The sequence below is a fragment of the Peromyscus californicus genome, unplaced genomic scaffold (assembly GCF_007827085.1).
Source record: "Peromyscus californicus insignis strain IS unplaced genomic scaffold, ASM782708v3 Scaffold_6__1_contigs__length_162567912, whole genome shotgun sequence".
Classification (NCBI taxonomy): domain Eukaryota; kingdom Metazoa; phylum Chordata; class Mammalia; order Rodentia; family Cricetidae; genus Peromyscus; species Peromyscus californicus.
This window is the reverse complement of record NW_026294584.1, coordinates 3,245,293-3,317,381: the sequence shown is the minus strand read 5'-3', so window position 1 is coordinate 3,317,381 and position 72,089 is coordinate 3,245,293. Positions and strand designations below refer to the sequence as shown.

General features: G+C 42.0%; 2 pseudogenes; one reads left to right on the top strand and one right to left on the bottom strand.

Annotated features, from left to right (window-relative positions):
* Positions 1 to 20,919: 20,919 nt before the first annotated feature.
* Positions 20,920 to 21,038, bottom strand: LOC128100220 (uncharacterized; annotated as a pseudogene).
* Positions 21,039 to 33,933: 12,895 nt separating this feature from the next.
* On the top strand, positions 33,934 to 37,670 carry LOC128098657 (neuroepithelial cell-transforming gene 1 protein-like; annotated as a pseudogene).
* Positions 37,671 to 72,089: the final 34,419 nt, after the last annotated feature.

The following is a 72,089-nucleotide window of genomic DNA, read 5'->3' as shown; positions in this document are numbered from 1 at the left end:
ACAATGAATGGTGTTGGAGATAACAACATGTAACACTGTGCAAACTGCAAAGTGGCCATACCTCCCTATTCTGCCTTTTATGGTTTCCTATCACTCACAGCTTCTGCTGTGCTTCATTCCTCAGGGAGTGTTTTAAAATATCTAATGATAGAATCACTTCTGTTTTCTAATCCAGAGTAAAACCTGGCTTCCTTGTACAACTCTTGGAATTACCTAACAGACAAATTCTATTGTGGTGGTTTGAACGATAATGTTGCCCATAGTGCCCATAGACCCAGAGGGCGTGGCACCATTAGGAGTGTGGCCTTGCTGGAGGAAATGTGTCACTGGGAATGGTCTTGAGGTTTTAGAAACTCAAGCCAGGTCCAGTGTCTCTCTCTCTTCCTGCTGCCTGTGGATCCAGATGCAGAACTCTCAGCTCCTTCTCTAGCACCAAGTCTGCCTGCGTGCCGACATGCTTCCTGCCATGACAATAATGGACTAAACCTCTGAACCTAAGCCAGCCCCAATTAAATGTTTTTGTATACAAGAATTGCCATGGTCATGGTATCTCTTTACAGCAATAAAACCCTAACTAAGACACCTATAGAGTATCCTTTCTAATGCCACCTTTGATGGAGATGCCCATCATTCCCCACAGTCAGTGTTCTGCTTCTTACAGCAAGTAACAAACTGAACTTGCTCAAGTTACTGCCTATTTCTGAAGTGTTTATCTGAAGGGCATTTGGTGGTAAGTTACTTATAGGTGCAAGGGTTGCTGAGAAAAGTCATCTCTGCCTGAGCTCATCATGTGCTCAGTGAACACTGGATTCTATTGTCTCAGAAAGGAAGGAATATGATCGGCTGGTCATCGTTTCCCTAATCTAAAAAGCAAAGAAAGCCAAGAGGCTTTTACCTGTCACTATCTAACGCAAATGCATGCTAAAGGGCAAGCACAAGCTCGGAGAGTAAAAAGGCCATGTAATTAACTGGCAGTCAAAGAAGCCAAGTTGTAGGCACAAACCCTTTCAAAAAAAGAGCAAGCTGTCCCAGGTGAGAGCAACAGAGACTCAACAAAGGCAGCCAGATCGCTTACAAAAGAGAAATCAGTCGATCAAAACCAAATTCAAAGAGCATGTTGTAGAATAGGACATCCTTTGTAAGGCCCAAGTCAACAAGAGCAATGACTGTCGATGGCACACGCTGAGTGCTGCTCACTCTGAAGACTGAGCAAGAAAAACGAGACAGGCTGCTGCTGCTTCCTGGGAGGTGAGAGAGCTGTTAGTTCCAGCCTCACGCAGGAGGCAGTTTCTCACCTCTGCAGAAGGGCAGGAATTTAATGTAAATCTAGGTTTAAGGAAACAGTAGGTGGATGGATTTATAGCTTCCCCGCCCCTTGCATTTGATGTAGTAAAGGTTATTATTATTTTTTAAAAGTGCTTCTAGGGGCTGCATGGAGAGATGGCTCTGCAGTTAAGGTCACTGGTCTTCTGGAGGACTGGAGTTCAGTTCCCAGTGCCCTCACAGGTGGCTCACAACTGCCTGGAACTCCAGTTCCAGAGGATCCGACTTCCTCTTCTGGCTGCTGGCACCTGCAACCAGAACACATACCACCCCCCATACACACAATTAAAAATACATCTTTAGAGAATACTTAAAACTTTGATATTTTTAAAAACTAATTAGAATGTGAAAGATAGTTGCAGCGGTAGTTCTGTGGTAGACAGTGTTTGCTTAGCATGCACGAGGCTGTGGGTTCAATCTCCATTAGAAATTAAGTGATAGATATATAAAAATAGACAATTGTGCTAATGTCAAGATTTCCCTGTTGAGAAGTTATTTTTGATGTCTTGGACCAGCTTTTTATATTTCTATTCATTATAGGTAAATTTATTTGATTAAAAAATGGAGTTTTTTTGTGTCCCACCCAGTCAGCAGCCACTCAGACCCAAGTAAACACACAGAGGCTTATATTAATTAAAACTGCTCGGCCATTAGCTCAGGCCTACCACAGACTACCTCCTACATTTAAACTCAGCCCATTTCTGTTAATCTATATGTCACCACATTTTCTGTGGCTTTACCTGTGTGTCATTACATACATGCTCCCAGGGATGGCAGGATGGCGTCTCCCCACTCAGCCTTCCTCTTCCCAGAATTCTCCTTGTCTGCTTATCCTGCCTATACTTCCTGCCTGGCTACTGGCCAATTGGCATTTTATTAAACTAGTGCCCAAAAGCATCATCCCACAGCACACCACATCTTGACACTTGTACCCGCTTGGACCACTAGATGTGGAAAAGCAAGCTGCTGTGTCATGAGCCACAGAGGAGAGGACAAGTAGTAGGGAATTCAGGACTCTAGCCAAGAAACAGCAAGAAGCCAACACACATGTGAGTAAGCCCTCTTACAGCCAGTCCTCCCCCTGCAGGCAAGCCTTCAAATGCTTACACCCAGAGCCAGAATCACCAACTGTGATGGTTAATTCTGGCTCTCAGCTTGACTGAATTAACACCTGTGGAAATAATGAAGCAAACCTTGGTAATAACAAGAGGCAGGGTCCTAGGTTGTCTAAGAGTAGAGGAAGCAAGTTGGGAACAAAGAGAACAAAAAACAAGAAACCATGTGTTTATTCTCTCTGCTCTTGACTGTAGCTGTGATGTTTTGAGTTCCTGCCTTGATGTCCTTGCAGTAATGACTGTAGTCTGTAATTGTAAGCCAAATAAACCCTCTCTCTGTTGCTTCTCCACTGCACCTGTTGCTTTTTGTCAGGGCATTTTATTGCAACAGAAATGAAATTAGAACACTAGGTATTACACTTTTTAGTCTTTGATTTTTCTCCACTAAAATATAATAAATGTTACTGTGTCCATAGTGTGAGAGGGAAGACTGAAGCAAAGGACAGAGGGATCAGAGCTATAGCCAAGAATGGTGCTGAGAACGGCCTGCAGATTTGGCTTTAGAATTTTTAGCCATCAGGTAAAGGAGAATAAGCTGATAGAGAGCCATGTTTATGAGGGAAAAACAAGCTCACTGCTTCAGATGAGCATAGTCAGTGTTTGTTAAGAACATGCTACTCAGAGATGAGGATGTAGCTCACAATAGAGCATTTGCCCAGTTTGTGTCCCCAGCACAAAAGGTCATATTATCAGCTGGGTGTGGTGGTGGTTCACACCTGTTATAATCCCAGTACTTTCGAAGTTGAGTCAGGAGGATCATGAGATATTTGGGGCCAGCCCAGACTACATATGTAGATCTTGTCTCCAAAGGAAAAAACAAAAGGCAAACAAAGACAACATATCACACTCTGAGATGAAAATAAGGTTTAAAGTCTGTTTTAGAGTATCTGTACAGACAGACACAACAGTCACCACAGCAAAAGTCCAAAAGGCTGCAGCACCATGCAGACTTAGCTTCCAGCTCTCTGGTGGTCTGACCAGTCTTAGGGTATTTGTAGGACTTACAAATGCAAATGACTACAGGGACCATCTGTGAGATGATGGTGTGTCTGTGATGTGTGGACTGACACCATAGCCTCCATCTTTAATCAAATGGAGCAACAAGTACTTCTCAACTCCAGCAGATGTTGACGCATCTGGTATAGTGTGCTCTCCTTTCAGACTTGAAATCCCAACTTCTTTTTCTATTTAATTTTTTTTGTGACAGGATCTCAGGCAGCCTAGGCTACCCTTAAATTATAATCAAAACTAGTCTTGAGCTGGGTGGTAGTGGCACATGTCTTTAATCCCAGCACTTGGAAGGCAGAAGCAGGCAGATCTCTGTGAGTTCAAGGCCAGCGTGGTCTACAGAATAAATTCCAGGACAGCCAGCGCTACACAGAGAAACCCTTTCTCAAAAAACAAAAACAAACAAACAAAACAAAACAAAACAAAAGAACCTAGCCTTGAACTCCTGAATTTCCTGCCTCCACCTCCCAAGGGCTGAGAATATAGGCTTGTACTACCATACCTAGCCTTTTTATTTATTTATTTATTTTGGTTTTTCAAGACAAGGTTTCTCTGTGTAGCTTTTGAAACCTGTCCTGGATCTTGCTCTATAGACCAGGCTGGTCTCGAACTCACAGAGATCTGCCTGGCTCTGCCTCTGGAGTGCTGGGATCAAAAGCGTGAGCCATCACTGCTCGGCCTCTAGCTTCAATTTTTCAAAGATGCTTAATATTTTTTCAAGTGTTGCATAAGTCAGGTTAATTATTTCTGTGAGCTGAGATCCAGTTTGTGAATGGTTATCTAGAAGAATGGACTGAGTTCATTTCTTTCAGGTAACCTGACACAGGTATGCTTCTCTCAGCATATATACTTGTTTTAGTTATTTTCTGAGTTTGGGTAAGATTGCTTAAATATCGAATCATTTTTAGACTCTAGAGATGGTTTAGTTGGCAAAATATTTGCTTTGCAGCCATGAAGTCGTCTAAATTTGATTTCCAGTATTTCCTACACAGCTGGGCGTGGTGGCAGAACCTTGTAATCTGTGCTGGGGAGGGGGAGACCAATGGGTCCTGGGAACCTGCTGGCCTGCAGCCTGGACTTATTGGAAAGTATCCCGTCTTAGAGATAGAACCTGTCTTAAAAACAAGCATCTCCTGAGGAACTATACTGGTGGTTATTCTTTGGCCTCTACATGCACATGTATGCATCTACATACACTTGTGACCATCTACTCACACATCACACAACATACCAACAAAATAATAGACTTCCTTAAGTAACATGGGGCCCTGAGTAAAGTTAAAAAGGAAGAGACAGTGATGTATTCATTTCCATCACTTGATCATTCCTTCTCAAGTTTTATGAAATAATCAAATGATCAACAGAGTATTAATTTTTTTTTTTTTTTTTTTTTTTTTTTGGTTTTTCGAGACAGGGTTTCTCTGTGTAGCTTTGCGCCTCTCCTGGAACTCACTTGGTAGCCCAGGCTGGCCTCGAACTCACAGAGATCCGCCTGGCTCTGCCTCCCGAGTGCTGGGATTAAAGGCGTGCGCCACCACCGCCCGGCAAGAGTATTAATTTTAAAGTCAGCTTTTTTCCACAGCACACTGTGACAAGGAAAGGGCTGGCTTACCTCCCAGGGGCAGCATTCACAGGACACTTTCAATGTTTTTTTCTTTGATTCTACTTCTTATCATTGATATTAATGCTTGATTTTCTTCTCCTAAGTAATTAATTTGAAGTTCGTGGATGGTGGACCCCATAAAAGGACTTGAACCAGAATTCTATTAGAACTGGAGAGTATGGCTGAAAAATCCAAGCAGGGTACATGAGAATCCTGGCTCTCATCATGACTGTCAGCTGAGCCCTCCTGATGCATACATACCAGAAAGGCTAAGTCAAGGAGAATGCTTCAGCAGTGCGTTTATTAGGTTTTCTCATGGACAAGTGTATTCAGCTACTGACTGATAGGGATCCTATTTCAAGATAACTTCCAATAGTCACTAAAATCAAATACAGCCAGCTATAAACTTTAGAGACCACAGCAAAAATGCATCATATTTATTTACATTTGTACTACAAATCCAAGAAACAATATTTTAAAATTTAAGTTAGGTATAGGACCAAATGATGTATACGATTAATTAAAAGACTGTCCTGGTCGGGCGGTGGTGGCGCACGCCTTTAATCCCAGCACTCGGGAGGCAGAGCCAGGCGGATCTCTGTGAGTTCGAGGCCAGCCTGGGCTACCAAGTGAGTTCCAGGAAAGGCGCAAAGCTACACAGAGAAACCCTGTCTCGAAAAACCAAAAAAAAAAAAAAGACTGTCCTGGAGGGTTCGGTGTACAGGGTGTTATATCAATACTGCATGGATTTCTGCTTGGGGCATTTTGCTTGTTTGAGGGTGGCAACCATAGGTACCACCACACTGCATAGTAGTAGCAGCTGATGTCTCAGCATGTACCTCTTGTGAGCGTGAATTGCCCAGTGTTTTCTTCTAGCTTAAGGTTTAGCATTAAGAACCCAGACATACCAGCTTTAATTATAATGTGGCTAATTAAAAAATTATACTGTTTTGACAATGTATAATTATTTATCTAAATTTTTTTTCTAAAAATTTTGTAGTTTCTAATACAGTACAGTTTATGATAAAAGTGTGATCTTTAAAAGCCCAGTCGTTTATAGATAGGATATTGGGAGCAGAAGGCACAGGGATCATGAGCAATCAAAGTGGAAACGTAAGTCCTGTTAGGTGTGGAAACTACACAAAAAACATAGCTCTGGGCTTGTTGGCAGAAATATAAGCTGCATAGTTCTTATTTTTAAAAATGTTAAACATTTCATGGGTATGTGTATTCCTGAGTGTTAAGTTTGTGTACTGTGGGTGCATGCAGGGGCCCAGAGGGGTCAGAAGAAAGCCCTGGATCCCCCAAATCTGGAATTAAAAGATGAAATGACCTGCCATGTGCATGTGGGGACTTGAACCCAGGTGTTCTGCAGGAGCAGTAAACACTTAATCACTGAGCCATCTCTCCAGATCCTCAGGGTTCTTACTAACTGCTAAAATGAAGCCTATAGTTTTATCAAAGTACATATGACTTGTCTTGCACTGAAGTACAAATGGAAAATTTGTACCCTATAGATCTTGTTATAAAGGCACAAAACAAACAAAGTTTGTGTCGTCCTTTTAGTCATAAAAAGATGTCTGAATGTTTCTCACATGGTCATTTCGACATAGGCTTTTGACCTAAGTAGACTTCTGTGAAGGAATGTAGAATAATTTTGTAATTTGGGGAGAGTGGTGATGTGAACAAGGACTCTGTTTGCTTTGCCTCCGAGTATCCCATTTGATAAACAGTGACAGAAATACAAACACATTTTAAATGTCACAGACCTCGGATCTCGCTTTTATTCCTGTAGCTGGTATTATTGGCTTAATGACTTGCACACTGGTTTCATGTGTGCCCTAGAAGTTTCATGAATATTTCATCACTGGCTAAATAGTCCATAAGTAGTAATAGATAACATACATGTCTACTTGATCTGGTCAAATTCTAAAGCAAAAACCAACCACAAAATTTCCAACTTCTTTCTTTCATGAGAACTTGTGTGCGGCATTAATTTGGAGTCGGTGAGGAGTCTCTCCAAAGGTGGGGGAAAGAATGACTCCTTTATTGAGGCTCCCTGGGGAAGACAACATAAAACGTTATTATGGACATTTCCGCAGGATTTAAATGTCTTGAAACCCCAACCATACCCTCTCATTTATGAGCAAACAGGCAGACAACTTGGCTTTTATGTCCAAAGCTGGTGTGACTGGGTTCTTAATGCTAAACCTTAAGCTAGAAGAAAAGATGGTCAGGACAGCAGGAACATGAGGTGTTTGCTCCAGAGAGAGTCGGGCAGCTTTCCCAAAGTCCCGGACCCAAGATCTGACTCCATAGTCCACATGCAACCTGGTCAGTGTGGCAGACACAGAAGCACAGTCTGAAGGCTGAAAGAGAAGCCAGATGGTGATGGCACACGCCTTTAATCCCAGCACTTGGTAGGCAGAGGCAGGTGGATCTCTGTGAGTTTGAGGCCAGCCTGGACTACAGAGCAAGTTCCAGGACATCCAGGGCTATACAGAGAAACCTTGTCTTGAAAAACCAAAAACCTGATGAAAAAAAAAGTTCAAAGAGGTATCATGGACTATGCCACAGAATGAAACACCTCATGCGGCACTCCAGTTTTCCACAGAAGAAACTGAGGCACCTTACTACTAATTTTCTTTCTGATGATAATAATGGGTGAAACTGTTGAGTTAATTTAATTCTTTGCTTAGTATATTACAGGCTTTCATATTTTTATAAAGGAGCAAAAAATGCTGTGGTTATTATTAGTGGTTTGTGGTAAGGATGTTGCTGGCAGGGGAATCATCAATGTGTTTTTCTGAGTTCCCTGTATTTCCTCCAATGCCACCATCTCCCTGTGTGTGAGCGTGTGTACGTGTATGTGTGTATGCACATTCACAATCATGTGTGAAAGGAAGCTAGAGGTTGATGTTAGATGTTTATTTAATCACTGCCCACCCTAGTTTTTGAAGCAGGCTCTTCCACTGGACTTGAACCTGGAGCTTACTGTTTGGCAAGTCTGTCTAGCCAGTGAGATCTACGATCTGTATCCATCTCCCCAGTGCTGGGATTATGCTGTTTGCCGCTGTGCCTGGATTTCTGTGTGGGTGCTTGCGATCCACATTCAGTTCATTTGTTTTTGAAGCCAGCACCTTACCAGCTGAACCAGCTGCCCACCTCCTGCCCTAATTTCCTTTTATATGCTAATTAAAATGTTGAGAAATATCAGAGGTATACATTAGGAGTATAAAGTCACCCCAAACTAGCCTACATTTTACTCATTCAGTCGGAGATACTTCTGTTTTCTAAAACAGTGTAGAGGTGGCTCAATTACCAGAAGAGATCAGTAGATAGATCTGAAATTCTGAACTGCAAGGTTCTCTGTGTTTGTTTACTAAGTATCCTGAAATGTGACACTGTCTACTTTTCTTTAGGACAGAAACAAACACTCAGTATTTAGTTTTCACAAGGAAAATCTCTCTGCCTTTCATGTAGTCAAACTCGCCCTCCTTCCCTGTCTCCAGCCCTGTCTGGTCAGAGGTACCTCATCCACGGGGTTGCTTTGTGCCATACAGCTTTTTCTTATGAGAGTTCTTTTTCCAGGATGAGAATCTTAGAGATTCCTTCTTTAATGTGGGGGCCTAGTGTTTACTCATCTTTAAGCCAGGAAGTTCTGTGTTGTGTTTACCATGTGTGGTTCCTACTGACTCTGGTATGCAATGGGCAGAAACGGGCTCAGATGGTCCCTTCCCAAGTTCTCCAGCAGGTGATGTTCAGTGGGTGTGACAGCAGCCACAGGAAGTGCCAGGGCACATTGCAATGGAGTATCCAAGGCTCAGTGGATAAAGTGACTGCCAGCGTTCAGATCCCTCATGAGATCAGACACAGCAGCTGCCTGTAATCCCAGCACTGGGGAGGCAGAGACAGGGGACTGTAGGACACGCTGACTAGCTAGATGAGCTGGAAACCAGCAAGCTCTGTGTTCGGTGAGAGACCATTTGTTAATAAACAAAGTGGAGACAGACTTTGAGAAAGACACCAGCATCATCTTTGGGCCTCTACACACAAGCTCACATATGTACACATATAACACATAACACACACACACACACACACACACACACACACACACACACACACACACACACACACACAGTGCAAAGGGGCTTATTATGCACTGTAAGGGGCCATAGACTCATTTTAATGTCAGTTTGAACTGGCTGCCTATGAAAACTCAGTACCTTCCAATATTCTAACTCCTCTCTATCAGGATGATTATTTATTAGATGTAAGGAATGGAACAAGAAATTATGTAATTAATTTTTTTCAGTTTGTTGTGTTGGCTTTTCCTGGGTAGACATGAATAAATGTCTATATAGAGAGCATCAGTGACAGACCAAAGGAATGATTCTGCCCCAGCCCAGCTTGGTGAACCAATGGATTTATTGTTATTACTGCTGTAGACAAATTTCTAAATGGTCTTATTAAATAAGAAACACAGATCATAATATAGGGGTGAAAGCTCTAGAGATCAGGGAAATAATGGAGCCGCCAGCTAGCCTTAACTCACCACACCGCTGCCATAGCTTCCCAAGCTGCTTCCTGTCTACCCAGGCTTTTATTGCCTTGCTGTTCTGCCCTCTCATTGGCTCTTAGCCCAGCTACCTCACTTCCTTGTTACTGCCTGTCTGTACAGACCTCCAGGTCTCTGTGGTTGGTACTGGGATTAAAGGCGCCTGTCACCATGCTTGGCTGTTCCCTAGTGTGCACTTGAACACACAGAGACCCTGCCTGCCACGTGATAGGATTAAGGGCATGTGCTACCATTGCTTGACTTCTTGTTTACCTTAAAAATGGCTGGCCTTTTCCCCTCGATCTCCAGGCATGCTTTATTTATTAACATACAAATAAAATATCACTACATTTCAGCACAATATAAATATCACCACCATACTGGAACACGGATAAGGAGTTGGTTACTTATCAGAGGATTGGTGACCCTCAAACAGTTACATTATCAAAATATCCCACACAGCATGTTTGTGACTTCCTCATAGCTGCAAAAGTAGAAGCCCCCTTCAGCTAACATTCGATCTCTACATATGCTGGCACTTCCTGAGACCAAGAGCATTAGGGTAGGATTATATACATCTGGAAGAGCAGTTCAGGAGCAAGGGCCTAGACTCTCAGATGAAGGTCTAATGACCCTTCCATCCCTCCTATGGGGGAACTTCAACAGGACTGATCTTGGGATGCATTCATGTGGGTAGTCAATTGCTCTGATGCAGATAGCCATGCTATGATCAAAGGACAGCATTCTACAGCACATTTGATTTGAATGCTTGAAAGAACTCCTTGTTCTCCTCTAGTAGGCATTAAGTAAGAAAATGCTTATTATTGAAAGACATTAGAACTTAGGATTAATATTACTTCCTTTCAGGCTGATATAAAAATTTAGAAATAAGTAACAAAATGCTTAGCATGCTACATTCATGTTGATCTGTTGCTACATATTATGTCTATTGTCTTAACAGCAAAATACTTTTTGATTCCATGAATGAGATTTCTCTGGCTTTATGTGGGAGATTTCTAGACTATTTTATGGCTCTGAAAGACAGGGAGGGTAGATTTATAAGCTCAGATTCTCAAGTCTGTCCCTTGTAGGTAAGATTCTATATCCTTCAAAGGCTTTGGTTGCCTTTCCCTGTGATTTCCAAATAGTTTGTAAACTGTCCATAAACAGGTATCTTCCAGGATTTCTTTAAAATGAATACATATTAATGTGAACAGACAGCATAGAAACATTGCTATAACTAAGATCTAACCAATGGGAGAATAAAGGATGGCAAATCTCATGGCAATTTTATATTGCTAATATGTAACAAATTATATTTATTCCTAAAGGTGCTTCTCTCCGATGCATATATAGGATGGGACTTTCCCAGATCCTCTATTCTTTCTATTCATTCTTGATGTACTGTATAGTGTATAAAGTACGTTCTTGTATTTATTCCATAAAGTAATTCTACTACAGGATCTCACGAAATATTTTCAGTTCTTATCCACTCATTTCTATCTTGTTGAAAGTTTTCATTCTAATGAGGTTTTTCTAGGTTGGAGCTACTCCCTGCAGTTTGGGATTATTTTCAATTCTTTCTACCCAAAGCACTGATAAAGTGCTAACTGACAAAGGTTCAGGACCGATCCTTTAAGATCGTGATGCATGTCCAACTTCCAGTTGGCATATGAGGGAAAGACGACTTCATTCTAGAGGTGGAGAAATACGTAGAAAAGGAACGAGACTACATACAAAAGGATACGAGAGCAGTAGGGTGGGAGAGTGAGAGAACCCAACAGCCAAGAAGATGGAAGTACAGAGATAGACGCAGATATCCGTGTAACGGGACACACAGACGCATAGGTGATAGGTGTGTGTGTGTGTGTGTGTGTGTGTGTGTGTGTGTGTGTGTGTGAACACTGTGAGTGTATACCCATTTCAGTGCCTATTTTAAAATACGCTTTCAGCAAGTCATGGTAGCACATGCCTGTAATCCCAGCACTCCTGAAGGCTGAGGTAGAAGGATCACAAGTTCCAAGTCAGCCTGAGTTACATGAGAAGATACTGTCCAAAAATACACAATTCACCACTAGAACTTTATAGTAATTAATAACATATACTTAGTTGTAGATAGCACATATAGACAGGTTTTATTTAATTGTACACGATATGTTAGAACAAGCAGAAGTTTGAAAAGCAGGCAAATCTGGGTTCAGTTATAACCCATGAAACCTGGAGTCATTGGGTTATTTTGCCTTTAGTTTCCTTTTGTGTGAAATGGGGGCTAATATTAAAATATTTCAGACATGTACAAGTTTTGGAAGCATGCAAAATAATGTTGCAGAGAGTATGCATGAAACAAACCAAAGATAGTTTTGTAAGATCATGTAGTTCAATTAGTCATAAATAACTAATGTTTCTCTTTTGGATCCTTGACATTTACTATCCGGGAGTGTGCATTTCCTCGCTTTGTATGTTCTATATTTTGTCATTAAACACAAAAATTTAATATTCAGACCAATGACAAAAGTAACTATGAAATTTTATCTAATTACTTCTTTTTTTACCAGCAATTTATCTTGTTTTCCCCAATGGGCATCACCTCAGCTCAGTGATCAAGCTCATATCTCGGAAGAGAAGCTCTCAGCTTATGTCCCTAGCATGTGTGCCAGGACACACCATCACTTAGTAAGTAATCCTGCCCAAAACACATACTTTGATCTAATAATGAGAAAGCACAAAGAAATCCAGATTGGAGGATAGAGTATAAAAACAAATGGACCTTATTCTAAAATAATGTTAATGTTGAAACAGTCTGAGCAATTTTAAGATTGAAGCAGATTCACAGATAGAATAACTGAATGCAGTGAATGAATTCTGGGTTTTTATTTTATATTTTTATATTTTTGGTTGTGAGTCTAGCCTTTAACGGCTGAGCCATCTCTCCAGCCCTGGGTTTTTATTTTAAAGTGACTACTTACTTAGTGTGCACGTGAATATGTGTGCATGCATGCTCATGCACTCAAGACTGTACATAAAATATGAGTGTATATCAAAGGACAGTTTTTGGGAGTTGGTTCTCTCCTTCCACCTTGTGGGTCTGGGAATGGAACTCGGTCATCAGGCCGGGAGCAAGCCTCTTTATCTGCTGATTCTGCTTTGTTTGTAGTGCCCGGCCGTGAGTTGGCTGTGGCTGAGCTCCTGGCTCTTTTGCTTCTTCTCTGAGTGCTGGAATCCTGGGTGTGCACCATCACTTCCAGGTTAGTGAGTGATTCTGGGTTGGACTTTGGAGGAGAGATAACTTTTGCACAAAGATCAGTTTGGGGGCACTGGAGAGATGGCTTCGCTGGTGAAATGTCTGCCATGCAAGCATGAGGACCTGAGTTTGCCTTTCCACAACTCATATCAAAGCTTCACCTGGCTGGGCACATGTGTAACCCCAGCGCTGTGAGTGGGTGGAGAATAGAAGTGATCCCTGAAACTCCTTGGCCAGCTAGCTTAGCCCATTGGGGAGTCCGAGTCCAGACAGACCCTGTCTCAAGAAAAAAGAAAGGTGTAAAGTGATTGAAGAAGATGCCTGGCCTCTGCCTCTGAGCTCCTGACCTCTGCCTCTGAGCTTACCCTTCTTGAACATGCAGATACACTACTCACTGGCTCACACATACAAATCATTGTTGGGAAATTGGTAGTTTGAATATGGACAGTGTATTCATATAATATTTGTTAATGTTAGGTTTCCCAAATGTGGGAAAGAGTCAATCTCTCTTTCTCTCTCTCTCTCTCTCTCTCTCCTCTCTCTCTCTCTCTCTCTCTCTCCACACACACACACACACACACACACACACACACCACACACACACACAGATAGATGATGAATTTTGAATATTGCAGACAATAACAGTAGATACTGAGACAGACAGAGTAAGTACTGAGGCAATTGTGTCAAACCTGATGGCATACTGCTGTGGATGACTGATTGATAAATAAAACCCTGACTGGCCAGTAGCCAGGCAGGAAGTATAGGTGGGACAAAGAGAGCGGAGAAGTCTGGGAAGTAGAAGAGCTGAGGCAGAGAGACGTTGCCAGCCGCCGCCATGAGAAGATGTAAGATACCGGTAAGCCACGAGCCACGTTGGCAACTTATAGATTAATAGAAATGGGTTAATTTAAGATATAAGAACAGCTAGCTAGAAGCCCGAGCCATTAGGCCAAACAGTTTAAATAATATAAGCATCTGTGTGTTTATTTTATAAGTGGGCTGCAGGACTTCAGGGGCTTGGCAGGACCTGGAGAGAAGCTCTCCAGCTACAGCATACTGCAATTTGAAGTTAAAAAGGGTTTTTTGTATGTTTGTTGTTTTTAAGAAAAACTGTTTTGAAGCTGAGGCAGGAGGATTGCTGAGTTTGATGCCAGCCTGGGCTACAAAGTGAGTCCCTATCACAAGAAAAAACCAAAATGAAACAAAATCTTGTTTTGTAGAAAGTAATTGATCTCTTGATGCAACTGTTTTTCCTAAAGTAGGATTTACTTAGAAAGAACTAATTAGTTCAAATCAGGCTCAAACGTGCCCTTGTCAATGTACGAATATTGGTTTATCATAATAGATTCTGGATTCTTTTTTTTAAATAATTTATTTAAGTTTATCTTATGTGCATTGGTGTGAAAGTGTCAGATCCCCTGGACTTTGAGTTACAGGCAGGTGTGAGCTGCCATGTGGGTGCTGGGAATTGGACTCAGGTCCTCTGGATGACCAGTCAGTGCTCTTAACCTCTGAGCCATCTCTCCAGCTCCTAATTTTTTTTTTTTTTTTTTTTTTTTTTTGGTTTTTCAAGACAGGGTTTCTCTTTGTAGCTTTGTGCCTTTCCTGGATCTCGCGCTGCAGACCAGGCTGGCCTCAAACTCACAAAGATCCGCCTGGCTCTGCCTCCCAAGTGCTGGGGTTAAAGGCGCTGCGCCGCCGCCCAGCTTGATTCTGGATTCTTATGTATGTCCTTGAGAGAAGTAGTGAGGATGAGGAATTCTCTCTCATTCTTTTAATGGGCGCCTCCTCCAGCCAAGCATATGGTCATGGACAGATCTGGATGTAAAAGTTTACATTATTAACGAGTAACTAGAAAGCAGTAGCAACAGTGAACGGTTTTAAAACATACGTAGGCAAATTTGGATCCAGCAAATAAAAGTAAAACCTTTGAAAAAATAAACTCCAATTTAGTACATTGGTTTTCACAGCCAAATATTAATATATATTAAACAATTAACAAATAATATATATTACAATTTATTTAAAGTGTTTTTAAATGCCTACCAGTCATAATTCTCTGAAACCTGGGAACAAGATTAATATGTGTGCTGTAAAAGCACATGTATGTGTGGGTGTGGTGGGTGTGCCTGTGCATTCAGAGTCCTGAGGAAGATATCAGGTGTCTTGTTCTATGACTCTCCCCCTTACTCCTTTAGAAAATTGAAGCTAGGATACAGCTTGTATCTCATTGAATCCTGAAGCTAGGATACAGGCCAGAAAGACCTAGCAACAATTTTGCCTCCATCCCTTCCCCTAGAGACTCTTCTATCCATCAGTGGGTTGCAGTGCTGCCACTCCCGGATTTTTACGGATGCTGGGATCCAGACTCAGGTCCTCTGCCATGCAGCAAGTGCTATAACTCACTGAACCTTCTCTGCATCTCCACAATTAAATATTACATTCTGGTATTTGATATTTCAAAAGAGAAGGGGCAGGGCTGGGGAGATGGCTGAGTGGATAAAACACTTGGCATGCAAGCCTGAGGACCAGAGTTCAGACCCACAGTTCCCAAACAGAGGCCAAGTGGGCATGACAGCCCACTTTGGAGACAGACAAAGATATCCCTTTAGGTAAGATGGATATCTAGACTAGCCAAATCAGTGAGCTCTCGGTGAGAGACCCTGTCTCAGGAAGATGGAATGAGATTGAGGAAGACACCTGCTGCCAACTTTTGGTACACACACAAACGGACACATACATGCACACAGACACACACACAAACAGACACATACATGCACACAGACACACACACAAACAGACACATACATGCACACAGACACACAGACACATACACGCACACAGACACACACACACAAACACATACACGCACACAGACACACACACAGACACATACACGCACACAGACACACACACAACAGACACATACATGCACACAGACACACACACACAACAGACACATACATGCACACAGACACACACACACAAACAGACACATACATGCACACAGACACACACACAAACAGACACATACACGCACACAGACACACACACAAAAAGACACATACATGCACACAGACACACACATAACGGACACATACATGCACACAGACACACACACACAACAGACACATACATGCACACAGACACACACACAAACAGACACATACATGCACACAGACACATACACACAGACACATACATGCACACAGACACACACACACAAACAGACACACACAGACACACACACAAACAGACACATACACGCATACAGACACACACACAAAAAGACACATACATGCACACAGACACACACACAACGGACACATACATGCACACAGACACACACACAAACAGACACATACATGCACACAGACACACACACAAACAGACACATACATGCACACAGACACACACACAAACAGACACACACACAAACAGACACACGCATACAGACACACACACAAAAAGACACATACATGCACACGACACACACAAACAGATACATACATGCACACAGACACACACACACAGACACATACATGCACACAGACACACACACAAACAGACACATACATGCACACGACACACACACACAAACAGACACATACATGCACACAGACCACACACACAAACAGACACACACACAGACACACACACAAACAGACACACGCATACAGACACACACACAAAAAGACACATACATGCATACAGACACACACAAACACACATACACGCACACAGACACACACACAAACAGACACATACATGCACACAGACACACACACACAAACAGACACATACACGCACACAGACACACACACAAACAGACACACACACACACACACACACACACACACACACAGAGAGAGTCTTAAAGATTTTACTTAAACCTTTTCTTATCAGTGAAACTTGCATGTATGTAATAATCAAAATACAGCATAATATCTCTCCTCTCTTCCCCACTCTCTGTCCACACACATCTTTTTATTTCCCAAAGACAGTGACTGTCATAGGTACTGTATGGCATAAAAGTATGGGCGCCACATTCTTAAATTCAAAATGTTCATCATTTACTGTTTTTCACCTTTTGACAAATCACTTTCAAGATACCCTTTGCAGAAAGGCTCAGTTTTCACATTTTTTTCTCTCCAGTTTTTTAAAAAAATATTTATTTACTATTTTATGTGTATAGTGTTTTCCTGCATGGATGTAAGTGCACACATATGCCTGGTGCCTGTGGAGGTCAGAAGAGGGCCTTGGGTCCCCTGGAAGTGGAGGTGTAGACGGTGTAAGCCACCATATGGGTACTGGAATTCAGTCTCAGCTGTCTGAGGAGCAGCCGGTGCTCCTAACTGCTGACATTCTCCAATCACTTCTCTCCAGTTATTGAAGGTTTGTTTTAGTTTTAATTCACAAAGCTGTACATATTAACTCGTATAATAATCAAATCAGGATAATTAGCATGTTCATTACTTCAATCCAGAATCCTGTCTTCTGGCTTCTTGAATGAACAATAGGTTGTTGTTAGCTGCTGTTATTCTTCTGTGTAATAAAATTCCAGATTTATTCTTCTTATCTGACTGTAACTTTGAACCTGTTAGGCAACTTCTCACCACACTTCAGTGCACTCCCCACCCCCTGAGAACCACTGTCCTGCTGTCTCCACCTGTGAGACCCATGCTTTCAATTCCCTGCATAGAGGACAGTACGTGGTGCTTACCTTTCTGTGTCTGGTGTACTTTTCGTAATACAATTTCTTCCAGGTTCATCCATTTTCCAGCAAATTACAGGATTTCACTTTTTAAAATGGCTGATCAGTCCTCTATTGTGTATTTACACATTTTTTTTATCTGTTCCAATTGGAGGCACTTACACTGTTTATTGTGAATAGTGTAGTAGGCACGGGAGTGCAGATGCCTCTTCAGGATACTGACTACACTCCCTGTGGATAGACATCTAGCAGTCAGATTGCCTCACACTTTCACTAATGGCATGAAAGAATCCTTCTTCTCCATCCTCAGCACCATGTGTTGTTATTTTAGTTAGTAATTGCCTTTCTAACTGGGATGGGTGATACTTGCTGTTTGGATTTGCATCTCTCCAACAATTAGTGATGCTGATGCTGAGCATTTTTCACATACTTGCTTTCTACTCAGGCGCTTTCTTTTGAGAAGTGTCTACTCAAGTATCAGGTCCACTTTCATTGTTGTTGCGTCAGATGTAGTTTGCAAATATTTTCCTTCATTCTTTAGGTTTTCCTTCCCTCTGTTAATTATTTCCCTTGCTGTGCAAAAACCTTTAGTCTGATGTAATCCTATGTCAGTTTTTGGCTTTGTTCTCTGTGCTTTTGTTTTATTTAAAAATACAGGCCAGGGAGGTGGGCCATTGAATGAAGATGCTGGCGCCAAGCCTTATGACCTGAGCTTGGTATCTGCAACCTACACGGTGGGAGGAGAGAACCAACTCTAGAAACTTGTCCTCTGCCTCACATATTCTCTGTGGCATTGGAACACACAGATGTAGTGGGTAGCCATTCCAGCTTTGATCTGGAAGTTCCAACCCCCATTGAGGCTTCGGCAACTGTCACGCCCACAAGGCGGGGCCAAGGGAGGCGCCTGGAGACCTGAGATCCAGATGGGCCAGCTCGCGCTCTTGGTGTCTTTGTGAAAATCATTTGTGCATTTATTTCTGGGTTCTCTATGTGTTTTTTGTTTTGTTTTGTTTTTACATGTGTTTATATGCCAGTATTATTTTGTAATATGTTTCTAAAGTCAGCAGGGTAATATCTCTATGCTCACTCCTTTACTTGGTAGTTTTGGCTATTGAAGGTCTTCTGTGGTTCACCTGTATGATGCTAGAGAAGATGTTTTCCTATTTCTGTAAGAATATTGGTATTCTGACATGACTTGTGCTGACTGAGTAGATCACTTTGGGGTACTGTGAACATCAACAATGTTGATTTTTATGGTCTATAAACATGGAGTACTTCCTGTTGACTATTTTCAATCTCTCTTCAGTGCTGAACAGTTTGTGTTGTAAAGAGTTTTATGTCTTGGTTGAATTATATTTAGAAGCTGCTTGTTTTTACTGTTTATTTGTTTTGTAGCTATCGCAATGGGGTTATTTTATGGTTTCCTTGTCAGATAGTTTACTATTAATGTAAAGAAACACTGTAGATTCTATATGCTGATTCTTTTTATCATGCAATTTTACTGAATTATAGGCTATGAGTTTTTTGACAGAGTCTTTATGGGTTGTTTTATATGTATGAAAATTTCATCTGCACGTAAGGAAATGTGCCTTCCTACCACTTTAGGTGTCCTTTGTTAAATATGATGTTTTTAGCACAATAAAAAAATAAGTACTATTCTTTGTGTTTTATCATTTTTACTTCCACACTTTGTGTACATGATCACTTTAAAGTTATAATCTCAGATTTCACTTAAAAATGATAAATTTCAGCCAGGTCACTCCTTTAACCCCAGCATTTGTGAGGCAGAGGCAGGTGGATCTCTGAGTTCGAGGCCAGCCTGGTCTACAGATGAGTTCCAGGATAGCCAGAGTTGCACTGAGAAACCCTGTCTCATAAAACCATAAATAAATAAATTCCCTTACAAAACAGTAAGAAATGTGCTAATTATTTTCTATGTTTTCTGATTGAGAAATGGTCCCAGGCCTCAAGACTGTGTAACAAGGTCAGAGAAACGTAGAGGCTGAACTACTTTTGTAAGTCCTTGGGTGGTCTAGCTGCATTTCCAAGTTGTTATAACAATCTTTTGTGTCATGAGATGCCTTGCCCAGGTTGTGCAATGTAGCCATTACAACCAAGCAAACCTGTTGCTCAACCACTTCAGCACTGTTTCCTCTTTATCCAAATCAATTTATTTCTATGCAAACATGGTTTAATACATTTTTTTAAAATCACCTAATGAGAAAGGCTGTAAAAATTTCTGTAGACTTGCTGACTATAAAGAAAAAAGAACTACTTTAAAAGTACACTATGAGCCATTGAGGATTTAGAAGTCTTTAAAATCCAGGTTCAACCAACAGCTGGTGACATCAGGTACAGTTGTTTTCACAGATGGCTCTCTCCTTTCTGCCCACATAGCTTCCCACATTCTCCTTTACTAGTCACTGTGGGACTGTGCCACAGGTGGTAGGTGTGGGTACATGTCACTAGCACAATGCTGGAAGAGAGGCTTCAGCTTCCTGCCAACTTAAGGGTTGTGTTGGCCATTCCGGTAGGAACCAGTGGTCTTCGCTGTTGTTGTTTAGCTTTTGTTTTTGCTGTGGGACAGAAGGTGGAAAGAAAGAGGAGTCTGAACCATTCCACCAAGAGGTTGTATCAACTACTAGCTTCACGGTTTCACATTTCTGTCCTGTTAAAACAGTGAACTCCACAGTCAGCCATCTGTTTCCTTCGAAGTAGATGATTCATTTTTTGCTTTGTATTCTGCAAAAGAGTATTATTTTGAGAAGCATGTGGACATAACTAACTTGAAAGTCAGTTTCAATTCATACTTAATGCATTAATTTGTCAAGAGTTAGTTCTGCAAAGAAAGTAAAACAACTGTGATACCCCAAAAAATGGATTTGAAAAGTCATCTTTTCTTTAAATCAGAAGAAAAAAAAATCAACATCTCTTGGGCAAATCTGTTCCATAACTTTCTATTTCAAAGACATGGAACTTGCAGGGATTGTGTTTGCAGGAGATGCTTTGCTGTCGCTTCTGCCTGGGTTCATTCTGTGATTAAGCCCACAGCTACTTTGCTACGTTGTGAAGACATTGTTGGGTTCAAGCGTGTGAGATTATTGAGCTTACAGATGCAAAAACAGACAAGTTCTTTAAGGTTTTATATTCTTTTTTATTTAATTTTTGAGACAGGGATCTCATGTAGCCAAGGATGATCTTGAAATTTTGATCCTTCTGCCTCAAGCTCTTGAGAGCCGAGGTTACAGGTGTGCACCACAACATTCTGTGTTGTATGGTAATGAGGTACTTGAACCCAGGGCCTGGAGCATGCCGGGCAAGCATTCTACCAATTGAGTTACACCCCCAGCTTTTATCACTTTTTATTGTATCAAAACATACTCAACAATGAGTTCTGAGATGCAAAGAGGATTTAGCTTTTACATCTACTTTTAGTCCTTGTCCAGTAAGCAAAAACACACACAAGTGCATTAAACACATGGATTTCTGAAGGCCCACTGTGTGCAAGTCATTATTTTAGTACCAAAGATACAAAAATTAAGCTACCTGTCTATTTGAGGATACATATATGCACATATATAAGGACCATCATAGAGATTAAAACAGATACCTACAAAGTGTAACTGGGAATTGATCATAGATTATGCCAAAGAGTGAAGGAATATGGAGGAATTTGCTCAGGGTCTTAAAGGATGGCTGAGAGTCTCTCAATGTGTCTTAACCAGTGGGAGTAGGCATGTCTACACCCAGAGAACTAGTTTGCAAAAGCATGAAGGCCTAAAATGTAAGATAATCTCTAAAGTGGCTAGAGGAATCACTGGAATTTACGGCAGAGATAAGCATAACTTCCGTTCAGTGGTTGGCCATCTCATCTGCTTCTCACATTCTCCTCTTAGTTCCACTCCTGCTTCAGCTGCCAGGCCACAGAGCTTCCTCTCACTGGTGTTTCTGGCCACTGAGTAGGTAACTTCTCACCTCCTTTACGAGCATGACTCGGTTCATGGAAGGAGTACAGCTGGTGCCTCTGTGTGTGTTATCCTCAAACAAACCTGTACTGCCCAGTCTGATCACTCCCACTGCTCATTGAGGTTATTCCTGAAGTCTTCATGACTGTTTTCAAACTAAATCTGTCCTTGAAGAGTGAGGGCAGGCCATGATTTGAGATGCTTAAAGTCCTAAGAGTAATCCTGAGATGAATTTTGACAAGGCTGATTGACAGATTTTAAGATGATTCCTGGAGGGCTGGAGAGATGGGTTAGTAGCTCAGTGCATTTGTTGCTCTTGCAGAGGACCTGTGTTTGGTTCCCGGCACCCACATGGTAGTTCACAAACCATCTATGACTCTAGTTCCAGGGGACCTGAAGCCCTCTTCTGACCTCCTTGGGTACCAGGCACATACATGATGTATGTACATACACAGAGGCAAACACTTATGTGCATAAATTAACTAAATCTTTAAAATAAAAAAAATCTGTAGCGAATACCCCTTCAGATATACAAATGCTGATGTATTTAAAGTAACCACGTGCTGCGCCACATATCTGTGGCTTTATATGCTGGGAGGATGAGGGAGGAGGCTCAATTGAGCCCAGGTGTTTGGAGGCAGGATTCACTACACTCACTGAAGGCCAGGACGCAGGGATTCGCAGTGGGGAGCGTGCCTGTGAACAGCCATGTACTCTAGCCTGGGCTACACAGAGAAACCTCTACTTTAAAACAAAGTCACACTTTTTAGTGTGATAATGACATTTTGACTATGGTTTTAAAAGCCATTCTTTGAAGAGCTATGTACTGTAATAATGAAGATAAAATTATATGAGATTTCTTTTAAAGTCATCCAGTGAGGAGAGGAGAGAGTAGTATGGAGAATATGGATGAAATAATCTTACTTACATGTTGGTAGTTACATGTGGTTTATTATACCAGGCTGTTTTTGCATATGTTTGAAATATTCAACAATAAAAAGTAAAGCAAGTTTGCATTTATTTACACTTCAATTTGTACTTGAAGCTTGGAAAGGAATAATTGTTTTCGTGGATATAAAGACTACATTTAAAAGCATTTCTTCTATTTTTGAGATTATATATACTTACAACATTTCTCCCTTCCATTTTCTCCCTCAATACCCTCCCACATACCTCTCCTTGCTCTCTTTCAATTCATGGCCACTTTTCATTAATTGCTGTTACATACAGGTATGTGTTTGACATATATTCCTAAATATAACCTGATCCGTTCGTATAATGTTACTTGTATGTATGGTTTTGAGCTGACAGTTTGGCATTGGTAACAGTTGTGTGCTCTGGGAAAACAATTTCCCCCCATGCTCAGCACTCCTCAGTTGTCTGTAGTTATCTGTGTAGGACGGAGACTGTGGTCTTTCTTTCATCTACTTTGGCATGTCTGTCACTGTCCTTGTTCAGCTCATGCTAGGCAGTCATGTTGGTGAGACTTTTGGGGTGTAGCTTCTGACATTACAAGGAGACACAGTTTCATTGTAAATTTGCTGATCCTCTGGTTCTTAAAATCATTCTGTCCCTTTTCTGCAAGGTTCCTTGAGTTTTGTGTGTAAGATTATTCTGTAGATAAATCCACTGGGACCGGGCTCTACAACTCCGCATTTTGATTGGTTGTGTTTTTCTGTAACTGTCTCCATTTGTTGCAAAGAGAAGTTTCCTTGATGAGAGGTGCAGACTACACTTATCTGTGGGTAGAAGGGCAAATATTTAGAGTGTAGTTAGGGATTATGCTGGTTTGGTAAGGTGGTGGTACAGGTTCTCCTCCAGGACCTAGCATGTCACTAGCCCTGGGTAGTTGGCTAGGTTTCCAGTACCAAGCATGATTTTTCTCTTGTTGAGTAGGTGTTATGTCCAATTACGGAGCTGTTGGTTACAGACAGGATATGTGTGCCACTATTTTACCCTCAGGTAATTGCACCATGCAGATTGTTGTGGTTCATAGGCATCCTAGCTGCATAGGACTGTTGGTTGCTTCTCTCCTTTGGAAGTTTGCGTGGTGCCTTTTGGTACTACGCAAGCTAGTTTCAAGAAGGAGGCTTTCAGATCAGTTCCAGTTGAGGCCCTGTGACAGACTGTATCTTAACAACACTGGTTCATCACTTCCTTCTTGGGTTGGGGAAATCTAAGTTCTCTACAAAAAACCTCACTACTCTTTCTATAAAGACTTCTGACATGTAGTTTTATGTAGATAAATCTTAGTAATTTAAAGGTGACTAAGTAGGCCACTAAACATGCTGCAAATCTGACAAAGGAGTATCTATTAACATTCTACCTCTTTCTATAAAGAATGCAACACTACTCAGCTGTGTCTTTATTGATTTCAACATAGCCTCTGTATAAAGTCTTCATGAATGAATACTACGAAATGTATATAAATGTAGAGGTGTTTTCCCTCTCTATTACAGTGTGTCAGCGGGGGATTTTTTTATTTTACCCTTTTTACACCTTTCAATATGATTTTAAGAACTCCAGGTGGGCTGGAGATATAGCTCAGTGACAGAGCAATTGCCTATCCTCTGACGAGAAAAATAAACTAACTCCAGGCATTCTTGGACCATGAAGTTGTTTTTCTTTCATTTAAATTGTTTAGCCCAGCAAGGAGGGGTTTTGCATGCCTGTAATCCACCCCCTTGGGAAGTGAACACAGAAGGATCCAGCATACATGATCATCCTGTACTACAGGACAAGTTGGAGACCAACTTGGGCTATGTGAGACCCTATCTTAAAAAGCCAAACATTAGAAAAAAGTGTTTAGCCTGTAAAGAACTCATACCTCAGACAGTGAGAGGTCTCCAGGCTTTTTCAAGCATTTAGTTTGGTTTGTTTCCAAAATAGTAAGATGATTCAGAGAGCTCCTGACTGGAGAGTGCAGGGCAGCTCATAAGTGAGATCCTCAGGGCTTCAGACATTCCTTGGGGGCAACTGCACAGGCGTTGGATGGTCTTCCTGTTCAAGTCAGTATGGAGCTCATCTTTTGTGCACTCTATAGTGGTTTTCCTTGCTCCAAAACCAGCTGATTAACACACCCCTAGCTCTTTATTTCTCAATTTATAAATCACCTCTACTGATATTAATTTGTATTTTCAAGGTGGTTTCCCTTGTGGTGACCTTTCTAGAACATGACCTAAGGCTGCTTGTATCTGAATTGCACAGCGTGCTAGTTAAACATACAGATTTCTGCCCCATACCATAGATGTCTTGGATCAGAAGCCCTGGAAGCCTTGGAAGAGGGTTTGGGGGCAATGTTTTGGACTGATAGCCAGTCTTTGGAGAAGTCTGGCCATGCCCAAAGACGATAAGTCACCATTGTACCCACCTATCTCCTTTAAAACTCTATTTGTTGTTTCAAAAGAGCATCTTGGGCAAAAAGAAGCCTTACATTTTGGGGTAAAAATTTAGAAATATTAAATATAAGAATTGTTACCATTCAGACCCACCCCTTGGGGACCTGGCCAATAAGCAGGCAATACCTTGGCCCACCTAGGGTTCTGACAACATAATCCTAAATAGCCTGTAGCCCATTTGCAAAGTCCCCTCATAAAAGACGGGTCCCGGCCACCCTCTCTCTCTTCTCTCCTCAGCAGATGCCCAGATGCCCACGCTCTCCCCCACCCTTTCTCTCTCTCCCTACACGGCTGCTCTGCACCGCCTGTCTCTGGCCCCTTCCTTCCCTCCCACCACTAGCCCGCTGGATGCCTCCCTCATCTCCTGCTCCCTGCTTCTGTGCTGGCTAGCATCTCATGTTTTCGCTCAAAATGTTTCTCTTCACTCCCTCACTCCCTCACCTCCTGCAACCACCATGCCACAGCCCAGATTTCCCTCCAGCACCTTCTGTGAGCTCCTGACAATTCTTCCTGGCTGCCCTAGATGGCTGGCCCCATAGGATCAGTGTCTGGTGCTGCTGCCTCCATCACCTTGGCAGGAAACAGCTTTCATTCTATGGTTTCTTACAGGCTGCCTTATACTATAAACTCTTATTTTAGGATTTTTAAATTAGTCAGCTGACAGGTTCCCAGGAAGAGTTTTTGTCTGTCTTTCTGTTAAAAAGCCTATTTTGTATGAGCGGATGGAAATGTGTGAATCACGTGGCCACATGCTTGTGTTTCTGACTGATTTTTGAATGTCTGAGATTATGAATTCTGTTTGAGTTGTGAAAAAAAAACAGCTAAGAAATTGTGTATGGAAAACATCACATGATCTGCCATGATGAGGGTGACTACATGGGCAGGTGCCATCTTGACTAAGGTCAAAGACAGACAGGTCATATAACTTCACCACCATCTTTGATGAGGGTGACCACATGGACTGGATAGATTCCCGTGTGACGATTTCTGTCCTGTACTAAACACAAGGTTTGTAAAATACAGGATTTAAAACAATACTGGTTTACTGAGGTGTTAAAGCTGCACCTCTGCATTCATGTACAGGGATGAATCTTGCTGGCAGCCAGATTTTGTAACCTAAGAATACATCTAGTCCTAATGACCTCTCTGTTCATTTTATCTCCTTCTGAGTAAGGAAGCAACAAATCTTAAATATTTTGGATTGGTGTGGACTTTTGTATGATGATAAAAATGTAAAGCTATATTTGATTCAACTCTGATGTATAATATACTCTATATGATAATAGAAATTTAAAGTTATAAAGATCTATTCAGATTAACAAAAGCTAATTTAGAGATTTACACCTATGTCTTTGCCAAGTGTTAAACACCAAGCTTCTAGAGACTTTAAATAAATGATGGAATATGTTTGATAAATAAGGTATTTGATAAATAAGATATATATTCTATAATGGAAGGTCCCCTGAGAGGGAGGCATTTGGACAGAGGCCTCCATGGCTTGTCAAGGACAATGCTGGCCTCTGTGCTCCCTCAGGCCCTGCTTACAAACAAGCAAAGTTTGTCTAGCCAGATACACCTAACAGATAGACAGTCCTCAAATGCTCAGAGATCTGCAGAATATGGCATTTAAAATGTTTAATTAAAGAGCTTTTCGTGATAGAGACACATGCCAGCTCCTGGAAGCACCCCTATTTCCTCCAAAGAAGATGGATGGGCATAGAAGAACCTCCACCCAGAACTTGCTCCAGAGTGGCAGCACCGGCCACTGAGCAAAAACTGCCTTTCACCTCAACTACTGCCTTTTGCCTCGACTGCCGCCAGGGCCTTCTTCAGACCCCGGACAGCAGGACTCTGGGGACCCATTGCCTCACTTTTGCCTAGACAAGGTAGGCCGGTCCGCCCCACAAGTTCCCACCCCACAACAGTCGGATCTTCTGAGGTCTGGCAGGCCTAGACCTGGCAGCTGAAGACTGATGCTGCTGCCCCAAGACCTCTGCCCTCCACGACCATGGAGGACCCTGGGGTGGCTGTCTAGGTAACCAGCAGGTAAGTCTCTGTCACTTTCAGTCACTAACTCAGGTAAAATTTGTCCTTCTCAATCTCTGATGCCATTTGATGACCAGGCTTTGTCAGTTCAACAGCAGCAACCAAGGCTTCAGCTGCCTTCCGAGTTCTCTGTGTAAAATTCACAGGCCTCACTCTCCTAGAGCTAATACTAAGTCTAGACACAACTCATTTTGCAGTGACTGCCCTCAGTGGTCATCCATCTGTATCTCCTGGTGAATTAGATAAAGAGAAGTTGCTTTAAGGTTTGTTTATGTGAAGACAGGAAAGCTGTCTCATTTCTTTTCACTTACTTATCCTCAGATCTGATGGTGTTTGATGACCAGGGTACTAACAAATTTGCCAGTTTTACAACTCTTCCCCCAACCCCAAGGCTACAAGCCCCTTGGTAGCTCATTAGTAAGTTTCCTGTTAATGTTCAGACAGGTGTGCCTCATTCACAGACTTCATGGTAGAGGATAAACTGGTTTCAGACGTAACTTTGGAGGTTCAAAGATCTAACATTGATAAATGCAGTTTTGATAGACTGAGCACTGACCACAAACAGTTTCAGGAGTCCTTCAATTTCTAGCCTTTTGCTATGACACCAAGATACAAATCTGTTCTAGTTGTTTCACAGACACCTGCCGGTTCCTGCACAGGTCCACCCCTTCTGCCACATTCATGCCAAGGCAAACCCACGTGGCCTTCCAGATACACCAGGCCCTGTACCAGCTCTGAGGACACCAGCTGGGTGAATAGTGACAGGTTAACTTCATCCACACACCTACTTGTAAAAACTCTGCTATCTCCTAACCTGTTGACACTTTTACAGGATGGATAGAGGCGTTTCCCATCTCCAGAGAGGCAGCAGATGTGATGGCTCAGGTACTCCTGAAGAACACATCATCCCTCAGTTTGGAATGCCATCTCCCCAAGCTCCTGGGACTTCACTGCTGGTACCACCTCTTCAGGTTCAAGTGGGCACCTACCCAGAAACTGGAACCTTGTTTTCCAAATGTCCCAATAAGGGCATAACTGCTCTCATGTCTCACTCACTCACTCTTAGCTCTTCTGTACAACCAGGGCACTTCTCCACTCCATTCTTTCAGGCAGTTATCACTCTTCCCATGGTCAGCCCCGCAGATGGGGCTGATGAAAACAATCTATTCCTTTTCCTAGCAACCTGCCTTCTCAGCTCCCTCAAGGAACAGATGCCTGAGGTCTCCCTGATGACAGCTAACTGAATGCTCCTTCACTCACACCTCCTGCTGTGCATGACCCCAACTCTTAACTCCCCTCCCCACTTCATCTCAAGTCAGCAGGAAGCAGTCTCGAGAGTCGGTGCACTCATTTCCCGCCACTTGCTATCCATAACTCACCTCTTTATGATAAACGAAAGGGAGGAGTGTTACCATTCAGACCCGCCCACTGGGGACCCGACAGCGTCATCCTATGTAGCCCATAGCCCATTTGCGTAGTGCAGCATATGGGAAGTCCTTCATAAGAGGCGGGGCCCCACCCACCGCTCTCTCTTCTTCTCTCCTCAGCCCCCGCCCATTCTCTTCCTCTTTTCCCTCTCTCTTTCTCTCTCTCCACACAAGGCTGCTCTGCACACCCTTTCTCTCCCCCCCACTAATAAAACTCTCCACATGAGTGTGTCTGCATGACATGTCTCTCCCTCACCCGCCATGGGGCCCCTCGGCTGCTCCAGCTCACCAAGGCCTCTCTCTTGCCATTTTTAAACTACAACAAGAATCCCTGTCAATTGTAGAACAACAGAAACTAGCGATATACATGTATTACTTCAGCTGGCCCTGCTGTTGCTTTTTGTTTTGCTCATCTTTTGAGGCAGGGTTTCTCTGTGTATTACCCTGGCTGTCCTGGAAATCACTCTATAGACCAGGCTGGCCTCAAACTCACAGAGATCTGAGTGCTGGGATTAAAGGAGTGCGCCACTGCCTGGCCAAAAAAATGTTCTAAGGTTATGGAATTCTGGATATTCAATTTCTCTCTGCAGTACTGAAGGACTGACCTGTGCGAGGACACGTTTCTGTCTTTCTTTCACCTCCTCCACCCCCCTCACTGTGTTACAGTTTAAAGAAAGGTCTTTCTTACACTAATCTGACTACAGTTTCCCATGGGCAGAAAGCTCTGTGGAATCCCCTGGGATAATGAAACACAGAGTACAGTGGCTGGAAGTCACACTGTGCGAGTAATAAATGAACAGCAAATCCTTTTGTGATCAGATGGATTTCTAGTCTCTCCTATGAAGTTGCAGGACATTTTAAAATGGACTGTAAACTAATAGGTTATATTTGCTTGTTTCAGACAGGTCTCATGTAGGACTGGCTGACCTTGAGCTCACTCTCTAGCCAAGGATAACCTTGGACTTCTGCTTCTCCTTCCTCCACTTCCTGAGAACTGAGTTTACAGCCTTGTGTGACTATGCCTGGTTTCACTGATAGATAACTAGAAAAAAAAATTACACGATTTGTCCCAGGACTTTTGGCATCATTCTGACAGAACAAAAACTTGAGGGTAGCTGCTACTTCCTCCTGCTTGTATAGCGGTTCCCCTCAGTATTCACATAAATAATTAAGCAGAAAATGATAGAGCTTTAAGACTGAGGTTGGAACTTGTCTCAATTCAGCAATAAAATTATCTACAGATACTTGGCCTGGTTTTATCAAAACCACAAAATTCAGGTCATTTATAGAGACATTTCTGTTTAATAACTCCTTACCAAAATATAGAATATATCTGTGTTGTTTTTATCAGTAGCATGCTAATAATAATTGAAGTAACTAAATCTAGAAGTGTGTGTGTGTGTGTGTGTGTGTGCGCGCGCTCAAGCAGAGCAGAGGTCAACATCAGAAGTCCTTCCACCATTTTCTATGGTGGTATTTTATTTGTACTGAAATGTGATTTTAATTGTATGTTAATAAAGTTGCCCGGGGGTCAGAGCTATTAGAGCCATAGCAAGAGCGTGGCGGTGGTGGCACACACCTTTAATCCCAGTACTTGGTAGACAGAGCTAGGTAGATCTCTGTGTGTTCAAGGATACAGCCAGCATTGGAGACACATGCCTTTAATCTCAATCCCAACCATAGAAGACCTGGAAGTCTCTACAGACAGGCAGTGACGAGGCAGTCATGTGTTTGGGTTTACAACCAATGAGAAGGCAGAACAGAAAGACTATATAAAGACAAACACACAGGAAGTAGGTCCCTTCCGGAGAGCTCTCTTGGCTGAAGAGAATCGCTGAAGCAGGAAGGGTGAGGCTCTTAGCTCTGACCTCTTGGCTTTCTTCTCTGAATTGGCTCTGTGTTTCTTATTTAATAAGATGGTTGGTTACATCTACAATTTTCCACCTTATTTTCTGAAGGGGGTGGGTGTCTCTCATTGACTCTGGCTGGCCAGCTAGTCTCTGTGGTCCTCCTGTCTCCACTTCTCAGTTTTCTACACGGGTGTTGTGGATCCAAACTCAGGTTCTCACACTTGTCTTACAAGCACTTTACTTACTCACTGAGCCACACCTCGTTAGATCCTAGAATAATTTTTATATAACCCTGGCTGTTATGGAACTTTCAATGTAGACCAGGCTGGCCTCAAAGCTCACAGAGATCCACCAGCCTCTGTATTCCTAGTCCCAAGTGCTGGGATTAGGGTGTGCAACAACTCACTTGGCTCATAGAATACATTTTAAACATAAATCTATAGTCACAGGGACTAGATATGGTATAATTTCAATTTATAAACTTTTATTATGATATTTAAGATGATACAGAGAGTGTCAAGAATTAAAACATAGAACAGAGTCAAATTCTTCGATGGAAGTAGAACAGAATAAGAGTTGAAGGAAAGAAAGGAAAGAGAATCCTCTCATTAAAGAGCAGCTTGTTCATGCATTAAAACAAATGATGGGATATTAGATCCTATTAGGTAGATTTTGGTTTTTTTTGGTATTTTGTTTGCTTGTTTGTTTTAATAATTTATTTGTATTTTACGTACATTGGTGTTTTGCCTGCATGTATGTCTGTGTAAGGGTGTTGCATCCCCTGGATCAGAAGTTGTAGACAGTTGTGAGCTGCCATGTGGGTGATGAGAATTGAAACTGGGTCCTCAAGAAAAGCAGCCAGTGCTCTTAATCACTGAGCCATCTCTCCAGCCGCTGCTTTTTTTAATTAGGGATTTTTTTTATTCATTTTATGTACCAATCACAGATCCCCCTCTCCTTATTCAACCCACCCCTCCCACCTCCCCCCCCCCAACCCATGCCCCATTCCCTCCTCCAACAAGTCAAAGTCTCTTGTGGGGAGTCCACAGAGCCTGGTACATTCAGTAGAGGCAGGCCCAAGTCCCTACCCCAGCATCAAGGCTGTGCAAGGTGTCCCACTGTAGGTAGTGGGCTCCAAAAAGCCAGCTCATGCACCAGGGATGGATACTGATCCTACTGTCAGGGGGCCCTTTAAGCTACACAACTATTTCGCTCATGCAGAGGGCCTAGTCTAGTCCCAGGAAGGCTCCACAGCTGTTGGTCTAAAGTTCATGAGTTCCCACTAGTTTGGTTTGGTTGTCTCTGTAGGTTTCTCCATCATGATCCTGATGCCCCTTGCTCATAGAATCCCTCTTCCCTCTCTTCAGCTGGACTCCTGGAGCTCGGCCTGGTGTTTGGCTGTGGATCTCTGCATCTGCTTCCACTAGACACTGGATGAAGGCTCTATGATGACAATTAGGGTACTCACTGATCTGATTATTAGGGTAGGCCAGTTCAGGCATCCTCTCCACTGTTGCTAGTAGTCTAAGCTGGGGTCATCCTTGTGATTCCTGGGAACTTCCCTAGCACTCAGTTTCTCCTTATCCCCATGATGTCTCCCTCCATCATGGTATCTCCCTCACTGCTCCCCCACTCCGTCCCTACTCCAGCTCAACCATCTGATTTTCTCATGTTCTCACCCTCTATCTCCCACCCTCCATTTTGCCCCCCCCACCGCCACCATCCCCAGTTTACTCATGGAGATCTCCTCTATTTCCCCTTCCCAGGGCGATCTATACATTCCCTCTTTGGGTCCTCCTTGTTAGCTAGCTTCTCTAGAGCTGTGGGTTGTAGTCTGGTTATCCTTTGCTTTACTTCTAGCATCCACTTATGAGTGAGTACATACCATTTTTGTCTTTCTGAGTCTGGGTTACCTCACTCAGGATGATATTTTCTAGTTCCATCCATTTGCCTGCAAATTACATGATGTCATTGTTTTTTTACTGCTGAGTAATACTCCATTGTGTATATGTACCATGTTTTCTTAATTAATTCTTCAGTTGACGGGCATCTAGGTTCTCAGCCCCTGCTTTTTGTTTTTTGAGACAGGGTTTTTCTGTGTAGCCCTGACTGTCTTGGAACTAGGTGTGTAGGTCAGGCTGGCCTCTAACGCAGAGAACAGCCTGCTTCTGTCTCTTGAGTGCTGGAATTAAAGGCATGCACCACCACACCTGGCCCATTAGATCAATTCTTAAAGCATATAAATTTGCAGTATATTAATTTGGGCTGAAAAAAAATTAAATGTCAGTTTTGAAGGAACTTTGACAAGCTTGAGTGTGGGGAGCATGGCTCTGGCAGGCCTTGCTCTTCTCACCCACTCCCTCGGCCTTGCTAAAAACCATTAGATTCCTAAAGCTAGTCATCAAGGTCTATTCCCTTATTTGCCCACTTCCTCCTCCTGAGGCTAACTTCCAAGGTCCAGCTGTCAAAGTACTGAAGTCCAGCAATCAGAAGTCCCCTTTGGCTCACCTAATTAACATGCCCAGTTAAAATTTAACTCTTCATTCTAACATGGGGTTTTCTCTTTTACCTTTATAAACCACCATTTGTGTATTGCCACATTTGTCTCCCCTCTGTCCAGAGGTGGTCCTCTGTCCCTCTGTGACAATACCTCTGCTCCCTTCCCATCCTCCCTCATCCTCTGTCTCCTGTCTTTGTCTCTTACCCTCTGCCCTCTGTCCTTCTGGGGCAAATAAATCTCCTTTGTGCTGAGAATATGGTGATATTTTATTTGTGCTGAAATGTGATTTTATTTGTATGTTAATAAATAAAAGTGCCTGGGGGTCAGAGCTAATAGCAAGCCATTTAGCAGAAGTCTGGCAGTGGTAGCACACGCCCTTAATCCTGATCACATGACAGGCAGATCTCTGTGTGTTCAAGGATACATGCCTTTAATCTCAATACCAACCATAAAGACCTGGAGGTCTGTATAGACAGGCAGTGATGAGGAGGTCATGTGTTTGGGTTTACAACCAATGAGAAGGCAGAACAGAAAGTCAATAAAAAGACAAACACACAGGAAGTAGGTCTCTTTCTGAGGGGAAGGACGACAGCGAGGGGTAAGAAGGCGGTCTTGTTCTTAGCTCTTGGCTGCTGCTCTGACCTCTCGGGCTTTTAACTCTGCATTTGGCTCTGTGTTTCTTATTTAATAAAACCGTTCAGAATTATAGCTACACTGAAAACTTGGTCTTGGGGGGTCCTGAACCCATAATTTTCTTTTCAAGCTTAGTAAGTTACAATAGAATTCTAAGTTTTACAAAACAAAATTCTTTTGGAAGTGGTTGCAACAAGGAGTTTGAAAACCAGTCTTTTAGGAAATCTAGTTCGGGAATCAGTGTATAGAATAGACCAGAATAGGGAAGAACTGGGGGAAAACGGCTAGGACACCAGGCAGAAGACATTTGAAATTTTCCAGACCTGAAGAATTGGAACCGTATTAATTTCACATGCGTGGAAATGAAGAGAGACAGGCAGAGCCCAAAAGGTACTAGCAAATGAGGATTAGTGTTCTTGATTCTTCCTCTGAGGCTTTAAATGCTGTCAGAACTGAGTTCCCAGCAGACTTTGGCCTGACCTGGTTCTGAACATCTCCTTCCTTTCCCCACTGTTCACCTGACACTCTGATAAACGCTGACTTGTGATGGGTAAGGCAGGATACCTGGCCTCGGAGCGTGTTTACTCCAGCAGAGCACCAACAGCTGAGTATGACGCCAAGAGACAGATGTGTGGCCCCCAAACTGCACTCCTCTTCCATGCACACTTCAGCTTCTCTTTCCTAGATGCTGGAACAGACAACCTTTGCAAACAGAGATGGAGATGCGACACTCAAGCAGGAACGAGACAGAGGCGGCAGCAGGGACATGGAAACCTGGGTTGTTTGTTTATCTGTTTGTTTATCTGTTTGTTTATTTTAATGGTATGGTTGCAGAGCCTGAGGGTTTGTTGCATGCTGGTGTGAGGTCCAGGGATACTCATTTTGCTGGCATGGATCTAATATGGCAGCATTTGAACTAGTTATTTCCTTCGGCCCCAGTTTTTTTTTTCTGTTTTCTGACCACAGTTAACTTGGTACTCATAGCAATCATCTGTAGAATTTTGGAGCTCATTTTCCTAGCTTTTCCAATCATTTTGTAAGCATTGAATTATACAAATGCTCCCTGATTTATCCTTGGGTTCCATCCCAATAAACCAATATGAGGCTGAAAAAATCATTAAGACAAGAGTGCATTTAGTACACCTAACCTACTGAATGCCACAGTCACATAACCAGGGCTCTAAGTACCTTTGGTTATCCTTATGATCATATGGTTGATGTAGGGCTGTGCGTTTCTGCCTACCACAACACAGGAGGATCATGCTAGTCTGTATGATGCTTTTAGCCAGGGGCAGATCAAAATCCCCAAACTGAAGTAATATTCCATTGACTATTGATGCTTTTACATCATTGTAAAGTTGAAGAAAAGGCAATGTCCTTAAGCAATCGCAAGCTGAAATGTCTCTAAGTCAGGATATCTGTATTAAACCTCTGGGTTCACAGGAGCTAGAATGGCTTCTTTCACTGGCAACTACATTCTGGCTGGCAGGCACTCATTCCTCTGAGCTTCTCTCCAGTCTCCATATTGTCTCTTTGGTCTTTTTATAATCTGGTGGTGTTGGGAGCCAACCGACCTGTGCTAACTCTGGAAGGCCAAGTGGTTACTTGAGTGGTTACCTCTCTTTCAGACTAGCCCCTCGCAGGACTGTTTTGGTTGATTTTCCTTTTGGGGGAAAAGATCTTTCATGACCTTTCTGGCAAAGCTATTCATGAATGGATCTGAATGTGATTTCAGCATATTGAACCTTTATATGCTGTCTACACTACTGTCTGCTGAGTTTAACTCGTCAGTGTGGGGCTCCACTGCTCTTTCTTCAGGCTCTATTGTGCTTCAGCCTGGGTGACTTGCTCACCTGCTCCTCCATAGTGGGACTGTCTGAGTCATTTCCGTAGCACTGATCCTTTTTAGGTGGTTTGAAAAGTTCTCCAGAGATCTAATTTTAAAAATGCCGATTCCTCAACCAAACCTTGAATCAGTAGGCTGAGGCTCGGCTGGAAGTCTGCATTTTAAACAAACACCATGAGGCATTCTGACTCACAAGGACTTAACTAACCCTGATGTCAGAGCCTTGCCTATGTTAATGGGCAGGGCAGAGAAATTCCAGTTCCTTCCCTCTTCCCTGGACCATGGGGATGGGAAAAGGGAGAGAGGTGGGAGGTGGCCTGTGGGTTGAAAGCCTGGCTGGCTGGGATTATCATTGTAATTCTGGTTCACACAGGGAAATGAGAAGGGAAACCAGTTTGCGGAGGAAGGTAATGAGCTCACCTGAGGCCAGTTGGGTTTGACATCCAAGTGAAGATGACGTGTTGGCAGCTAGTAAAATGGACTTGATGAGTCAAGTCTGGAGGTTGGTTAGTGGATAGAGTCTCTGTTCAGGCTTCAGAGAGTCATTGCTGTATCTAATTATTCTTTAATGTGGTTCACTCATGGTTGTCTTGAAGATGAAATAAACCTACTGGTGTCATTCTCAACCTGGTATGGAATCAATACATTTTATATTTGTACTGGGTTGTCCAAGAGGAAAAATGAAGAGGTTCATACTGGTAAAACTCATCATTATGGGTTGCCTAAGAGATGCTGAGGGCTCCGCTTTTTCCCATAGACCTTACCGTCTGTTTCCCACGATCCTTCTTCCCCTTTCTCCAGCCCACAGAGAAGTGCATCAGGGTTGTATAAACTGAGGAAGAAGAAAATAATGTAGAATAAGGGTAAGGGAGAATAAAGGTGAAAAGTAGAACTACTTATTTTCGTTATTTATATCAGCTGCCCACAAATCAGGCTAGGTTAAAAATCAATGTGTCTTTATCCTCAGCAAACCTAATCTGTCCTGCAAGAAGGAGAGCGGTCAGGTGCTTTGGCCAAACCAAACGGTTATTTTTCCTTCCTGGTGAGCACAGATCCCCAGCTTCCGCCCAGAAGTCCTTCAGCAGGTCCACAGTCCCATTACTTACCAAGAGAAGCAGCAGTGTGCTATACGTGGTCAGAGATGCTAAACATCAGTGTGTAGGAGTCCTTGACCACCTGCGATATCAAAGGCCAGGAGGCAATGCATGAATTGTCCTGAGGCAAACAGGGCTTAATCAAGGATCTCAAGCTTGCTAGAAAGGCCTACCATGACCCCATGTTAAAGCTGTCTACATCTCGGAAGAGGAACCCACACATGCGTTTGCTGATTTGAGTGCTTACATACTCGGCATGGCATGCAGATTTGTTGACAAGAATAGAAGCAACCCAGCCTGACCGGACAGTGGGACTGATCGGTCATATTCTCGTGAACTGGTTACCTGGCAGCAGTCTACAAAGGCTGCAGGTGGGTGGCCAAGGCTCTTCCGGATCAGAAGAAACAGGAGCCAAGAATCGAAGACTTTCTCCAGTGCTGTCTGGAGTCTCCTTCACTCCAAAACTAGATCTTTGGAGTTTCCTAGATTATCCCTCAAAGTCACCTAGTCAAATACCCTTTTCTGTTAAAAGGAATCCTTAAACATACTCCAAGAGACCACCTTGATGTTCAGTTTCTGGAGGAGGCAGTGTTGATAATGCAAGGAGTTTTGATATGAACTTGAAGAAAGTGAATCTGAGTGTCAGTATTACATCGACAAGCTGGAGTACCTGGATGAGAAGGGTCCTGGTCCTGAGAGAGGACCCAGGATCATAGCGAGCCCAGGACTGCAGTGCCACAGAGAGCAGACTAAAAGTGCCTGTAAAGTACACATTTTCCTGTTTCAAGACATCTTGGTTTTGACCCGACCTGTTAGACGAAATGCGCCTCTCTCCTACTGGGTTTGCCTGCCGACCATCCCAGTGCAGGAGATGGTGCTGGAAGACCTGCAGGATGGGGACGTGCAATTAGGCAGTTCCTTCTTAGGGGTTGTTGGCAACTCAGACAAAGCTAAAAATACCTTTAGAGTCCACTTCCAAGACCCCTCTCCAGGCCAGTTCCACACACTGCGAGCCAATGATGTGTTCCATAAGCAGCAATGGCTCTGGTATCCATATCGCCATTGCCCCTTTCCAGCCAGCTCCCAGCGCCCCAGAGCTCCAGGGCTGCGGGAGCTCCAGAAGAGGATGGAAGAGATCATCTCCTCTTCTGGAATCTCAGAGCCCAGCGAAGGCTGGCCACGCTTCTCAGTGTTATGCAGGTAAATGATGAACGCGCACTGGAATGTGGCTTCAGTGTATGGACAGGCACCAGAAGCGTGCAGGCAGTATAGGCACAGCCTGGCTTCCCTAGAGCAAGGACAGAACCCCATCAGGTGGCAATGGGAAAGAGCCTCTGGTATAATTGTGTGTATTAACTGGTGCGAGGACTGTTTACTTATAAATTGGGACTTTTTTTTCTTATAATGGGAGTATCAGCTATAATATGTTCATGTGGGTTTCTCTCTCTGGCCCCTCTTCCGTTGTTGTAAATGGCAGCTAATGATATTCTGTTAAATTATAGACTGTAAAAAGGTATTTTAATAGATTACTTGAAACATGTCAACCATGTATTTTTTTAACTTTATTTTTATTTATTCTTTGTGTCTTTCACATCGTGCATCTCAATTCCATGCATTTCTCGTCCCTGAGTATCTGTTCTTGCAGCCCCCCTCCAAGATAAAACTCAAGAGAAAAAAAAAAAGAAAAGAAGAAAAGGAAAGAAAACCTCCTCATGGAAGCTGTCCTGTGACACAATGAGTCACACAGCAAATCCTTTTGTCTATATCTTTACTTGCAAGTGTTCATTGCAAAGAGTCATTGGTCTGGTTCGAGGCCTCTGGTTTCTGCAACACTATCGAAGCTGGGCCCTCACTGGGCCTCTTCTTGGATATCCTGTTGTCGTCCTGTGTGGTGGAGATCCTGGAGCTTTGGGTCTGCAGGACCAGTCCCTTCACATGCTCCAGCATGGGGTGAATATTGGGGTGGACCAACTCATAACCCTGTCAACCAGGTGTTTTTAATCATTGAACTATGAATGAAGTGGGTACACTCCTCACTCCTGATTCGCCATGACTTTTCAGCATCTACCAAACATGGTATTTACAGTATTTGCCAAGCTTAAGGTTTTGCAAACACTAAAATTCTACCAATGTTTGTTATTAAACCTTAAGTGATGAATGAAACCTTAAGAAAAATGCTGTTTTTACAGTGTGTCATGCTAGGGCAGTAGAGACCCATGAAATGACTTAGTATATTCTAGACTACTGAAAGAAACCACGTCCAGGATTTTGGTGAAAGTTTTTGTGTTGTCTGAAAAGAAGGAAGAAGGCAGGAGACTGGACAGTGACGAGAAGGGAGGGAAAGAGGAGTGGTCTAAAGAGTGTCTGGCTGTACCACAGGGTCGGAGACAGGAAAATCCTGACCTGAGGGTGTTAGGAAGTTCTAGAATCAGGCCAGGGTATGGACTGTATTTGCTTTGTTTTCTCATACCTGCAAATAACGAATGTGAAAAGAAACAGTGAAATGTGTTGGAAATTTGACCATTTTAGGTTAATTCTGGTTGGATTTCTTAATAAGATAGAAAAAAACTGTCGATTCTTCACTGCAAAATCTTTCTCTAGAGATGGGGTCACGCCCTTTAAAGGGGAGGAGGACCGAACCTGTCCTTAGTTAGCCCAGGTTTACTCTGGTGACCAGTCCAAGTCATTGTCAACTGTGTGTGAAATGAGCTGCTGTAGAAAGGAAAATGGGAAAAGGATGTAAACTGATCTGTCAAATGACTCTTTTGTATAAATGAATTATACAATTTAAAATTAAAAAGCCCACATATAAGAAAATGTGCCTGAAGTTGTCTCTCAGGTTTTTGTGTAAACATTCTAGGTGATCTTCCAGCCTTATTGTAAAATCTGTTTTTCTTCTCTCTAAAAATCAGAAGGCTTTAGGTTCTTTTCTCCAGTGAAATCTTATGCATAAATAGGAAATAGGATTTTGTTAATGTAGGCTGTTGCCTGAGTTTCTTGAAATAAATGAGGTTCTTTTGGTAGAGTAAATGTGTAAACTAACAGGCTGTAGTGTATCTCAGTGGCACAGTGCTGGCCTAAGGCCCTGAGTTCAGCTGTCAGCTTTGCGGTGGTGGAGTGAGCTTGGGAAGGGAGAGAAGGCAGACGAGGAAGGCAAAGGAGAAGGAATTTAAAGTTGGATAAATAGATGAAATTAGAAAGCACATTTATTTCCAAATTTGTAATGATTGTATGAAATTGATAGCATCTGACACATTCGGAAAAGTAGTTGCAAATGGAGTAATTTTTAAAATAAAATCCCACATCTTTGTAATCTTGGAATACTGAATATAATAAGCAGATACAACATGCATAAAGTCTCACAACATGAGCTGCACAGGATGACACCAACACATATACCAAAGTGGACAAGGGAAAGACCATGAGGCCTCAACTCTCTACGAAGAACTACAGGCAACTAAGAAATACTGAGAGTGGGAAAAATGGTCCTCCCCAGGGAAGAGCACACTAATTGGTTACCTAATAGCAAATGGTCAGCCCTGAAAACACACATATAAGTAACATTGTTCAGGCTGAGTAGTTATATTTATGAATATATATGTTTACACATATATACATGTAGCAACAATTAATGAAAAAAGAGGCCATGAATTTGAAAGAGAGCAAGGAAAGCCATATGGGAGAGTTTTGAGAGAGAAAAGGGAAGGGAAAATGATGTAAATAATCTCAAAATATAAAACCCACAAAAATAAATAAAATATATAAATCTTAATTCTGAGACCTATGCAAAAAATATTTAATCAGTCAGGGATACCCATAGACCCATCAATTGATATCCACTGAACCCTTTCAGAGATATCCATAGATCCATCAGTCATGATATCCACTGAACCTTAGTGTGTTCTATATACTATGATAACGTTAGAGAACGAAACAGACGCTTAAAATGAGAGCAAATAGAGACTATTAAAAATTAGCAAACAATAATAAGCACAGACAGGTGGAAACTAAGACAATGGTAAGTAATTATGAATTCATAAATTTTAACTTGGAGAATTTTTGAGCCTGTTGTCAGTTTATAACAGGAGATCTACTCATATGAGTGGTAAAGAAATATACTTCCTAATGATATTTCTACTGAGACATAAAGGTGAGTACACACTGGGAAGAAGGAAGGCTGGAGGTGGCCCCAAAGGTGGGAAGGAGCATGATGCATTTAGGAAGCCAAGTCAGAGTGACTTTCTCTTCATAGCACAGAGGGGCTGGAGAGCTGCACAGAGATCCAATAGTACAGGGCATTTCCACTAATGCATGAAGGTGACTGGCGAAGTATTATTGATGTGCCTTTAACCCCACAGGTACATTAACCTTCAACCTTCCACTACTTGGGCTGCAAGCTGAAAACTATTTCCCCAAGAGACAGACAGTGTGCCACCAAGGAAGCCCAGAAGAGAAACTTCAAACACAGGGCTTTGAAGTGTAAACAGAGCAGGAAACAGCTAGAGAAACTTGGAAAGTATGCTTGCAGTACACTTGGAGTGCAGAAGATTTGGGCCTGAGAGAGACCCATGGCTGTGGAAAGCAGCTATGTATTTTCCAGCCTGGCCAAAAATTGACACAAGAGCAGGCTGGCCAGGAGGGTGCTGGAGGTATAAATGCTGAGGGCAGCAAGCAGGTGGAGGAGAAGCCAGGGCCAGTATCCTGGAGTGGGGCTGGGGTCACCACCTGATTTTATATATATGTCATCTTGACACATCTGTGTTAAGTGTTTGTGTACTACTGAAAAACAATGGAAAGTCACCTAAAGATTTTAAACAGAAAACTGACTCACTAATATGTGGTGGTACTGTGTTCCCCAAAATATTGTGTATCCTAATAAACTTATCTGGGGTCAGAGAACAGAACAGCCACAATATTAAACATGAGGTTAGGCAGTGGTAGCACATGCCTTTAATCCTAGCATTCCAGAGGCAGAAATCCCTCTGGATCTCTGTGAGTTCAAGGCCGCACTGGAAACAGCCAGGCATGGTGACTCACGCCTTTAATCCCAGAAATCGAGCCTTTAATCCCAGGGAGTGGTGGTAGAAAGCAGAAAGGTATATAAGGTGTTGAGGACCAGAAACCAGAAGCATTAGGCTGGTTAAGCATTTGGCTGGTTAAGCATTCAGGCTTCTAGCAGCAGTTCAGCTGAGAGCCATTGGGATGAGGACACAGAAGCTTCCAGTCTGAGGAAACAAGACCAGCCGAGGAGTTGGCCAGGTGAGGTTAGCTGTGGCTTGTTCTGGTACTCTGACCTTCCAGCATTTACCCCAATAACTGTCCTTGGATTTGATCTTATTAATAAGAACTGTTAAGATTCATGCTACATCTGGCGCCCAACGTTTGTGTTACGAATTCACGAAACAGCCTCTTGCCTTTGGATTTGTGGGCTCCAGCTCAGGCCCGAGCTACACTCGGCCGGTTGTGGTGGCACGCCGGTAGGATTTACTGAAGGAGGCAGAGGCAGGAGGATCCCAAGTTTGAGGCCAGCCTAGGAGGCTTGGGAGAAGCTTCAGCCCAGACTGAGCCACAAACAGCAGTGGGACCATGGAGGCAGTGGCTACTGCTCCACGTTGCCAGCTCCTTCTCATTGTGTTGGTGACTGCGGTGATGCTGCTACCTGGGATGAAGGGTTTACTGCTGCTGGTTCAGAGAAGAATTGCCAGGACCATCGTGTTACAAGAAAGCATCGGCAAAGGTCAGTTTGGAAAAGTTTGGCAAGACAAATGGTGGGGAGAAATTGCTGTGAAGATTTTCTGTTCTAGGGAAGAATGTTCATGGTTCCGAGAGACAGACATTTATCAGACTGTGATTACTCCAAACCACAGAGGAGGCAAAAAAAAAAAAAAAAAAAAAAAAAAAAAGTCTTGCAGGGAACCATGACCACGACTAACAGTGACTTTGAAATCTTCAAAAAGACGACAGGACTCAACAATGATGATTCCACATGGACTATGGTAAAGCCATTAGGCTGATTAACACCACGGAAAGATCTGCTTTGGACTACAAACTGGTCAGGACAATATCGAGATGACTAGCTGAGATGATCCAGCTTGATGGACTACTCGAACAAGGACTTATGACAAGCCCTGAACTTTCCTTTTATGCAGAGACTGGACAAATGATACAGGACTTGACAATTAACCTAAATTTTTTCTTTTCAAGATTCCCTAAAGATATCTTCATCCCTAGAAAGCAAAAAGAAAAAGAGAATAAAATATGAGATAGATCATCGAATCTACTCTGAGAAAAAAGATAAAGAAATAATAGGATAAATAGGTAGATCACTGAATCTACACTGAAGAAAAAGGGGAAGATATAAAATGACAAAAGATAGACTACTGAATGTATTATGGAAAGAAAAAAGAGAGAATATGGATATGATAAGATAAAAAGGGAGACTATGGAATCTACTTTTAAAAAGGAACTATTTGTTTTAAATAAGTAATGAAAATTTTTTATCTGAATCTGTCAAATGTTAATGGACTAGACATCATTAATGTACTCTTGACTGTATATACTGTATATACTTATTAGATAGTTTTTCTTGTATTAGTTACAAGCTTTTTTTAATTTTAGACAAAAAGAGAGGAAATGTGGTGGTATTGTGTTCCCCAAAATATTGTGTATCCTAATAAACTTATCTGGGGTCAGAGAACAGAAAAGCCACAATATTAAACATTGAGGTTAGGTAGTGGTAGCACATGCCTTTAATCCTAGCATTCCAGAGGCAGAAATCCCTCTGGATCTCTGTGAGTTCAAGGCCGCACTGGAAACAGCCAGGCATGGTGACTCACGCCTTTAATCCCAGAAAGCAGCCTTTAATCCCAGGGAGTGGTGGTAGAAAACAGAAAGGTTTTTAAGGCGTTGAGGACCAGAAACTAGAAGCATTAGGCTGGTTAAGCATTTGGCTGGTTAAGCATTCAGGCTTCTAGCAGCAGTTCAGCTGAGAGCCATTGGGATGAGGACACAGAAGCTTCCAGTCTGAGGAAACAAGACCAGCCGAGGAGTTGGCCAGGTGAGGTTAGCTGTGGCTTGTTCTGGTACTCTGACCTTCCAGCATTTACCCCAATAACTGGCCTCGGGTTTGATCTTATTAATAAGAACTGTTAAGATTCATGCTACACTAATATCCTTCTGCTTGGATGTAAATAATGGTTTTAAGGAGATGGGACTGGTTTTTGGAAACTAATTGTAGTAGGTTAGCCATGGTGGTACAAGCCTATAATACCATAATCCCAGTATTTAGGAAGCAGAGGGAGGAGAATCAAAAACTTGTGACTTTGGGTCGACCTGGGCTGCATAGGGTGATTTCATCTCAAAGTGGAGAGAGAGAGATGGAGGGAGGAAAGGAGAGAACATGAAAATAAAAAGAGGAAAGAAGAAAAGGACTGCAATAACAAGGGTCTGTATCAGCTGGCAGCAGTGGCGATGAGTGGGGACAGTTAACAGGTGTCTGCCTTGGTCTCCATGGGCTGCCATAGCAAAGTGCCGTAGACAGTGGCTTCAACAGCATCAATTTAGTTTTCATTTTTATGTAGCCTGGAAGTACTAGACCAAAGTGTGGCAGGGAGCTCAATTCTTGGCTTTCAGAGAGCCATCATCTTGCTGTATCAAAGAGAGAGAGAGAGAAAGAGAGAGAGAGAGAGAGAGAGAGAGAGAGAGAGAGAGAGAGAGAGAGAGAGAGTCAGAGACACACTCACACACACAGAAAGACAGACACACATACAGAGAGAGAGAGTGTCTCACACACACACACACACACACACACACACACAGAGAGAGAGAGAGAGAGAGAGAGAGTCGGAGACACACTCACACACACAGAGACACAGAGAGAGAGAGAGAGTCAGAGACACACTCACACACACAGAAAGACAGACACACATACAGAGAGAGAGAGTGTCACACACACACACACACACACACAGAGTCACACACACACACACACACACACAGAGAGAGAGAGAGAGAGAGAGAGAGAGAGAGAGAGAGAGAGAGAGAGAGAGTCGGAGACACACTCACACACACACACAGAGACACAGAGAGAGAGAGTCAGAGACACACTCACACACACAGACAGACACACATACAGAGAGAGAGAGAGTGTGTGTCACACACACACAGAGTCACAGAGAGAGAGAGAGAGAGAGAGAGAGAGAGAGAGAGAGAGAGAGAGAGAGAGAGAGAGAGGAATTGGGATCACGGGAGGTAAAGAAGATTTTTGCTGATGCTGTTTTTGTTTTGAGACAGGATCATAGGTAGTCCAGGCTGGCCTCCAATTCACTATGTACCCAAGAATGACCCACACTCCTGATCTTCTATCTCTACTTCCAAAGTGGTACCATACCTAGTTTAAGAAGATTTTTTTTTAAGGGGGAAAAGTTCTCTAACATTGAATACATTTATTTTTAAGTATCTGTAAGTTATCAAAACAGAAATACTGAGTGAGTGGTTTGTTATATGAGCTTGGAATTCAGAAAAATTCACCTAGGGTTCAGATATTGGTTTAGGACTCATTGGCCTAGAGACAGTGTCTTAGCAGTCCCTAAATGATGCTAAAACAAAACAGCACAGACTGTTCAGTTTAGAATAAAAGGAAATGCATCCTCACTGTGCTGGAGGCTGCAAGCACAAGACCAGGGCATCATCAGGTCAGTGTCTGCTGAAAGCCCAGTTTCCAGTCTTCTCACTGCAGCTCCGCATGGGATAAGGCAGAGGAGTGCTCAGAGTCCTTTCAGAAAGACAGTACCATGAGTGCTCAGCCTCTACGACCTAGTCATCTAAAGACCCATCTCAAGTGCCACCTAGACTTTGGGACACAGAAACATTCATCTATAGTAGGTGATCAGCAAGCTACAGGTGTGAGTGGAGCATCTTTAGGGCAGTGGTTCTCCAGCTGAAACTGCAGGATTGCTTGAATGGCTTCTAAAAACAAATGGGCTTCACCCTCAGAATTCCAGATCCTACTATGCTTTCAGAGGCAGTCGTGAATATCTTAAGACTTTTGAAATATACTAGTAAATTACTTTGCAGAGAGTGCAAAGGAATTACATTTTTACCAGCTGGGTAAGAGAACACCCATCTTAATCTACACCTTTGTACACTGAATATTATAATTGGTTTTAAAAATTAGAAGCCAGGTGGTGATCTCATTTAAAATTACCATCTTTATGTCTTTTGAGTTTTTGGTTAAAAACATTTAATTTTTTATATATCTACATTTTAACACACTTATTTTGGGAGCCCTTTGATATACCATTGCATTTCATGATAGACAAATTTGGGAAGCAATTCATACAGATATAACTCTCCTAATGTGTGTGAATGTCTGTGATTGTGGTGGTGATCCTCCCCTCACTGATACTATTTCAAGTTACAGAACACATACATGGGGAAGTGAAACCAAGATTCTGTCCTAGTTGACTCCAGACTGTCCTGTGGCCTTTTACGGGAGCAGGGCCCCAGAAGTAATTCTTCTAAATGTAGAACATACTTGACCAGTATTGGCCAACTGGGCATGACCTAATGTTCTGCTGCAGTGGTTCCCAGTGCTTAGTCAGCCAGCAGTGAGGCTGTGGCTGACAAAACCAGAGCCTGCCAGGAGCTCAGCTGTCTTGTCTCCATGGCTTTTTCAGTCAGAACTGAGCTGCTTTGCTGACAGTGTCTTTCAGTCTTAGAGGAAACTCTGCTTCAACATATGCTCCCGACACTCTGACCTGTCCTTAACCTGAAGCCCCCTTTGCTAATCTACTATCTCATCGGCTGTGGGCCTCTTTCATCATCTCCCTTTGACAGCTGACAGTTTCAAGGCCACAGAGCTCAGATGATTGATGTCTGGTTTGGTGGATGGTTTACATTTCTGAAACACTGAATCTAGACTGAGTTAATCATAGCTAGAGACATTTCCTAGCTCTCTGAAGTAAAAACTAGCCACAAGATTTTCCCAGTGAAATGCATATAAAGATAATATGCTGCCATAGGAAAACCCAATCTTTCCATAGCCAAAGGAAAGCAGAGTTCACAATATATTTTCTATTCAGATGTAGATTTTGGGTCCTCTTGCAGCTTTTGGAGAAAGAGAAGAGCATGAGGAGTGGACTTGAACTCTGAGCTCAGGCAGACATGAAAGTCTGGAGCCACTGTCTTCTCTTCTCAGAGTGGGTCCCTTCATTCTGAAGTGGGCAATGTGTGCGTTACTGAGTCTTTGTGAGAACGAGGAAATGTGGTATACATAATGCAGGGGCTCCCATGTCAGTTTCCTTCCTCTTCTGACCAGCAAGAGCCATGTTATGAAAGAGATTTCATTAAAGGACTAGGAATCATAAGGTAGGCTCCTCATTAATAAATAGCCTACAAGGATTTAGCCACAAGGGCTTCAGTAATTGTTTTTGGCTTTGGAGTTTCTTTGGCATAGTCTCATTTAGTTTTTATGAAAATGAGTAGCCCTGAGCAACCAAATGTTCTTCAGTGGTAAGCTCTCTCAAGACAAATTTGCAAAAAGCCATTTAGTGCTCCAGAATCAAGTAATTATATTTGAATGTTACACATGAAGACAGAGTGTTCCCATTAGTCCAGCTGTCTCTTGTATGTCGTTATTAGCATGGTGACCTCGTTTTTTCCTATATTCTATGATGAAAGGAGGTGATGAGGTTGGAAGATGGGGGATAACCCTACCTGAGGCTCCCTTGAAAGCCTCTGGTAGTTTTCAACTAGCTTTCCACCCTCCATCTCCTGAAGATTTTTTCACAATGACTGTAACACCATAAGCAGAACTTCCAAAAATTACAAATTGAATAGACACTGGCTGGAATTTAGATGCCATTGATGCAGAATGAGATTCAACAACTCCACTTCTTCATCATCCATATACAGTTGCTAAAATAAGATCCTTAATATCTTTGGAGGAGACAGGTCAGCTTAGGTTCATTGCTGTTGACTCCAAAGAAAAACATTACTATAATTTATTTTTAATTTAATTTTTGGTTAGTTTAGATTATGTCCCCACCCAATTTCCAAATCTTTACAGTTCAAATTTGACATATATAATTGCTTGCATATATTTTCCTTTACAAACACTGAACAGAAGTAATATTAATCGGAGTTTATAAAATACAGAGTAAGTTAGAGGCTGGTTATTAAGTTTATAAAGGAGAATTCCTTCTCTAGTGAAACTTCTCTGATTTGGTGGACTGATGATAAGTCATGGAAGCCACAGACTGGGAGCTTGGGAAGAGCTCTAACCTAGATTTCAAGGCCATTACCAACCAGTTTTGTCACCCTAGTAAATCTGATAATTCTGTAGTCTTTGGTTTCTTAATAATGGGTAGTTAAGCAAAATAATCCCAAGGTTTCTTCTCTAAATTTGATTTATAGAGACTCATCTATTGTGTAAACCTTGACCTAAATTTCTATCTTGGAAATTCTGAATCTCTTGTGGAATTTTTAATGGAGTCAGGAATTTTCCAAAATGAGTTGCCATCATCCGTTCCTTCTACTGTTAAGTAATGCTGATAGTAGAATTTCAAATTTTCATTATAGCAACAGTAATTTATCATTAAATTTAAGAACACATGATGGAAAAGAAAGGTTTAAGCTTTCAACATTCCTTATAGATCTCATAGGATGACTAACTTATACAATAAGCTTTAAAAAGTCTTAAACTAACTCACTGTTATTCTTCATAACACATCTCTATAAGGCTTACGCAATGGCTTTCCCATTTGACTCACACAACTTGATATTAGTGAGTACACTTCAGTTTACCCCCATTACAACTCATGACTTGAGTACTGACTTTAAAATCATATTGTATTTCTTAGTATTCCCTTGCTATTTCTGATACATTGAGTAAGGTTGCTACTAGTCAATCACTGCTTTGAATATTTAGGATAACTCTTGCTATTTAGAAAAAAACTGGAATGAAAATGCTATGTGCACTGGCTATAAAAGAGGCTAACATACTTGGCAGTCAGCTTATTGTTTTAAAATTACCTTTGAGTGGAAAATTGAGAAAGCTAAAGGCTATTAATAATGGTATGATGTGGGCGTGTGAATACGTGTAGTTGATTGTGGTAGCAGATAATGTGAAGCTGTTGTATTTCTAAAGAACCACATCCCTGGTTTTATTTTGACACCTTCTCAGCATATGGTTTCATGATTCGGAAAAAGATGTAGTGAATGCTGAAATCATCAAAACTATTTTCATTTCAGAGGGTGGAAAGATTTTAATTTATGGCCTAGAACAATGAATATTGTTGTAATTTGAATTCCACACAGTGAAGGAGATTATACATTTTTATAAGCATTTATACTGCCCATGATCAGAAAGTCCCTCACTCTTCCCAGGCAGGAAGTTGCCAGGTGTCACTTTCTGTGCTAAGTGTCTTCCGCTGCCTCCTGTTCTCTGAGTTTTCACCACTGGGGAGGCTGTCCTTGTCCCTTTTTCCCTGGGGGCTGCAGCCACTTTCCTACTGGCCTGTGTTGGTTCTCCATTCTGCCAACAAACTCACCATCTAAAACACATAAATCTGATTATGGCTCTCTGCTGCTAACACATCCTCCATGGATTCTCACTGCCTTCAGTGTGACGCAAAGGCTCCTTTACCATCTGGCACCAACCCTGCTCCCTTATCTGCCATCACCTTTTCCATCTCTCCACCTTAACCTTTCGGTTGTGTTGAACCCTTGTGGTTCCCTAAGCCTGCCTCACTTACTTAGCACACATTTCCTTCACTCCACACCTCAATAATACAACACCTCATGTTTTCAATGGTTCTCCACTTCTTCATGTGAGAAACCTTTATTCACCATGTCAGACTCAGCTGCCATATCCTTTCATTTGTGCTATTCCTCAGTATGCTGTTGCTCTTCCAATGCATGCACTTTGCATGCTCCCTTTGTCTCTAGAAGACATATAGTCCCAGCTCTGTAGTTTAATTGTCTTTCTCTAGAGTGAGAACTCAGCCCTTCTCATCCTTTACCTCAGACTTGGCACATAGTAAGCATTCTGTAAATGTACAGCAAAAGAGTCAATGCATGGATAGTCCAAAAAAAAATGTTGAACATGGAATAACATTAAAATGGGGATATAGTTTTGAAAATTGTTGCTTCAAATTGTTTCTAATGCTATTGAAATAGCTTCAACCTACAACAAAAAGTCAAAAACAGCACTACAAAACCAAAACTTACAGGAAAGATTCTTGTAGAGACTCACACAGGTTTCCTAGTAAGAACTTACTGAGAGTTCAAGAATCTGAGCTTGCTTTACCCAGCAGGGATGCATAAGGGGATGATTTGAGCATGGACGTGGTTACCAGGTGTTTGGAAGGGTCTACACTTGGCTGTGCAGTGTGCTTTGATCTAGCAAGGGGAAGGTCTTTTGCCCCACCTCTTGGCATTGTTACAGAAAGCCTTTTTGAATAAACAGAAAAGGCCATTGGATATTGACCCAGGTCCTCCTGAAGCTATCCTGTGTTTCTATCTTTCTTCTCATCAACTAGGTCTCTCTTTCTATATAATATTTTCTTATCCCTCTCTCCTCCTCATAAGAACCCTTGAAAAGGTAGAAGCTGGTCTCCCATGGATGGAGCCAGAACAGAGACTTGGGTATAGAGGAGATAAGTAAGGGAGAGAAGGGAGCACCGTGGAAGCAGTTGGACATGTCCAGTTATGAATTAAGGTTAAGGCAGTGGTATCCTAGTCTTTGGGAGTAAAATTGTAAATATAAAGTGGAATAGTTCAAATTAGGCTGCAGCAAGTATCTCTCTGTCTCTGTCTCTGTCTAGGTTTCTCTGTTTCTCTCTAAAGTTTTGAACAAGTTTTGGTGAAGGTTGAGAAATATAGGCTTTAGGGATATGGTGAAGGTTTAAAGTCACTTATGTATGATAAGAGTAGTTTTCCCCGATACAGACGGGACCTGGGACACACAAAGCAGCATCCAGGACCTAGCAGCCACTGCATACTTAGTGATCTGAGTGGCTTCAGAAGCTTCAGAAAGCAGCAGCAGCAGCAGCAGCAGCAGCAGAGCATGAGCAGCTGCCCAGCCAGGTGTCAGTGGCTGAGACCCATGGGGCATCATATCTTCCCAGGCAGCAGATGCCAAGAGACAGCATGAGCAGTGAGGGTCTGCAAGCTTTCTGCAAGCAGTGAAGAGCCAAGCAGAGATGCCATGACAAGGGAGAAGCAAATGGCAGACAGCGGCAGTTTCTTGGAGTGCAGCAGAGAGAGCAGCCCCTGGCGGCGAGTGCCCAGCAGAGACACTGAGGGAGAGGCAGCAGCCAGATGGGCAGTTGAGACATGTTCCTGCATGGAATGGCAGTGAGAACTGCTGAGTGAGGCAGAGCTGAGTTCCAGGCTCAATGGCGGAGACATGCTGGAAGCCAGGAACAGTCTGAGCTCCCAGTGAGCCAGAGCCATGGAGGAGCCTGAGGTGGTGTTTGGCCATGCAAATGAGGCAGGACACAGGGGACTTGAAGACCACTGGTGGAGCAGGTAATGGGACCCTTGGAAGCCGCAGCTCATAGCGGCTGGGTTTCCTCCTGGATCTGGAAAGGCTGCTTGTGAACTGTAGCTCATAGCAGTGGGGCAGCATTCAGCTGTACAGCATGAGGCACAAGAGAGCCCTCAGGGCCTCAGGATGCTGGGGTCTCTAGGCAGGCAGGCCCAGAGATGGGAGACACAGACAGACTGGGATGGTTAAAAAAAAAAAAAAGCTGTGCAGCTTGTTTGCTGGCAGTTCAAGCCAGCTCTACAAAGAGGTCTTCCCAGACAGCCAACAGCTTTTGCCCTGGAGCAATTTTCACCTAGGGGAAAGCTAACTGAAAGTGCCTCTGTGGCTGGGAGTGAGGCTTCAGAGACACTTGTTTGATCTGAGTTGAATTGCTGAATTCAGGGGAGTTGCAACAAATTTGGTTATGGGACTCCTCATATTTGGAACTGTTTGCCTAAGAGTTATTATGACTTGGACTGCTATACAAAGACTTCAGGGTGGCTGATGATCCAGGCCCTGATCTTGGGCTGTCAGTTGAACTTTGGGACTGGTATTAGAACTGGCTTTGCAAACCTCAGAAATGGGACAATTTTGATTTCACCTATATACTCTATCAACTGTGATGAATTATGAACTGTTTTGTGTATGCATATATGCTTTATTAACTGTGTTGACTTACAAATTTTGTGTAGAAATGGAACTGTTTATGGAACTGTTATATAGGAATGGGTGGAACTGGTTTGGGGTAAAAGTGGAGAAGTTTGGTTTTTCTACTCAGGCTCAAGATGCAGCTTAAAAAATTATAAGAAAAGGGGGAGTTAATCATTCCTCAGTCTCTTTAATTAAAAAAAATTTCTTGTTCTCTGTATGGATAATGGTAACCTGTGTTAATGTACCTTATGCAAAACGTTCTATTAAGAAATTGCTTTTGGATATTTGCTAAAGTTTGTAAAGTGTAAATAGTCCTATTGAGAGATTGCTTTTGAATGTAAGTTTGCAAGAATTGTAAATATGTATAGTATTCATGTTACAATTATATTAATAGTTGATATTGATGAACCATGGTTTGGTGATGCTAAGGGAGTCTTTTGGTTTGATGCGTTTGCATCAGGAGTTCACTGATTTATTTGATGTGGTTACATCAAGAGTTTATTGATTTAAAAAAGGGCTTGGTACAACTGAGGCTGCTATAGACATCTTAGACCCATTCAAAAGGGACATTCCATCTTGGTCATCCTCTACTCCTTTACTAGGGGGTGTGGTAGCCATAGGAATTGCTGTGGTTGTTCCAGCTACTTGCAAGCTCTTAGTGGGGACCTGATTTAGAACTGTATAGAGTTAAGCTCTGTACTTTCCCCTGCCAGAGGCTGGTAGTCACAGATAGGTAAGTCCTTCTTGCTAGCTGCCAACCTAAGACAGAGTACACCTGATGGAAAGTGTATCTCCTTGACAGGTAAGGCTGATTAGCAAAGAAGAAGATGACCTAAGACAGACATAGTGTTTCTGAGGGGTCTGAAGAGCCCTTTAAAATATTAAGAAGGGGGAGTTGTAGAGACTCACAGAGGTTTCCTAGTGAGAACTTACTCAGGGTCTCAGAATCTGAGCTTGCTTTACCCAGCAGGGATGCATAACGGGATGATTTGACCACCAGCATGGTTACCAAGTGCTTGGAAGTGTCTATAATTAGCTGTGTGGTGTGCTTTGATCTAGCAAGGGGAAGGTCTTTTGTATTGCCCCTTGACCAAAGCCCTTTTTAATAAACAGAAAAGGCCATTGGATATTGACCCAGGTCCTCCTGAAGCTATCCTGTGTTTCTCTTTCTTCTCATCAACTAGGTCTCTCTTTCTATATAATATTTTCTTATCCCTCTCTCCTCCTCATAAGAACCCTTGAAAATGTGGGAGCTGGCCTCCCACAGATTCTTTTCCACATGACTAAAATGACAACATTAAAACAACACTTATTCTCAACTGTAGCTAAAGTTTTCCTGCCTGGCCCACTGTCAGGACAAATCTCTCTCACCTGCCAGTCCCACAACTGCTCAGACCTGACCAAGTAAACACAGAGACTTATATTGCTTACAAACTGTATGGCCATGGCAGGCTTCTTGCTAACTGTTCCTATAGCTTAAATTAATCCATTTCTATAAATCTATACCTTGCCACATGGCTCGTGGATTACCAGCATCTTCACATGCTGTTTGTCATCGTGGCAGCTGGCAGTGTCTCCCTCACTCAACCTTCCACTTCCCAGCTTCTCATTGGTTGTAAACCTAACCACATGACCTCCTCATCACTGCCTGTCTGTACAGACCTCCAGGTTTTCTATGGTTGGTATTGAGATTAAAGGCATGTGTCTCCATGTTGGCTGTATCCTTGAACACACAGAGATCCACCAAGCTCTGCCTCCCAAGTGTTGGGATTAAAAGTGTGCATCACCACCGCCCAGTTTCTGCTATGGCTTGCTATTAGCTCTGACCCCCAGGCAACTTTATTTATTAACATATGAATAAAATCACATTTCAGTACAAATAAAATATCACCATATTTTCCCTTTTCTATTTTAATAAAAAGAAAAAAGGAAAAAGGTTGTAACTAATATAAGAAAAACTATATACAAAAGTACAATAACTATATACCATATATACAAGCAATAAATACCTTAAAAAATGTCTAGTCCATTTGTATTTGACAAATTCAGAGAAAATAATTCCATTGTCTATCCTATTTTGGTAAGTCCAAAATGTACCTGATTCACTTTCTATCCTCACTTATATTACTAACAGAACTGTCTTATAACGTCTTTCAAATTTATACACTTACACCTCTTTAGTGAGTTTCTTTTCTGAAATTATTAACAAGGAAAACTATAACTATAACTAATCTTCAACTCCCTCAGAGACCCAAGAAGGAAATAATATTGCCTAACAAAAATAAAAACAGCAAGTGCACGCAAGCAACTTCCAAAAAAAAAAAAAAAAATGCAAGTTGACAGAAACAGTCAGCTGCCTGGACAGTCACCTGAAGTTTCTCCGCAGTGTTGGGGCATCATCTTCAGCCTATAGGCTTAGTGTATCTGACAAACTCATTTGTGAAGTAGGATGTACACAAGGTCAACAATTCGACCTCACATTTGATGAGAGCAGTTCATGTACCAGAAACACCTGAATTCCACTAGTGTCATGCCATGATTCAGGATTTTAAATTCTGGAAATTGTTGATGTTTTTTAATTCAGTTGTCCATTCTTCTTGGCTATGTGTGTGTGACTTCATCTCAGCATTCCATTCTTCTCCATATCCTTCTATTAAATGCCAGTCTACTATTGAGAGGTGTGAGCTTAGTTACTCTTCAAGAATAATTATTACAGCTGCTGTTCCACTGCACCTCAGAAGCCATCGGCCCACTGCCTGTTCAGCTGACATCGAAGAAAAGGACATGGTATGTTTTCCAGCTTGCAAAGGCCATTTCAGGGATGGTGCCATACTGTCCTGGCCGCAGAAGATGCCTTTTGATAAAGCCACAACCACACTTGTTTTGGCAAGAATCAGTAGTCCTTTGTTTCTTGTCCTGTCTGTCCTGTTTGTCAGCAGTTAATTCGAGGATACTTTGTTGTCCAGTGGCTAACTTTGCCACAATGAAACTTAACTGGATATGCAGTTTCTTCAATGCCCATATTTTCTCTGAAGTAGATTGTCTGCCAGGAGCCGACATGTCTCATAGTCATAACAAAAAAAAAATTTCTAAGTTATTAAAACATTTTAAATGCCATATTCTGTAGATCTCTGAAGGGTTTGAAGATGACCAGTCTATCTAAAATATATCTGCTCAATTTTTAAAACATACCTAATATGACTACAAGTTCTATTATAATGTTTAACTACTAACTTTCATTTCTTTATATCCTAATAGTTGGTAATAATAACATTCAAGAATCAGCAAATTGCATTACATTGTTAAATGAATGGTATAAGTACAATATCTTGAACAAAATTAGAAATATACATATAGCATTTTCTAACAATATCAATTTCTATATATATATATATATATAATTTGTATACAATATAAAAAATCCAATCCAATGTAAAGTATTTAAAACTAGTAATTATCTTTTTCTTTTTCTTTTTTTAAACAAGAACCTTAAATCTAATCTCCCTTGCTTAGCCCTTTTCCTAACCCTTAACAACAACTTGTAACCAACCCTCCTAAACAATGAAAATTATCCCAGACCCAAAACCCATTAAAAGACCAAAAAACCACCTGCCCCACACCACCTCTTTGGGAATGTGGGCGTTGTATTCTTAAAATTGCTTCCTGCTGGGTATGGGCGAAGGTATCTTTATTCTGAAAAGAAAAATTTTAGGTTAATTGTCAAATTCTAGGAAAGGTAACTATATCCTTCATTGTCCAGTTTGAGCATAATGCCAAAGTTCAGAGTTCATCTCAAGTTCTTATTCAAGTAGTCTTTGAAACTGGATCATTTCAGCTAGCCCTCTCAAAATTACTCTGAGCACTTTGTAGTCCAAAGCTGATCTGCAGATGATGTTTGTCATCTTAGTGGTATTATTATTGTTCACGTGGAATTGTTGTTGTTGTGGGGCCCCATCTTCTTCCTGGAGACTTCAGTTGATGTTAGGCCTGGCCGTGATTTCCTGCAGAAAACTGATAAGAGACTCAAACACAAAGACATATATATGCAGCTAATTGAAGCATTTTTTTTAGAATTAGTTAGTACTCTATATGACCATTAATATCTTAACAAATTTTAAAATGTGTATATATTGATCTTGTAAATTTGATATAAAATTCATACTTTAAGAAAAGTTTAAAGAATCAGAATAGAATCAAAGAATTGAGATTAGTAATAGAATAGTCCCTTAATTAATTTGGTTTTTCTCCTGTCCCATGTCAGAAGATGGCTCTTTCTTCTGGCATGATACAGGGAGTTTGCATTTTCCTTTTAACAACATGCTTGAGTTTAAAGAAGGAGAGAGCCATTCTCCAACTCCAAAGTCAGCTTTAAATTTTAATTGAACTGGGACTACAAGAAAACCAAAAGTGTTAAATCTTTAGAGAAAAGCAGAAACAAACATTTAGGAAGACTTATGAAATTTTACAGATATACCAATAGGCCATTTTATTCTGTTTCCTGGGATAGATGATTTGTCCCTTTTCTTCAGTTGTCTCATTTGTCCAGTGTTCTTCAGATTCCTTAACCTTCATTCTCCTAAAAGACAAAAACCAAAACCTTTCCCCAAGACTAACTTTGGGGAGGTTCCTTTTCAGCAAGTTATTATCTGATTAAATGAAAAGGCATGTGTTAATGGTATAAGTTAGTTTAAATTGGATGGTTATGCTGGTTGATGAACTATCACCTCCTCCAATTAAGAGGTCTCTCTTGTTCAAATCGAACCTTTATCAATTGTGATGGTATCCATAGCTTATCTTCTCCTGTAGAAACAAAAGCAAAACCTCATCCCCAATGTAACACATATCCTGGTTTCCATTCTGAGTTCAGCACATCCTTGAAGTATATAGGCTGATTTAATTCTGTAGTTTTTTCTATTATCCAATGTCTCTCTGCAGCTGTTGTTCCTTTCTCATTGGCATTGAGAAAATTCAAAGTTAATAGAGCATTATGCAGTCTATTTCTGGGGGCTTTTGTTACCCCTTTCTGTTTATTTAGCATATCCTTTAGAGTTCTGTTTGATCTTTCTATAATTGCTTGGCCTGTAGATTATGTGGTATACTTGTAATATGCTTTATATTGTAATAAGCAAAAAACTGTTTCATTTCAACAGAGACATATGATGGAGCATTGTCAGTTTTGATTTGTGCAGGTATACCCATCATGGCCATAACTTCTAGCAAATGAGTGATTACAGAATCAGCTTTTTCAAAACTCAAAGCAGTTGCCCATTGAAATCCTGAATAAGTATCAATGGTATGGTGTACATATTTCAATTTTCCAAATTCTGCAAAGTGAAACACGTCCATCTGCCAGATTTCATTCCTCTGAGGACCCTTTGGGTTACATCCTGCTGGTAATGACGTCAGATTGTAAAAGGAACAAGTAGGACATTTCTTTATCATTTCCTTGGCTTGTTACCAGGTTATGGAAAAATCCTTTTTTAAACCTTTACTATTGACATGATGTTTTTAAATGAAATTCTGAGGCCTCCATCACATTTCCTATCAATAATTTATCAATCTTATCATTACCTTGTGCTAAAGGGCCTGGCAGACCACTATGGGATTGGATATGAGTTATATATAAAGGATGACTCCTTTTCCTGATAGTATCTTGTAACTGAATAAATAGTGAAGTTAATCCTGAAGCATCAGGCATAAATTCTGCAGTGTCAATATGTAATACCACTCTTTCAGCATATTGAGAGTCAGTAACTATGTTGAGAGGTTCTGAAAAATCCATTAATACCAACAGAATAGCATAGAGTTCCGATTTTTGAACTGAATATAAGGACTTTGAACCACTTTACTTAATTTTTCTGATTTGTAACCTGCCTTTCCTTGTTTGTTGGCATCTGTATAAAATGTACGAACTCCAGATATAGGTTTTTCCTGTACAATTTGAGGCAAAATCCAATCAGCTCTCTTTATAAGATCAATTCTATCACTTTTGGGAATTTTGCTGTTAATTTCTCCCAAAAAAATTACTGCAAGCTCTTTGCCAAGGTTCACTTTCTGTCCATAATTTTTCAATGTCCTCTTTAGTTAAAGGTACGACAATTTCTGCTGGGTCTATTCCTGCTAATTGATGAAGTCTCAATTTTCCTTTCCAAATCAAGTCAGAGATTTTTCCACATAAGTTTTTAATTTTTTATTCGGTTTGTTTGGTAAAAGTATCCATTCCAATATAATATCTTCCCTCTGTATTAATATTCCTGTAGGAGAATGCCTAGAAGGTAAAATAACCAAAATTCAATCTAGCTTTGCATCAATATGATCCACGTATCCTTCATGTACTTTCTTTTCTACCAAGGCCAATTCTTTCTCAGCTTCAGGTGATAATTCTCTTGGACTATTTAAGTCCTTGTCACCTTCTAAGGTTTTGAACAAATTATTTAGTTCATCATTTTTTACCCCAACAGTAGTTTGTAGATGAGAAATGTCTCCAAATAATCTTTGAAAGTCATTAAGAGTCTGTAGTCGATCTCTCCTAATTTGCACCTTTTGGGGTCTAATTTTTTGTAGTTCTATTTTATATCCTAAATAATTAATAGAATCTCCTCTTTGTATCTTTTCAGGAGCAATTTGTAATCCCCAGCAAGGCAAAATTTTCTTTACTTTTTCAAACATTCTTTCTAAAGTATCTGCACTTGAGTCAACTAGTAAAATATCATCCATATAATGATAAATTATAGATTCAGGAAATTTTTTATGTATCACTTCCAATGGCTGTTGTACAAAATATTGGCACAGGGTTGGGCTATTCAACATTCCCTGGGGGAGGACCCTCCATAGAAATCTTTTAACCGGTTGAGAATTATTGTAAGTAGGCACCATGAAAGCACATCTTTCTCTGTCTTTTTCTTGTAAGGGTATTGAAAAGAAACAGTCTTTTAAATCAATAACTATGAGAGGCCATCCTTTTGGTAACAGAATAGGCAAAGGAATTCCAGATTGTAGAGAGCCCATTGGCTGAATTACTTTGTTAATTGCTCTAAGGTCTGTTACCATTCTCCATTTACCAGATTTCTTTTTAATAACAAATACAGGAGAATTCCAAGGGCTGGTTGATTCTTCAATATGCTGAGCATTTAACTGTTCTTCTACCAGCTCTTCTAAAGCCTGGAGTTTCTCTGTTGTTAAAGGCCATTGCTGGACCCATACAGGCTTGTCTGTTAACCATTTTAAAGGTAGAGCTGTTGGTGTCTTTGGAAGATCATCAGTTGTTGTGTCCTGTTCTTGTATAATGTGAATGACTGGTGACCACTCATTAGAATAATACCTTCTAATATTTCTCTCAGAAACGTGTTAGTTTATGATCTGTTTCTGAGGTTGGGGGGATGTTAATCTGAGTATTCAATTGTTGCAACAAGTCTCGACCCCACAGGTTCATAGCTATGTTAGCCACATGTGGTTTTAATTTTCCTCTCTGTCCTTCTAGACCTACACATTTGAGCCATCTTGCACTCTGCTTCACTTGAGATAATGTCCCAATTCCTAACAGTTGAACGTTTACCTCCTGAAGAGGCCAAGTTGGATGCCAAAATTCTGGTGCAATTATGGTAATGTCAGCACCTGTGTCTACCAGACCAGACAACAAAACACCATTTATCTTTATTGTTAGTTTTGGTCTTTGTTCATTAATAGAAGTTTGCCAAAAAATTTTCTTTATGTTTTCTCCTGAATTTTCTATTCTCTCTGTTTTATCATCCTGACCAGAATGATTTATTCCAATAGGCATTTGGTTATTTAGTTGCTTTGAGTAGGGGTTTCCTCTACGACTGCAGGAAAAGTCTGAACTGGATTTGCTGTGGGGTCTGCCTGAGCCCCCTCTGGGAGTTTCCTGAAGACTGAGGCAAAGGATTACCTTGCCTGTCCCTTGTTGGTCTACACTCGTTGGTCCAGGGTTTTCCCTTACCACACCTTCTGTATACTCCAGAAGGAAGGGGCATTCTGTTGCCTTTGTTCCTTGAAGAAACATTGTTTCTAGGAATGGCCTGTTTACATTCTCTTTTCAAATGTCCTTGCTTTCCACATCCAACACATCTGACATTCCTCAAACCTCTTGGAATTGCTTCTCCTATCCATATATCATCTTGGTTATGAGCCTCAACATTAACCGTATCTCTAATCCAATCTTCCAAGAGTGCAGATCTTGCCTTTAATAGCCTGATTATTCTCTTGCATGCTGCATTTGCATTCTCAAAAGCCAAAGATTCGATTATTATCTGGCTAGGTTCTGAATTCAGGACCATTCTCTTTACTGCTGAAGTCAGTCTATGTAAGAAATCTATGAAAGATTCTTTTGGGCCCTGTATAACCTTTGTAAATGACTCAGTTTTCTTTCCTGGTTCCTCAACTCTGTCCCATGCATTCAAGGCTGCCATTTGACATAGAATTAGGGTTTGGATATCATATAAACATTGTGTTTGTACCGAAGCATATTGGCCTTCTCCAACAAGCTGATCCTGGAAGAGTTGTATTCCTTTATCCCTACATTATTTTGCTATGTTTTTAGATTCCTCTTTGAACCACATTTGCCACTGGAGCTGTTGTCCAGGTTCCAGAACAGCCTGTGCCAGTTCCCGCCAGTCCTATGGTATAATCCTATTATAAGTTGACCAGTTTAACATTTGCTTTACATATGGGGAGTGCATGCCATAAGATACTATTGCCTCCTTAAACTTTCGTAAGTCTAACATTTCAACTGGAGTCCAAAAATTTTGTGCATTCTCTTGACCAGGCAGCTGCTGTATGGTTACTGGTAAATGAAGGGTGATTGTGTGAAAACAGGCTTTCTTTCTGTAACCTTATACTCCAATCCTGAAACAACTTCACTGTTAATTTCTTCTGTCTGAATTTAAATTTCTCTATAATTCATTTTAACAGGTTTAACAGGATTTTCTAAAACTTTTATCCTGGCACTTAAATTGACTATCTTTTTAAATAGTAAAATAAGGATAAGAAAAGTAATAATGTGCATAATTTGATCAACATTAATCTACTTATATAGTTTTCCATTGTCAGACTGCCTAAAATTTCAAACAAAGCCCAATTTTCTTCCAATGTACACATAAAACCCATTTTTTTAAATGTGGACAAAAAATTCTCTTTTAAATAGTTTCCTTTAAAATATCTGATATCTTAATTGACTTACCAAGTCTGTGTAGAACAGTAGAAATCCGAGGGAATTTCAAAACAGCTACCTAGCATCTGAGGTGTGAATCCAGAGAGAGAGAGAGAGAGAGAGAGAGAGAGAGAGAGAGAGAAAGCAAGAAAGCGTAGTCACAAGATCTGGCTAAAGGCTTAAATCCAGCCATGTGTTCCCGCTTGAGTCGGGTCAAGCCTGGGCTCCGGCTTCCTTAAGCTCCGACCACCCACGTGTGTTGGTGTTTCAGCCAAAGGCAGCTCTATTCACAGTTGCGTGTAGCTACTGCAATTAGCGGTAGCTCGGCAGGGCAGGCCTGAGTTGTTCATAGCACCGGCTTTAAGCAAGTAGCTCCAGCTGTGGTAATAGCTTGTAGCTATGGTCAGTCGGGCCTGCAGCCTAGACCGAGCTAGGCTCAAGCTGGGGAGCCGGGGAGCCGGTGGGCCGCCAAGTCGCCACAACTGACTTTGTGTAGCTCAGGTTTGGCAGGCCACAGGCAAGCGGCTGTAGTACCACAAACGTAGGGTACCAGATGTAGATGTAACCATCTTGTTAAATAAGAAACACAGAACCAATGCAGAGATGAAAGCCCAAGAGATCAGAGCAATAGCTAAGAGCTAAAAACCATACCCTTCACTGCTGCTGCTGTCCTCCTCAGCAAGAGACCTACATCCTGTGTGTTTGTCCTTTTTATTGACTTTCTATTCTGCCTCCTCATTGGTTGGGTTATAAACCCCACCACATGACCTCTTCATCACTGCCTGTCTGTACAGACCTCCAGGTCTTCTATGGTTGGTATTGAGATTAAAGGCGTGTGTCTTCATGCTGGCTGTATCCTTGAACACACAGAGATCAGCCTGGCTCTGCCTCCCAAGTGCTGGGATTAAAGGCGTGCACCACCACCACCCAGTTTCTGCGATGGCTTGCTATTAGCTCTGACCCCCAGGCAATTTTATTTATTAACATAGCAATAAAATCACATTTCAGTACAAATAAAATATCATCGTAGCACATACTTGAATGAAATAATGAAAAAAGAAAAAAAACTTTTGAGATATTAGCAATTGATTATTTCAGGGCAGCAAGATCATTGGTGGACTTTATAACTTTGTTTCATTTTATTAATTTCCTAAGTTTTCTATATTGCACACGCATGATTTTTAGAAAAATCCATTGCCTCTGTAACTTTCTGCTTTTAGAGATGGTGTTACTGAGCCAGCGGGGGCTATGTATAGTCATGTTAAGTGTGAAGGCCATGTGAGGACAGATAACTCCTGTGAAGATGGGTGTGGGGCAGGCAGTGTGGCAGTGTAGGTGGGCCATGAGGAAAGGGTATACTGTGTCTTCAGGGACAGTTGTGACTCATTGACAGCTGACTGCTGCAATGTCAGATTTTCACCAGAAGCAAGATATCTAATTGCTATTTGAAAATTATAATGTTATAAATGAATTAATATTTTTTAAATCATCAACACTGTTTCTGCTAAATCAAAAGTATCTGTAGGCCATATGTAACTCCAGGAAGTGCATTTAAACTTTTGTTTAAATGTTTTGGTTTATAATTCGATAATTTGGTTTACAGTGCTGCTGTATTGATAATGGGAAATGAATAAACATACAGTGACATTTGTGTACCACACAGAGAGAAGCTTCTCCTTGCCTACCAGTATCTAAACTCTGGCCTTCTAATGTCTAGGTCTTATCCCTTGTCCTCCAAAGAGCTAAAGTGCTGATGAGCTAAAAACTTAACTGTCTCAGATAGCCCTGCAATCCTACAGTCTACTCTGCATTAGAAAGCAGGGTGTAGGCTGGAGGTGTGCTTAGCGGTGGAAACCTGCCTAGCACATGGGAGGCCCTGGATTTAGTACTAGCTTGAAGGAGTGTCGGTAGAATGGGAACGTTAGTGTGTGGAGAAGTTCCCAGAGGAAAGCAAGGAGGGAGCTGGCTGGGCTAGAGGACCTGAGACCTGATCAGCTGATGTAAGTTCTTTGAAGACTGTGAGTGTGAAGGCCTTTGTATCCTTGAGGCTTGGCACAGGCCCTGATTTAGAAAAATGCCAAGAAATGTTTGTTGAATGATTAGAATGCAATCCAGAGCTCTGACTCTGGCCTCGGGTTTCTACCACTTTCTGAGAATGAAGGTGGGTTTTCCTTTCCTATTTACCACACTCCTTTCCTCTCTGACCTTCCACTCCAGGCACTGAAGAATTTCCCAACTCCAGAGGGCCACACTGTCTTCTTCCTATAACCTTCAACTCTTCTGCCTGCCTCCCGCTCTCCCTTCCTCCCTTCTTCTCCCCCTCCCCTTCTGCCCTGCACCCCCTCCCCTTCATTTCTTTCTCATTTGGGAAATGCTTATTAGTTAACTGAGAGCACCCCAAGATCTCCAGGGCGTCTGAAAGCCTAGGAGAGTTCGCCAGAGTCCTGGACTTCCGCATTCCTCTTAAGTCTTATCTGTCTTAGCCCCTTGCAGTGTCTGCCCTCTGTATTTTCTTCTTCCCTTGCACAATTCCCTCCCAACCACCAGTGTTGGGAAACTCTCCACATTGGCAGTTAGGAAACACCAGCTTTTAGCAGCCATTGCCCCTGGGGTGGAAGAAGCTCTTAACAAATAGGCAATTTATTCTACTAGTGTGAACGGTGAGAAGTAGGTGATTATAACAACTGGGTAGCAAGCCATTTAGCAACAAACTTAAAGGAGGGACTTTGAGTGGCCAGTTGGTGACTCATTAAAATATAATTTTTAGTTGTGCATTACCATGTGATTTTAGACACATAGCTCTAGAGGTGTTCAAATAATTGGAGACCATTACTACAATAAAACTCCTGTTCAACCTACTCATTTACATGGAAAAGTTCTTTTCAGAACTTGCATTTAAAAAAGAGTAAAATGGATGTCTAATTATAATAATAATTAATATTACTGTCAGATACATGAGTTAATCAAAATAGGCTTCACTATCATGTACCTGCACATGCATGTGCATGCATCATAAACACACACATGGCGGGGGGCACTATTCAAGCTACACAACACATGTTGAAGGACAACTTGTGGGAGTCTGCTCTCACCTCTCATAGTGTGGGTCCCTGGACTCAAACTCAGGTTGTCAGACTTGGTAGCAGGTACCTTTGGTCTGCTGAGCCGTCTCACTGGCTGGACTTTAAACATTTTTTTTTTTTTTTTTTTTTGGTTTTTCGAGACAGGGTTTCTCTGTGTAGCTTTGCGCCTCTCCTGGAACTCACTTGGTAACCCAGGCTGGCCTCGAACTCACAGAGATCCGCCTGACTCTGCCTCCCGAGTGCTGGGATTAAAGGCGTGCGCCACCACCGCCCGGCTTAAACATTTTTAAGAATATGTGATGGTAAGTATAAGCTCTGCATGGTATTTGCAATCTTTTGGTTATGTCTGAGTGATCTAGTAGTTTAACTTAAAACATGTCAATAGGTATCCTGTGCCCCGAATCCCATGCCTTGCCATTAACCAAGTTTCTGGTGAGGGCTGGAGAAGTGGCTCAGAGGTTAAGAGTGTGTACTACTCTGTCAGAAGAACGGAGTTCAATTCCCAGAATCCATGTCAGGTGACTCACAATTGCCTGTAACTCCTGCACCAGGAGATCTGATGCCTTTAGCTTCCTTGGGCAAAAAAGTTCATGTGCACATGCCCATACATAGATGTGAACCCCCACATACAATTAAACAATTCAAAAATAAATCTTAAGAAAAGATGAAAATCTGAAAATGTGAGAGAATATAAAGTTTTTCAAGTTGATTTTAGGAGCTATGCAAGCAAAACCTGAAGACATCTCACTCAGCAGCCAGGCTCACACCTCAGGACCATGCAGGACCTTGTTTGTATTGTCTGCGGTAAGATAACCTCCATCTTCATTTCAGGCTTGTTCGAATCTGCTTTATCGGTTTCCTCTTTGGTAAGCAGATACCAAGGAATGCTATGTGGGAATCTCCATCATTGGTCACTACTCAGTAACAAAAAAGGAAGCATCTAAAATATTTAGCTTTACATAACTTCTAAGTGAAGATGACTCGAAAGCCTAGAACTCTAGCCCAGGCCTCTTCTGAGCTTCAGATTTCTATTCCAAGCACACGTGACAGGTCCACCTGGGATACGCCTTAGACTCTGCCCGTATTGCAGTTCCGAAACAGTTACCTTCCCCAGCCCCCATAGGCTTCCTTCTCAGCAACTGCCTCGTTCTCAGAGTCAGGCATCTGCCATGCTGCTCCTGAGTAGATAGATGGTCCTGCTGCTACTCCTGGGTTTCCTCAGAGCGGCAGGAGACCTCCTGGGTACCTTGGGACAGGGCAGGAGAAACAGAAAAGGGAAAAAAAGATTGGCATCTGCTGCTGGATTCAAGCAGGGAATTCCTTTCCCTCAGCGCTTTAGCTTCCGACGGAGCTCTTTGGCCTTGTCTTGTTCTGGCTTCCGGTTTCAGGTGGCCTTGAGCCCATGCTGGCAATGGTGGAGGGAAAGAAAATGGGAAACTCCCTCCTTCCGGAGCATGATTTCAATTCTGATCTTCTTTCTTAGTGCACTTATTGCCATTTCATTTGTGTTTTATTTACTTACTTTTTAAGATTTATTTATTTTAGTCTACGTGTATGAGTGCTTGGCCTGCATGGATGTCCATGCACTGCTTGAGTGATTAGGACCTGTGGGGGTTGGAAGAGGTGACAGGTTCTCTGGTACGGGATTTGCAGGTGGTTGTGAACCACCATGTAGGTGCTGGGAATTGAATCTGTGTTCTCTTCAAGAGCAGTCAAGTGCTCATAAGTGCTGAGCCACTTTTCCAGTCCCTTATTTTTATTTTTTAAAATATTGTCATTTTGATTCTGGGGACTGTGTGTGTGTGTGTGTGTGTGTGTGTGTGTGTGTGTGTGTGTGAGAGAGAGAGAGAGAGAGAGAGAGAGAATGTCTTACTATGTACAGCTGGCTGGCTCGGAGTCTACTTTGTAGCCCAGGCTACCCTCAGTAGTCCTCCTGCCTCAACCTTCCAAGTGCTGGAATTCCAAGCACGCACTACCATGCTTGGAATTAGAATTAATCTCTATGTGACTAGATTTCTCTTTAGAAAGATGGTAGTGATTTATATTTCTAAAATATATGAAAACATCTGTTTCGTCACACCCTTACCAGTCATTCTCACTTTTAACATTAATTAATTTGGTAGATGAGAGATGACATTTTTTTTGTTTTGTTTTAAACATGCATTTCTTTAATTACTAGTAAAGTGGGATGTTTTCCTTGGTCCCTGGAGGCTGCGTTTCCTCTTCTTTGATTGGCCTGCTCTCACCCACTGCCTGTCTATTTTCTTTGTGTGTGTATGTGCTCCATTTTAAACATTTGACGTTTCATGTCAATTAGGAAAATCAGCCATGGAAATTAATTGAAGTATAATAAAACTTTATTTTTCAGTTTTGAGATGATTTCATTGCACTATTCGAGGTTTACCTAGGGAGCTTTGACAAAATCATGTTAATAACTGAGATGTGGAGAGACACCAAAGCCTGAATTAAGATAATGGCCCAAGATTCCTTCTTCCAACTTATTTTATTTTTTAAATGTGTGCACAGGAGCCCGAGGAGGTTAGAAGTGTGGATTCCCTGGAAAAGGAGTTATCAATGGTTGTGACCTTCCATGTGGGTTCTGGGACCGGAACCCCGGTCCTCTGAAACAGCAGGAAGGTCCTTAGCCGGTGAGCCTCTCTAGCCCCCCTTCCATCTTTTAGCCAAGCATTGGAAGTGCTCTTCTTTCTGCCCTGCCTGCCCTCTGTGGAGCTGCCTCAAGAGCAGGTCAGTCCGCCGCTCAAACAGGCTGCGCAGGGCAGCAGAGACCACGGAAGGAAGGCGGCAGGAACAGGCCCCCAGCTCGCGCAGGCTTGCTCACCTGTGACCGTCAGGGCCTGAGTGGGTCTGTAGTGAGGCTCGGGAGGTAAAGCCGGTGACAGCGCTTTGGAAACACTGAAGCACCGCAGGGCACCCAGTGGTGCCGCCCACGGCTCTTCTCCGATCAACATTTAAGTTTACTTAGTTGTCTGCGTGTTTTAAAACGGAAAATAATCAGTTTATCCTTTTAATCTTTAGCAAATAATGGGAGCCTTTGGTCTCCGATCCGTAAGAAAAGCAAATTATACGTCCTGATGTGACTCAGACCTGTGCACAGCTCTCTAGATTCACTTTTATTTTTGTTTTAATTATAGCACAGGCAGAGGGGAAGGTTTACAATTACACCTTTCAGAACCAGTCATTATTTAGTGACTCTGCATTTCAGAAATATTGCTCATGTCTTTAAAAAAAAATACCAGGTTCTATTATTATTGCCTTGGCCTAAATATAAATTTATCAACAAAGTGGTGATAACTGGCTTTTAGAGTTTTATTTTTAAATATTTTCATGAAGCTGTAATAATTTAGAAAATGTAAGTATGCAAACAAATGTTCAAGTTGATTATTCCTTTAATTTTGTGTGCCTAAAGACACATGTAAAAATACATAGAATTGTGTATCTAGAGGTACAAGTTCTCCACTTCTTTTTCTCCTACACATACATTCTTTCATCTCTCCCTTCCACCTCACTAGAAGAAAGGCAGACACTGCGGGCGGCTTTCTGTTAGGATGTAAAACGGTCCGGCTTGCTCCAAGCCGCGCTCATTCGTTACCAGGTAGTTGCAATAGCCCCGTCTGACTTCCCTTTTTAGTGTATTCTTTGTCTTTTTGTTTGAGACCAGGTCTCACAATGTAGCCCTGGCTGGTACTCACTCACTCTGTAGACCAGGCTGGCCTCAAACTCACAGAAACCTGCGTACCTCTGCCTCTCAGTGTCACCCTACCCCACCTGAGAATGCTCTTAACAATAGCACTCACAACACTGAAATCCAAGCTAGAAAATGTCTCGTAAGTGCTCAGAGTCCTCAGAGGGCCTTTCCTTCTCAGCTGCCTCTCCCTCTAAACCTCAGCAGCACCTTAGTGGCCTCACCGACCTTGGTCACGCAGGACCCCACAGCCTCAGGGTCTGGCCGTGGGCTGATGCTCTCTCCTCACCTGTCTGTACAAGCGGCTTTCTCTTTTCTTTTGATCTGACCTCCTCAGTAGGGTCTTTCCAGTGCTTCTTTTAAAGCACACCGGTCCTTACATCTCCTTAATGATATTCGCCGCCATCTATCACACAGCATGCTTCCTGATAATCTGTCTCCCCTTTAGAATGTGGGCCATAGTTCCCGTGGGGGCAAGAGCTTTTGATTGCTCCATCCTCAACACCCAAGAGAGTGCTTGTCTCAGTAAGTGCTAAGTAAATGTTTACTGAATGACTGAATGAAACAAAGATAAACCGTGACCTTGTTTGATTTGAAACATTACACAAATAGTAAATTTTTCATTAAAACTTTACCCAAAAAGTCAGAAACTTTTGAATTGTTGGATGATGAGACCTATTATTTTAATGTAAAATTAATGTCCTCTTCTATTCTCCTTCCTCAAATGTTTGGCCCGCCGACTGACTTTCTGTTTCTCTTTCTCCTTTGGCTCCACATGTGTTACCAAGACACCCTGCTTCCGTTTCTTGTCTTGGTTCATATATTCTCTGTGAGCGACCTCATCCACTTCTCTGGCTCCCATCGTCCCTTAGCCTTGGCTTTCCCTCCAACTGTACCGCCGGTGTTGATGCCGAGCCATGATTCAAGCTCTTAAAACTCACGTTTAAAAATGGATTTATCTTTTTCCGCTTAAAACTGGATCTATTCTGCTAATGATCTTGCCCTCTTCTAAATCTGGAAACATTTTGAGGCTCATAGTCATAAAATGTTACATAATCTGTTTTCACACTGTCAAGTCTGCAGCTTATCTGTCTGGAGAAGGCCTCCTTCCCTTGCTTTATGTGAGACTATTTCAGCACACTCTGAATCAGCTGTGGGCACATGGCCCACCGGCCACACTCTGGGCTAACAGTGGTCTTCCGAAGCTAGCTTTCCCTCCCTGTTTCATGATTGGAGACTCGATTCTCTTTCAGAAATAGAGACCCGATATGGGAGACACTTGTGTAGCTTGGTCCGTTTGAGGGGCCCCTGGCAGTGGGATCAGGATCTATCCCTGGTGCATGAGCAGGCTTTTGGATCCCATTACCTATGGTGGGACGCCTTGGTGCAGGGGGGAGGGGCTTGGTCCTGCTTCAACTGAATGTACCAGGCTTTGCTGACTCCCCATGGGAGGTCTTAACCTTTTGGAGGAGGGAGTGGGGGGTGGGCTGGGGGAGGATAGTTGTGGGGAGCGGGAGGAGGGATGAGAGGGGATCTGTGATTGGTATGTAAAAGGAATTAAAAAATTTCTTTAAAAAAAAAAAGAAAAAGCTTTTTCTAGGTCATAGAAAATTCAGCTAGTCACAGACAGAAATTAAAAAGTTCAAATCAGTGCTGCTTTGATGGGTAAAAGTGTTTACCATGCAAGCCCAATGACATGAGTTCAATTCCCAGAACCCACTGTGGCAGAGGTGAGCCCCCACGCACAAGCACACATCATATATACATGTGCACACATATATACAATAATAAAAATTCAAATCAGCCATGTGATTAATTCATAATTGATAATTAACATTTTGATGTATAGCTTTGTAGTTTTCTTTCTTTGAATATGAATGTCTGTTCAAGTTATAGTTATATTTTTAAAGCATAAAGGGATCATTTCTCTCTTTTCTGTTGTTGTTGCCCAGTGTGTATATCTGCTCCCTGAGTTTGTTAGACTTCTGTACCTTTTCACTATGTGATGCTGTTTTTACATGACTGCTCTAATGAGGGAGACTAAGGGCTTGGTGCAGCCAAGCAGATGCATCCTCTCTGGACTTTGATTCCAGAGCTGTTGACTCAGAGCAGCAGGGATGATGCAGAGTTCACTGTGGCCAGGGCACAGCAGCTATGGCAGCTGCATCCGGTTCCTGTCGAGAAGGAGACAGCTGTTCTGGGCCAGTATGCAATGTCTTGCATCCAAGGACTTTGCAGTGAGAGCCATGGGGTCAGTCCTTGGCAGCTGGGGTGATGACTTCATGAGAGTAGTCGGTGGAATGCTTGGGTGTGGCTCTTGCCTGGACGATTCTCCTTCCCACCTTTGCTTCTTGAATTAGCTTAAAAGTTGACTTAATTTATTGGCCGCAAAACTAAGCTGTCAAGAATAGCTAGCTTTTGATGGTGATTTCTGTGTGGCAGGTGCTTGTCTGGATACCTTGTGTATATTAACTTGTCATTTTTACAACAACCCTATGAAATAGAGACGAGGATTAGCCCCATTTTGTGGACGATGAAACTGAGCTACAGAAAAACTAGGTTACCCATCCGAGGCTACACAATTGTCAGTGGTGGCTCTGAAGCTCTGGCCTAGTTCTTAGGATCCTTGATTGATTCACACCCTGTTTTATAACTTGATTTTTTTTTTAATGTAGCAAAATTTAATGAGCATTTTGTGTTGTTAAATATTCAGTTAAGTTGTATAGTGTTCAAAGGATGATTCATGATTTATTCAACCAACTCCCTCATGTTAAACATTAAGGATATCCTAATGGATAAATTTTCTATTTTAATTTTTAGGTTGCCATACAAAGTCATGGATGGTTTCATCATGTCATTTCACACATGTGTCATTATGCTTTGTTCTCATTTGATCCCTTTAATACTATGTCATAACATCCATGACTTATTTCCTCGCAATAAAGTCCCAGAGGTGGAATGCTTGGCCAAAGGGAAATTTGCTTACCTTTTAGAAAGATAATTCTGTTTTTTATACACAGCAGCATCTATGAGCATCCTGTCTCACTGAGTTATTGACACTGAATATTTAAGTGGGTTTTGTGTGTGTCATGGAAAATGATTGATTTTCCCCTTTTAAATTTGAAATTTGAGATCCACCTGCCTCTGCCTCCTGAGTGCTGGGATTAAAGGCATACACCACCATGCCTGACACTTCAAGACTGTTGACTTTGTTTTCAACTATGTTTCTCAGTAACTCTACAAGTAGTAAATAAACATTCACCCTACACACTTAGAGGGATGATTGTGTGTGAGATTGAATCCCATGAATACGCTACTTTTGTAGGCCAGAAAGTAGTGGATTAGTGGCCATTTTATGTGGTGAAACTGGAGAAATCTTCATAACTTTTGTTCTGACACTGTCATGCTTTTACAAATGCATTACCCCCTGTGCTGGGTGACATTTGGCAAGTTGTTTACGAGGACAGAGCTTATGGGTCCAGGACTGGCTCCTCAGTTTCCTTGCTCCCTCCCCCTACCCCCAGGTCTTCCTCTCACTCTTTTGCATTTCGTTCTCACAGATGTAAGATGTTCTCAGGGTATTGTTGCTGGATAACTTCAGCACTTGTTCAGCCGAGGGCAAGCCCCTGGTTTCTTATTACCAGAAGATGTACATATGTGTGTCGAATTGAAACTCTAGTGACTTCTAGGCATAGGAATCACCATTTAGATGAGGCTGGTTGCCCAGTGAACGCTTGGGATTCACTTGTTTCTGATTCCCTGGAACTGGGCTTCCGGAAATGCACACTGAGCCCAGCTTCTATGTGAGAGCAGAGGTTCTGAACACAAGTCTGCACAAACAATTCTACTCATTGAGCTAGCTCCCCAACCCTAATTATAGAACTTTTGAAGATGGAAGAGAATCCCAAGGGTTTCAGAATGTGCTTTTGGTGACAAAATGCTAGATATGTGTCTGTGTGTGGTCAGGGGAGGTGCTAGGGAGGTGGCTCAATAGTGGATACATTGATTGCTGTGTAACCATGATGATGGGTTCAGATTCTCAGCACCCACATGAAAAACTAGGCACTTGTACATTACAGCCCCAGCACTGGGGGTGGGTAGGCATGCGTGAGGAGGCAGGAGGGTCCTTGGGGCTTTCCGGCTAACTGATCTAGCTGGATTAATGAGCCCTAGGTTAAGTGGAAACTGTCTTAATAAAAAAGGTGGAGAGCAATGGAGGAAGACCTGTGGCATTGACCTCTGACCTCTACATGCACACCCACAGGCACGGATGCCTGCACCTGCATGCACATGTGTGTACACACCATGCTTTCCCATGCATGCAACACACACACACACACACACACACACACACACACACACACACACACACGCACGCACACATGCACACACTCACAGGCACACACATACGTTCACAGGTGCATATACACAGGTTTACAAACACAGGCACACAAACAGGCATACACACACAGGTCTACACACACACACACACACACACACACACACATTCTAGTTTCATACTCTGACCAAAATCAACATAAGGGAGGAAGGGTTCATTTGACTTACAATTCCAGATCATAGTCCATTATTATGGTAGGAACTTGAAGTATCTATCAACATGCACAGTCA